This window comes from Nicotiana tabacum, chromosome 3, assembly GCF_000715075.1.
Source record: "Nicotiana tabacum cultivar K326 chromosome 3, ASM71507v2, whole genome shotgun sequence".
Taxonomy (NCBI): Eukaryota; Viridiplantae; Streptophyta; class Magnoliopsida; order Solanales; family Solanaceae; genus Nicotiana; species Nicotiana tabacum.
The window spans coordinates 122,051,866-122,123,954 of NC_134082.1; the positions used below are offsets into that span (position 1 = coordinate 122,051,866).

Consider the following 72,089-nt stretch of genomic DNA (forward strand, 5'->3'; position numbering starts at 1 on the left):
GTTAACATTTGCAAATCTCAATTCACTCAATCAAGAAACATCATTCATGCGAACAGATCCAATACGAAAGAAACTTTATCAAAAGAACCAAATCAATTTGCTTCTGCTTCAATAAAGATGCTCCGACATTTTTTAACTCAAGAGATTGAATTACATACCTACAAGAGAGTGAATTCAAATGAATAAAATCTGAAAGTTGTAGAGTCAATACAACAGCAACAACAAAATCTCTATCAACTCTTCTTCAAACCCAAGATGCAAGGCCCGAAATGTTGAAAGAAAAATTTAATGAAAATTTTCAACTTAAATTTCTCTCCTCCCCCTCTCTTCTTTTTTTTTCTCAATCTTTCTCTTCTATTTATAGCAAAATTTTCGAGATTTTTCAGTTTTTTTTTAAAAAATATTTTATTATTTTATTATTTTTTAATTAAAAGAAATCGCACTTACAAATTACTTTTATTTTTTTATAAAAAGAAATCCCACCTTTCTTTACTTTTATTTTTTAAATTCCAACTTTAATTACTTTTATCTTATTTAAAATCCCATTTTTTTACTTTTTAAAAGTGAATTCCACTTATTTAACTTTTCTTAAAAAAACAATCCACTTTCTTTTGCTTTTCTTTTAAAAATGCTACTTTATTTTACTTTAATTTTTTTATATTTTCAGATACCTTTATATTTATTTTTTAATTCCAACTTTCTTTTACTTTTTATTTTTTTAAAATTTCCACAAAACTTTACTTTTATTTTTTTAATTTTCTACTTTCTTTTACTTTTTAAAAGAGAATTCCACCTACTTTTACTTTTATTTTTTTATTCAATACTTCCCTTTTTCTTATTTTTTAAATCACTCCTGAAAATTAAAAAAAAATTAATATTTTTCGGAAATTTTTAATTATTTTAAAAATAAAAATAAAATAATAGTAATAGTAATAATTCACCTTTTAAAATTTTGTATTTTTACCCTATAATAAAAAGTGTAACAAAGCTAAAAATTGTAGGTTAAAACCCCTAAAAGATTTACATAGAAGAAGTGATAAAAAAATTAAATATTGTCAAAAATTAGGTGCTCACAAACACCACATGCTACGTCCTCACGTAGAAGAAATTGACCCAAAAATAACGATTTATTTTATCATCCGTCTTCACCACCAATCCCTTGGTCCCACGATGGCGAAGGTGTATCATTGTTCCCCTGTTAAAACTTGGGGCGAAGAGATGAAGCAGATGACGGAGAGAAATCCCACGGTTGGCTAGCTCCGCATACTTGATAAGAATAAGGAAAAGCTTATAGATTTACGGGGAGATCTGTGCCGGGCAAACGCCATAATAGCGGCAGAGTCCTCCGCCAAGGAACGAATAGGAAACATATAGCCGACGACAAATGGATACGCGTAGAATGTGTAGTATTTTGGGCAATGTATCTGCACCACGTCGTTTCTAGCCGGGATATGTTTGACATGGTCTGGAATTCGCCATTTAGCCCTAAATGCAACAAGTGTCGCCGCATCCATCTCAGAAACGACAGGCTCAGGATTATTTTTAGGTCACTTCAAGATGTCCGACCTGGTCCTCCCAGAACGTGGAACTATCTCATCCATAGTGGGAAAACTCTCATCTTCTATAATGGCCACTCCTTCTTCATGAGAAGGCATGCCCACGTTCGACGGGACAGGATCAGAAGCTCCCTCAAGGTTATAAGATGCACTAGCCATTTTTCTGTCACGTATATAGGGAGAAATTGCAAATGTGAAAGGGGTAACAATAGCATGCAAGAATTCTGAAAAGAAGAAGGGGAAGCTTGAAGTTTCAAATGCTTAAGAAATGTAGCAGTTCATGTGAGGAATTCTCATCCCTATTTATAAGAATACTGGCACCCTAATCGAGAAAGCCAAATGCCGCCACTTTGATTTAAAGTGGAAGAGGAGTGGGAAATGACATAACGTATCGGGAACATGCGTTATAATGACGCATGATGAAATGATATCATTTCAAACTAACGTAATAGTTAGATGTGGCTCTTAAAGCGCCACATCGTCAACTTGCCATAAAAAGGTTACTCCTCGGCCAGCATGCCCAGATTTCTCAAGTGGCAACTGGCGAAGTCCGCCCATCGAGCTCATCCAAAAAATAACCTCGACGGACGAAGGAACTAACTGTATGGGTCAAAATTTGACCAAGGAAATCTTGTCCAATAGAAGATTGCTAAGAACCGATTAGGCCGAGGTCATGCTCAAGATGGAAGGAACCTATTGGCGAGCTGAGTAGCCGGGGTCGAGGTCTAGTACTCAGATCGACCCTAACGGCTAGTTTAGTAGTAAGATATTTTAGGGGAATATTCCACAGAATATTCTCTGCACTTGTACTTTCAGTTAGGTAGGAGATTTGTCTCATATAAAGGGGAATAGAAAGAGAAGAAGAGGGTATGTAATATTCTATATGATAAGCTCTCTCATGAAAAGTTGACTCTCAAGTAAATTACAAATATTGCCTTTCCACAAATATTCGATTTGTTGTTCATCTCATACTTTCTCGCATCAGATCCGAGAAAGCCTCATTTATTCTCACGTTTGTTTGTCTTACATCATTGTTAGAGAGAAGAATCATCCACCTCACTAAATATTTGGGTGAATCATTCTCTCTATTTACATTCATTGTCATTTATTATATTTATTGTTCATCATTGCCCCACCACATACTTGTAACTTTGCCATCTAATACCCATTGCATTAAATTAGTTTAAATGCAATTCTACATTATTTGTGTAACCGGTTTCAGATCTAGGATTTGTTATGTTTAACAAGGATTTATCCACTACTTTCTTATTTAATTAGCTTAACAAAAAGGCTTAAAATTTTTTGGTCAAACAATTGTCACGCACTTCAATGGACTACTTCGATCCGTTCTCATTAGTAATTTTATCAAATAATATATTTAACTAATTATCACCAACAAGAAATAAAAAACATTATGGATTACTGAATTACATAGCCGATATGAAAGGACGACTTTGAAAGGATAAACATTATTAATGCATTTTTAATCAAAAGGAGTTAGGAATGCATAAATATCTGCCACTGCGAAAATGAAAAGGAAAGGAAGAGAAGGGATAAAGAAGCCGCGCAGAGAAGAGTCAGCTAAGCTACCTAATTAATATGGACGAAGGCAGTTAGTTAAGCTGATACCACTGGAAAATTTCTCAGTTAGCTACTATCAGAAACCACTTTGCTTAAAATAATACAAGTTATAAAATAATACTATCTAGTTTAAGAATTTCTTCCTCATAAAAACAAAATGAGAAGGTTCGTGCTTTTGATTGGAATGTGAGCCTGTGCGAAAGGATGGAGCCAATTTTTTTTTTTTTTTTGCGCACACAGCATTTACGCCAAATTATATAACTTGTAGTTTACTAAGATTAGTGATTAAAATGAACTATAATTAACTGGTAACAATTTATGTAAAGCTACATGGCATATGTTATGTATAAATTGAGTTAGTTCGGACGAGTAGTTTTTTTCCCACCAAAGTTTGGATGAGTTTATTCCCCTCTTCAGTGGCGTGGAGCATGATTATTTTTGGTATGATAGGAGTATTCCTCTCCTAGCTCAATATTATTCCTTCACGTATAACTCGATTTTATTCATAAATAGTTTTATGAGAATTAACAAGTGTAAAAAAAATAGACGAATCAAAAGTTAGCAATAATACTATGATAAAGAATCTGAGAAAATTTTAATCTTAAGATAATCTTAGATGTCCTTGTATTATCTTTTAACTTCCTTCACTAATCTACATTGCACTCTCTCCTTTGTCCAATAATTACTTCTTCTTTGTATAACACAAGAATGATGGAGTCCAATTACTTTTGTGCTCCTCCTCCTCCTCCTCCTCCTCCTCCTCCTCCTCCTCCTCCTCCTCCTCCTTCTTCTTCTTCTTCTTCAAGGAATTGGAAAATATTTAGAAATATAGACTATAATTGTAAATACAGATTTTGTCATAGCTCAGATACAAAAAAGAGGTTTTTTTTTTATAGTAATGGAATATTTATAATAAAAAACTAGAAGTAGCTTTGCTTGTTACAAGTCATAGAAAAGCTGCGACTCGTCGGTGGAATATCACAAGCGATATTTTGGTTTCCTACTGTCCTAAGCATATTATAAGCAGTAGTTGGCAGGGATTTAACAAAAAAGCAATCTCCATTTTGTTCCAATGTCAGTTGTTGTATCACAAAAGAGGTGGACTTGCATGGAGCTTTGGGGCTTCAGGATTTAGCTGCTTGAAGTGATCCTTGGTACGTCTCTAGCTAGTAGATGAGCCACTTAATTACCTTCACGAATGTTATGTCGAAGGAGAAGGAGCTTCTGCTGGGGCATTAATGATCTGCATGCATAAACAATATTAGAGAAAATAATATGATCATGATATATTGCGATGATGGCTGTTGAATCTGTTTCCGCCTCAATGGGGAAAAGTTTGAATTTTGGGACAATGTTGTAGGCCCTCGTGTATTGCCTGTAGTTCAACATGTAACGGTGATGTAGCAGTACAATTTTTTTTTGGAAGCCAAGGATCCAATTACCAGCGTGATCCCTGAAGACTCCTCCTAATCCTGTACCTTTTGCATTTTTTTTGTAGGCGCCATCAATGTTGAGTTTGTGCAAGTTTCTTTTGGGGAGCATGCCATCGTATGTGAATTGACATTTTCGTTTGAAGTGGTGCACCTTTAGAATTTAGAAGAAGAAATTCCAAAGCCTGGCTCGAGATAGCGTTTAATGTGGGAGAGTAGTTTGTGTTGAAGTTTGGCAAAATGCCAAAGTCCCACATTGGTTGGGAGTTAAGTTTGGAGGGGATTTTTCCCCTATAAAAGAAGGCCTAATGTTTAGGATTGAAACACACCTCTCATTTGCCTTCTCATCTGTTTAAGGCATTTGTATCTTCTCTCTTTAGTATTATTTCACTTGTATTTTTGGAGTGGAATAAAATATTTGGTTGTGTCCGAGGAGTAGGCAAAATTAGCCGAACCTCGTAAATTCTGGTGTTCCCTTTATTGTTGTTTTATTGTCTTATTTATTATTTGGTGGCTGTCATAATTTTTGGTATAGTAGTTGTGACTTATTCACACTATATACATTTGGCTTCCGCAACAATTGGTATCAGAGCCAAGGTACTGTCTAAGTATGCTCTGTGGTTGCAGCATAGTCTGATCTTCCACATCAGAAAAGATTTATCTTGGTAACTGAGTCAAGGTTCTGTCTGAGTATGCTCTGTGGTTGCAGCTTAGTCTGATCTTCCACACCAGAAAGGAAATAATCTTGATTTGTGTCGTCAGCTATTAAATAATATTTGTGTCAAAGATGGGAGACAATAAACAAGAAGAATCTACATCAAGTGTCAACAATACGTCATCATTGGCATCTTCGTTTATGACAAGAATTCTGTCAAATGCGAAATTTGCGGTCGAAATATTTGACGGGTCCGGACATTTTGGGATGTGGCAAGGCGAGGTTCTAGATGTCCTTTTTCAACAAGGGCTAGATCTGGCCATTGAAGAAAAGAAACCAGATGTTATTGGAGAAGAAGATTGGAGAATTATCAACCGTGTTGCTTGCGGTACCATTCGATCCTACCTTGCTAGAGAGCAGAAATATCCATACACAAAGGAAACTTCTGCAAGTAAATTATGGAAAGCACTGGAGGATAAATTTTTGAAGAAAAACAGTCAAAATAAATTGTACATGAAGAAGAGACTGTTTCACTTCACCTATGTTCCTGGTACCACGATGAATGAACATATCACCAGTTTCAATAAGTTGGTTACAGATTTGCAAAATATGGATACAACTTATGATGATGGTGACTTGGCCTTGATGTTGTTGGCGTCACTTCCTGATGAGTACGAGCACCTTGAAACTACTCTACTCCATGGAAATGACGAAGTTTCTCTCAGAGAAGTTTGTTCGGCTTTGTACAGCTATGAACAAAGAAAGCGAGAAAAACAGAAGGGCGGAGAAGGAGAAGCACTATTTGTGAGGGGTCGTCCTCAAAATCAAACGAGGACAAAGAAGGGAAGATCCAAGTCAAGATCCAGACCCAGCAAAGATGAATGTGCCTTTTGTCTAGAAAAAGGGCACTGGAAGAAAGACTGTCCGAAGTTGAAGAATAAGGCCAAACATAACAATGGAAAGGCCATTATGGATTCAAATGTAGCTGATTGTGATGATTCAGACTTCTCATTAGTTACAACAGAGTCATCAACATCATCAGACATATGGTTGATGGACTCGGCTTGTAGCTATCATATGTGTCCCAACAGGGACTGGTTCATGGAATTTCAAGAAGGAGAATATGGAGTCATCCACACAGCGGATAACAGCCCTCTTACCTCATATGGCATTGGTTCAATACGATTAAGGAACCATGATGGAATGATCAGAACATTGATAGATGTTCGATATGTACCGGATTTGAAGAAGAATCTCATCTCTGTGGGAGCCCTAGAATCAAAAGGGTTCAAAATCATTGCAGAAAATGGAGTGATGAGAGTATGCTCCGGTGCACTAGTGGTAATGAAGGCTAATCGGAAGAATAATAATATGTACCGCTATCGTGGCAGTACAGTTATTGGGACAGCGACAGTAACATCCAGTGACGACAAAGAGGCAGAAGCAACCAAGCTATGGCACATGCGTTTGGGACATGCTGGAGGAAAATCCTTGAAAACTCTATCAGATCAAGGATTGTTAAAAGGAGTAAAGGCTTGCAACTTGGAGTTTTGTGAGCATTGTGTTAAAGGGAAACAGACAAGGGTTAAATTTGGTACAGCGATCCATAATACTAAAGGCATTTTGGATTATGTACACTCTGATGTTTGGGGTCCTTCCAAAACACCTTCATTGGGTGGGAAGCACTATTTTGTAACCTTTGTTGATGATTTTTCCCGAAGAGTATGGGTGTATACAATGAAGAGCAAAGATGAAGTGTTGGGAATTTTTCTCAAATGGAAGACGATGGTGGAAAATCAGACAGGCAGGAGAATCAAGTGTATTCGCACAGACAATGGAGGTGAATACAAAAATGATCATTTCAATAAGGTCTGTGAAAATGATGGCATCATCCGACACTTCACTGTTAGACATACACCACAACAGAATGGAGTGGCAGAACGTATGAACCGGACCTTGCTGGAGAAGGTACGGTGTATGTTGTCCAATGCTGGCTTGGGCAAAGAATTTTGGGCTGAGGCAATTACATATGCATGCCACCTCATTAATCGTCTACCATCTGCTGCTATTGATGGCAAAACACCATTTGAAAAATGGTACGGAAAACCTACTGTAGATTATAACTCTTTGCACGTGTTTGGCTCAACTGCATATTATCATGTGACGGAGTCAAAATTGGATCCAAGGGCAAAGAAGGCTATTTTTATGGGAATTACTTCTGGAGTCAAAGGATATCGCTTATGGTGTCCTATGACAAAGAAAGTAATATTCAGCAGAGATGTTACCTTTGATGAATTTGCTATGGTAAATAAGGTAACAGAAGATACCAAACAAAATGAAGGTGCTTCTAAGCAGGTGGAGTTTGAGGGAAAATTTATTTTTCCTACACAAGAAGCAGAGGAGGAAACAAATGAAGATTACCCTCTGGAAGGAGAGCCAGTAGAGGAGATTCCAACTCAGGAATCTCAACAACAACTTGAATCAATAGCAACCAGCAGGCCAAAAAGAACAATAACGAAACATGTTCGTCTCATAGAGACGGTTGCTTGTGCAACCTCAATTGTAGCTGATGATGTTCCTACTACTTATAAAGACGCTGTCCAAAGTTCAGAAGAAGATAAGTGGAGGATTTCCATGAATGATGAAATACAGTCCCTTCATCAGAATCATACATGGAGATTGGCCAATCTCCCGAAGGGAAAGAAAGCAATTGGGTGCAAATGGGTATTTGCAAAGAAAGAAGGATTTCCTAACCAATTAGATGTTCGCTACAAAGCAAGATTGGTGGCCAAAGGATATGCTCAAAAGGAGGGAATTGATTACAATGAAGTGTTTTCTCCAGTTGTAAAACATTCCTCCATTAGAATTATGTTGGCTTTGGTAGCACAATTGGATTTGGAACTAGTTCAGATGGATGTAAAAACTGCATTTTTACATGGAAACTTGGAGGAGGAAATCTACATGACTCAGCCAGAAGGATTCAAAGTTGCTGGAAAAGAAAATATGGTGTGCAAACTTGAAAAATCGTTGTACGGATTGAAACAATCTTCTAGACAATGGTACAAGCGATTTGACGAGTTTATGTTGCGGCAAGGGTACAAGAGAAGCAAATACGATCATTGTGTGTATTTGCACAAGCTTAAAGATGGTTCCTTTGTATATCTTCTCCTATATGTTGATGATATGTTGATAGCTTCCAAGAATTTGGAAGAAATTGATAAGTTGAAGATTCAACTGAAGAAGGAGTTCGAGATGAAGGATTTGGGTGAGGCAAAGAAAATTCTTGGCATGGAGATAATTAGAGATAGACGTTCAAAGAAACTCTGTTTATCTCAAAAGGAATATTTGAAGAGAGTACTTCAACGTTTTGGCATAGATGACAAGACTAAGCCAGTTAGTACTCCACTTGCTTCCCATTTTAAGCTAAGTACTACTATGTCGCCAATGGATGAAGCTGAACGAGAGTATATGTCAAAGGTACCATACGCAAATGTTGTTGGTAGCTTGATGTATGCAATGGTTTGCACAAGGCCTGACATTTCACAAGCTGTTGGAGTTATTAGCAGATATATGCACAATCCAGGGAAGGAGCATTGGCAAGCTGTGAAGTGGATTCTACGGTATATTCATAATACTGTAGATGTCGGGTTAGTTTTTGAGCAGGAAGACAATCAGTCTGTAGTTGGATATTGTGACTCAGATTTTGCGGGTGATATGGACAAACGAAGATCAACTACTGGTTATGTGTTTACTTTTGCAAAGGCACCAGTTAGTTGGAAGTCTACTTTGCAGTCAACAGTTGCTTTGTCTACAACAGAGGCAGAGTACATGGCTATTACAGATGCTGTGAAAGAGGCAATTTGGCTTCAAGGATTGCTAAAGGAGCTTGGTGTTGAACAAAAAGGTATCACAATTTTTTGTGATAGTCAAAGTGCTATTCAATTAGCGAAGAACCAAGTTTATCATGCAAGGACGAAGCACATTGATGTTCGGTATCATTTCGTACGAGAAATCATAGAAGAAGGTGGAGTCACGGTGAAGAAAATTCATACTACAGAGAATCCTGCTGATATGCTGACAAAGGTGGTGACTGCGGTCAAGTTTCAACATTGTTTGGATTTGATCAACATTGTTGAACACTGAAGATTGAAGATGAAGACACAACCAAAATTTGTTATTGAGAGAGAATTGAAAATGTGGAATTTTGCCAAGGTGGAGATTTGTTGAAGTTTGGCAAAATGCCAAAGTCCCACATTGGTTGGGAGTTAAGTTTGGAGGGGATTTTTCCCCTATAAAAGAAGGCCTAATGTTTAGGATTGAAACATACCTCTCATTTGCCTTCTCATCTGTTTAAGGCATTTGTATCTTCTCTCTTTAGTATTATTTCACTTGTATTTTTGGAGTGGAATAAAATATTTGGTTGTGTCCGAGGAGTAGGCAAAATTAGCCGAACCTCGTAAATTCTGGTGTTCCCTTTATTGTTGTTTTATTGTCTTATTTATTATTTGGTGGTTGTCATAATTTTTGGTATAGTAGTTGTGACTTATTCACACTATATACATTTGGCTTCCGCAACAGTTTGTGTTATTGGAACTATTTTTGTTTCTAATAATCCAAATACCCCATATGAGGAAAGGGAATAGATTAGCCCATTCTATTTTTGGAGATTGTAACATCAGATTTCATTCCCTTAAATTGAGTAGCCAATGATTGTTAGCAATGATGATATGGGTTTTGATGCCTAGTTTTCTCCATATTGGACACACCTTTCGACATTTTAGGAAGATGTGGGTAATGATTTCTTCTTCTGTACAGCATATAGTGCAATGAGGATCAATGTTGATGCCTATGCGGTTGAGCAAAAAGAGTTAGGAACTGTCAGAGCATGATACACAGGTTTAGAAACTGCTAGAATATGATACACACGTTATGTAACTAGTTTTTGTTTGTTGGGAGATTAAGAGATTGTAGCACCCTTCCTAGAAGGTGGTTATAATTTTGATCACTCCAGCTAGGTTGTAATAATCATTTAGTTTGTTAATGGTAATCTTTCATATTTATTGCCAAAAAAAAAAAGAAGTAGAAACTTCAAATGAGTTTATACAACGCTCGCGTGTATGTCAATTCCGTAGGATGATCATCCGACGGGAATAAAGGCGATTGAATTCACCCGAACTCTGATATTGTACTAGTTACTGTTATGGCTAGTGTTGTATTGGTATATTGCTAATGAACTAATTACAAAGCGACCTGTAAAGATAACAAAACATATTAATCAAGAGATAGTGGTTCAATTGTTTCCTAAGTAAGGATGGACGGGTGACGATTGACTGAGGGGCCCTTCGGCCTAAGGTGACTGTAGATGGGGACAAATAGGCCGAGACGAGTAAGCTGCGTATGACGAAGCCTACGAGGTGATACATGGTTGTACTTGTCAGCTTTGGGCTGGAGATTGACGATTGACTGAGCGTGCTTTGGCAACTCGTGGTGGAGTGCTCTCTGGTGGGTTAGCTCTATTATTGCCTCATAACTTGAGGGAGTGATCAAATAATCAAGTTTCAGAAGATAAAATTAGAATTACGAATAATTTAGGTGTGCACCAAATAAGTTTAAAGGTGTAATTGAATATCATATGTCTTCCATTAAATATGGAGTACATAAAACTAACGTTTAGAAAATTTTACAGCGAGCTATGCTATCAAATATGGTCAGCCTAATAAATTATAGATTTACAACCATACTAGTGGGTGAGATTCGTAAGAGTTGCCAAATCCAAGTACTAACTTTTTCTTAAAATAAGATAAGATTAGAGAAGATAATAATAACATTCTTTTATGGGTTTTAGCTTATGACAGTTATTAAAGTCTTGTCAGTCTTTAATATGTTTCATGAAATGCTTGCTCACCTAATAGCATTACAGCTGTGCTAACATCCACTCTTCTTCAATGAATCCCCCATTGTCCTTCATCTCGAAATTTCTATTGAGTTGACATATTTTTCTTGTTTTATTCGACATGTTGTACTTACGTACAATTAGTTCAGTTTTGTTAATTTATTTATAAAGAAAAAAGATAGGGGTCAAAATTGACCAATATTAAGAAAAAATTAATATGATTCCGATTTGAATGAGATACTATTAAAGTCTCTTAACCCAGCTTGAACACGATATCAATTGAGTGAAAGCATGCTAGATACCGTTTTGGCCGAATAATTTCTGAAGGAGTAGAGATTCCGAGCATAATCAATCTTCTTTTTCCTATGGGTAACCATCCGTTGTGTGGTATGGAATTGTAATGTGGATCCAGTAAAGACCTCTATTAAAATTTTTTTTATTTTAGATACTTAAACCTGAGATATTTGATTAAGGATGAACGAACAAATATATATATATATATATATATATATATATATATATATATATATATATATATTCGTTCTATTAATCACTACTAGAAATCCGCTAATTTGCGATCAGGAAAAGCGACCAAAGTTGGTCGCTTATTGGCCAAACAGGCCTGGTCGATATTAAGCTGGTCCCTTTACCTTAGGGACCAAATATTCCGGTAAAGAAAAAAGCAACCAACTTTGGTCGCCTTATTATTTTAATAATATAAATTTGGCGACCAAAGTTGGTCTCCACAGGTAAATTACGTTTTTATTTATTTATTATTAATAAAAAAAAACGACCAACTTTGGTCTAAAAAGAAAATATTATTTTTTAAAATCTGGATATTAGAGACCAAAGTTGGTCGCTTTAGTATTAATTTTTTTTTAAAAATAAGCGACCAAAGTTGGTCGCAAAATGCAAGAATTAATTATTTTTTAATTGTAGGCGATCAACATTGGTCGCTATATTTCCAGAAATTATTTTTTTAAAAATGGAATAGCGACCAACTTTGATCGCTTTTTGAGAAATCTGGGTTCAATGGCGACCAAGGTTGGTCGCCATTTACCAGAAATTTGTTTTTTTTCCAGGGAAAAGTGACCAACTAGCGACCAAAGTTGGTCGCTTTTCTTGGTATATTTTTGGCAGAAAATGTCTGTATTGGCAGCTACACCACCTGCCAGCTTACCCAAAATCCTAAATAGGCATTTTATGCCAACAACAACAACAACAACAATAACAACATTAAAACTAACAAACTATAAAGTTCAATAGAAATAACACATTAAGATAACCAAATTAAGTTAATTGTTATTACAAGTCCATTCGAATACCGATTGTATTTGTCTAGTTGAAAGTGTATAAAAGTCAATGATTGTTTTGTACATCATTATCATCACCGTCTGATGAACTTTCACCAAGACGGTATCCAGAAGGGTGTACTTGTCTAGGATGGGAAGAACAATCTCGGGGAGGACGGGAGGAATGAGCACGGGGAAGGCGAGCCTCTGGCGATGAGTCACGAGACCGGGGAATTGGAAACTGCCAGAAGCTAAGAGAGATTTGATCTGCTCTTGCATGCCAATGTACTAAGCATCTCTAATCTTTTCTCTCTCCTTGGCGGCTTCTAGCTCGGATGTGAGCTTTGTCACAGTCTCCCGCATAGAGGAGAGGCTCTCTCCATCAAGTTGCTCGGCTTGCGAGGAAGTCCTTATTCCTTGAATTCCACACTTATAGCGATGGAATTTCTTAGTAGGAAACCCGTATACCTTCCCCCATTTTGGACCCCCAGCAGCCTGCATCCAGATTCTTTCAGCATCCTCGTCCGAAGGTTGGATTGGGTCGCCCGACTCACTAGGTGGCTGACTGCGTATGAATTCCTCCACTTCAGCTGTGAAGCGACCCTATAAGAAAAATTACATTGAATTAGTATTTCAAAATTCATATAAAAGTAAATCAAAATACTTAATGAAAAGTGAAAACTTACATGTATAGTTGAGGCTGGGCCCTCGACCCACCTTTCTTGATCTATCTCTTTCTTCTTCTTTACAATATGAGTATCCTTGAATAGCTCATCTTGGTTCATCGGACGCCCCAACTTCTTCTCCTGAAAACTCATAAATTTTAGTTAATAAACAGAATAGATATACTTTGAAAATTAAAATAAATTAAGCAATTACGAACCATTCTTCTCTTTATTGTCCCTAGGCTGATCGCACCTCCAGTGTGCAAGGATCCTCCCTTCTCAGATGCACGAGCTTTCTTTCCTTTTTCGCTATTCTCTAAGAACTCTGCGGTAAGCCATTGCCTTTGCAAATCCTCCCATAAATTCTGAAGCAACCAGCCAGGCTTCTGGTTCAACTTTCTAGCTTTGGAGAAACAATGCGACAACCGCTTGCGAGCTTTGAGATGAAAATTTGCAGCCACATCCGCGCTATACCGGTGTTCCCATACACACTTGCTCTGTATTTCAAAAGTTAAGTATTATATGGAAATATCATAAATTCTATATTCGATATATTATACTTAGCTTTTGTTAGCTAATAATTATTCAAAAATTAAGTGCATTAACTGCTTATAATATAGTATATAGTATATTAGTGCATTAGCTAATATTATATCGAATATAGCTTTTATATATATTTGATAAAAGATATATATATATATATATATATATATATATATATATATATATATATATATCTTAAGATGTTTTGGAACCCCAGCAGCCTGCATCCAGATTCTTTCAGCATCCTTGTCCGAAGGTTGGATTGGGTCGCCCGACTCACTAGGTGGCTGACTGTGTATGAATTCCTCCACTTCAGCTGTGAAGCGACCCTATAAGAAAAATTACATTGAATTAGTATTTCAAAATTCATATAAAAGTAAATCAAAATACTTAATGAAAAGTGAAAACTTACATGCACAGTCGAGGCTCGGCCCTCGACCCACCTTTCTTGATCCGTTTCTTTCTTCTTCTTTACAATATGAGTCTCCTTGAATAGCTCATCTTCGTTCATCGGACGCCCCAATTTCTTCTCCTGAAAACTCATAAATTTTAGTTAATAAACAGAATAGATATACTTTAAAAATTAAAATAAATTAAGCAATTACGAACCATTCTTCTCTTTATTGTCCCTAGGCTGATCGCACCTCCAGTGTGCAAGGATCCTCCCTTCTCAGATACACGAGCTTTCTTTCCTTTTTCGCTCTTCTCTAAGAACTCTGCGGTAAGTCATTGCCTTTGCAAATCCTCCCATAAATTATGAAGCAACCATCCAGGCTTCTGGTTCAACTTTCTAGCTTTGGAGAAACAATGCGACAACCGCTTGCGAGCTTTGAGATGAAAATTTGCAGCCACATCCGTGCTATACCGGTGTTCCCATACACACTTGCTCTGTATTTCAAAAGTTAAGTATTATATGGAAATATCATAAATTCTATATTCGATATATTATACTTAGCTTTTGTTAGCTAATAATTATTCAAAAATTAAGTGCATTAACTGCTTATAATATAGTATATTAGCGCATTAGCTAATATTATATCGAATATAGCTTTTATATATATTTGATAAAAGATATATATATATATATATATATATATAAAAGTTATATTCTATAATACATATTTAGATGGAAATATCATAAATATAAATAATTGTACTGTTTAAAAGAACATTTATACCTTAAAGTCATTGAAAATTTGCTCCTTCAGCGCGAATGGGAAATCACTCCAAGACGCATAAGGGCCATCATAAAGCTTTCTGGTGGCTTTGATGATAATCCTTGTAGTAATATTACTAGGGATGAACCTGCAATTTAATAATAAAAAAAATACATTAATATCTTAGTAAAACTGTACAAAATAATAAATGTAAAAATAACAAATATCTCTTACCCATCACCCTCAGGGACTATGATGATCCTGCCATACTGATCATAATGCACCTCCTCGTCATCATCAGCATCACCGTCCGAAGCATGTATATCAGAGGCATGTGTGGAAGGTGTAGGGGGGTCAGAGCTAGTATCTCGCAGGCGAAGGCCTAAAATAGGTGGAGTTTCAAATGAAGATGGCTGCGAGCCCTGTGACTGTGACATAGTTGTATGGCCCGTAAGTGAACGTGACACTGATAGCTGTGACCCGAGTGGCTGTGACCTGAGTGGCTGTGACACTGATGCCTGTGATCCATATGGATGTGACATGGATCGATGCGATCCATGTGATGCAGATGGCTGCGATCCACGTGGTCGTGCAGCAGCCGGACTGTATGTCGGACGTACAGTCCTATGGCCCTGTGACGAAAGACCTGGTGTCTGCATGAAGGTGTCGGGCTGGTGATACTGTGGCAGCTCAGAATATCCCTGGGGTGGAGGCAAAGTCATAGTCATAGGCATAGGCATCTCTGAAGAGGCAGGAAAAGATGGAGGATTATCTTCTACCCTCCTCTTTAGTTTCTTAGCCTTTTCTGACCCTTGCCTGTCATCTGCATAATATAATACATATTTAGATTGAAACATATAAAGAAACTAGCTATAAACGAGAGTTATTAAAGAAACCAACTTTTTAAAGCTCATCGACGTATAGTTCCTCGTCCGAGAATTCTTCTTCCTCACTAGTTTGAGCTTCATCAGTTGATTCTTCTTCCTCGTTTTCTATAATTCTTACTTCATTTATATCAACTTCTTCCAATATGTGTTCAGGATGTTCCAAATCATTTTCTAAAACTTCATCCACTATTTGGTCAACACTGGAGATATTGTTTTGATATGCAACATCTAACACATTCTCGACTTCCACCCTACCCACAGGCTTAGTTTTTATTAAACCCACCAATCGGACTTATTCCGCCGCAATGGATAAGGAGCATAATACATTTGCCTAACATTATGTGCAATTATGAAAGGATTATAACGATCATACTCCCTCGTATGATTAACCTCAATTATGTTGTATTGATTGTGTACTCTTGTACCTCTTGTTGGATGTGGGTCAAACCACTTGCATCTAAAAAGTATCAATTTCTTATATGGCCAACCTGTATATTCTAGTTCTATTATTTCTTTGAGCACACCATAATAATCAATATCTTCATCTTGGTTGTCATCACCACCTTGAACCCACACCTTACTGTTGTTGCTATTTTTATTTTTAGAGCAATCCTCTATATGAAACTTATAATCATTCACAACGTACTTAGACATTGTTGTGACCTCAACCCCAGGTCCCCAAGATATATCTTTCAAAAATTGATTTACACCATTATTTGGATCATTTACCTACATATTGTTAAAAAAATTCATAAGTTAGCATAACTTCCAAACATTGTTTACCTACATCGTGTAAGAATATTTTAAGGAGAAACTTACAGATTGTTTGAACCACGTATCAAATCTCGTATATACAGCATCATGGCCAAATTGACCCACGAAGTGACTGTGACACATCAAATATTTTTAGTAGTTCATTGAGATGTAATCATAGTAATTTTTATATTTTGATAACCACTAAATCAATACTCACTTGAGAAATGGTACAACTTCGGGACAATTTAGCAACACGTGAAGTGTAGCTGACTTGAACTCTATATCACTCAAACTTCTCTTTCTAACATCCTTAGAACATCTGCCTGGTTGATTCAATATGGACATAGACGGATATAATGGATCATTCCTAAGGTCGACTGTGTGCCTGTTGGGCCTATTCCAAGCACATGGAACATTACTCCTAAAATAATAAGAACAAAAATGAGCAGTTTCCTTTGCAAGATTAGCTTCGCATATAGATCCTTCAATCATATTCCTCTGCTTAACAAATTATTTGCATTTGCCAATTGTCCTACATAATTTCAGGTTAGCCAAGAACATTCAAATAAAACAGAAAATTACATCAAATATATAATATTACCTCTCAAAGGGATACATCCATCTGCATTGAACAGGCCCTCTAAGTCGTGCCTCGTGTACAAGGTGGATTGGAAGGTGTTCCATCACATCAAAAAACCCACATGGAAATATCTTTTCCATCTTAGAAGAAGTTACACGAATGTTCTGATCCATCCGATGTAGGTTTTCTTCCCTTAATGTGGAAGAACACAAGTCTTTGAAAAACAAACTAATCTCTGTGATGGGTTTCCAGATTCTTTCAGGCAAACCACAAAATGAAATAGGCACTAAAGTCTCCATGAAAACATGACAGTCATGACTTTTCAAATGGCTCAACTTCCCTACCTCCATATCAACTTTTTTCCCAAAATTCGACGCATAACCCTCAGGCATCTTCAATTTTGTTAACCAATCACAAATCTGCCATCTTTCCTCCAAAGTGAATGTGTAACTTGCTTTGGGCTTGAATATCTTACCATTGTTTGCTGTCTGCAAGTGTAATTCAGGCCGCCTGCAATATTCTTGTAAGTCCATTCTAGCCTTAGGGTTATCCTTTGTCTTACCTTTAACATCCATCACTGTGTTGAACAAATTATCAAAATAATTCTTCTAAATATGCATGACATCAAGGTTGTGACAGAGAAGATTATCCTTCCAATAAGGCAACTCTCAAAATATACTCTGTTTTGTCCAATTATGAGTAACACCGTATCCGGGGAATCTATAAGGTGGAGCTTCAGTAACTTTCCTGAAGTTCTAGACCCTCTCCCAAATTTCCTCACCTGAAAGTATCGGAGGTGGATAATCATATTCCATTTTATTCTTTTTGAATGCATTTTTCATCCTTCTAAACTCATGACCCTCAGGCAAGAATTGACTATGACAATCAAACCATGATTGCTTTCGGCCATGTTTCAAAGTGAACACTTTACTATTTTCCATGCAGTAAGGACAAGCTACCTTTCCAGCAGTCATCCACCCAGGCAATATTCCATACGCAGGAAAATCGTTAATTGTCCATATTAAATTAGCACGCAAATTGAAATTCTGCTTGGTTGATATGTCATATGTTTCAACATCATCGTACCACAATTGTTTTAGCTCATCAATCAAAGGTTGAAAATATACATCTATCAAACTTTTTGGATTACGTGGACCGGGGATAATACAATTTAAGAATATATATGGACTAGTCATGCACAACTCGGGTGGTAGATTATAAAGTGTAAGAAAGACCTGCCAACATGAATACAGTATCGCAGATACAGAAAAAGGCGTGAAGCCATCCGCACACAAACCTAACCGAATGTTCCTTGGTTCACTAGCAAAATCTGGATATGTCCTATCAAAGTGCTTCCAAGCTTCTCCATCTGAAGGATGACACATAACACCAGGTGGTCTTCTATTTTCAAAGTGTCGTCTCATATGAGGAGCAGAACTCATCGACGCATATAACCTCTTTAGCCTAGGTATAAGAGGTAAATAATGCATCGCCTTGATAGCGACCATCTTCCCGCTGGAAAGCCTCTTGAAACGAGGCTTTTCGCAAAATTTACAACTGCTTAAATTTGCATCATCTTTATAATATAACATGCAACCATCTTCACAACAATCAATTCTCATTGACGAAAGTCCTAACTTAGAAACTAATCTCTTTGCCTTATAGAAATCACCAGGTAATTCGACATCGGAGTCAACTAGTTCACGCATAAGGTCAATGACAGAGTCCATGGCTCCTTGAGAAATATTCTAATCAGATTTGATACTTAGTAATCTAACTGCAACAGACAACTCAGAGTGCGGACTTCCTTTACGTAGTGGACGACTAGCTTCCTCTAAATGTTCATAAAAATGTTTTGCTTCATCATTAGGAGTTTGTTCAACATTTTCATTGGGCTCACCACCTAAGTGCATTCCAAAAGCATCCGCAACCATATCATGAATTTTGGAATCACGATTTGTATTCTCCACTGATCTACTACTTTCACCAACAACCATGTTATGAAATATCCCATGGCTACCATCGATCTCTCCATGATTAGTCCACACAAAGTAATTCGCTATAAACCCCTTACTATAAAGATGAACCTTAACTTCCACCGGTTTTTCAAACTTCATACAGTCGCACCTAACGCAAGGGCACCTAATTACTCATTCATTTATGTATGGCGGAAGTGACATTGCATGTCTAATAAAGTCATCAACCCCTTCTACAAAATCCTCTCGCAATCCCCGCCAATTAGGATAATTCCTATTGTACATCCAAGTACGATGTTCCATCTATATAAATAAAGCAAGAACAAATTAAATTAGTTAATTCATATCCTAATCTTTTTTTAGTTAACCAAAAGTCCAATTCATATCCTAAAAGTCCAATATGACCTTAAGTTCATAATTAATACATTAATAAACTCCTCCTTTTAATTCTTTTTTCTTATCTTATAAATGTATAATGCATAGTTTAAAGCATGAATTTAGGTACTCTTATTTAGGTATTGCTCCTCTTCTAAGACAATGAATTGTTTCTTTTCACAATTGAACTCAATATAAAATAATACAAGAACTAAAAGATTATAATTTCTACCTTAAGTTCATAAATCTAATGTAGCTCAAACCAAAAACCCTAATACTAAATAGACAAAAACTCTAAAAAATTACATAAAATTATATAGCAAAAATTAGAAATTAAAAAGCTAATAAGGTAGATTACTAACCTTGGTAGATTAAAAGGAGGATTAAAAAGCAGTGGTGGCAAGGGATGGCGGACAGCAGCTCCGGCGACAGTGGTGGCGGCGAACAACGGCTCCGGCGACAGGTTTAGCAGCGGCTCCGGCGTGGTGGCGCGCGGTCACAGTAGTAGCAAGGGGTGGGGGATTGATTTATGTAAGGGAATAGAGAAGGGGGAGAATATGTTGAGAGAGAGTTTGGGAAAATTTTGGGGAGAAAATAAGAGATTGGGAGGGGAAACCCGATTTTTACTCCTGGATTGAAAAATAGCGACCAACTTTGGTCGCTATTTTGGTAGCTATATAAGTATTGACTGTTTGACCAAAATAGCGACCAAAGTTGGTCGCTATATTTGACCGTTTAACCAAAATAGCAACCAACGTTGGTCGTTATTTTACAAAAAAAATGAATTTACTTTTTTTTCTATTTTGATATTAAATATATATATAGCATAAATTGAATTAAAATCCTAAATTTCTACTATATACATATCGAATATAGTTTATATATATATATATATATATATATATATATATATATATATATATATATATATATATAATATATACTTACACTATACTTTTGTAATACAAGGGATGAATAGTACTACGATTAAAAAGCAGTGGTGGCAAGGGATGGCGGACAGCAGCTCCGGCGACAGTGGTGGCGGCGAACAACGGCTCCGACGACAGGTTTAGCAGCGGCTCCGGCGTGGTGGCGCGCGGTCACAGTAGTAGCAAGGGGTGGGGGATTGATTTATGTAAGGGAATAGAGAAGGGGGAGAATATGTTGAGAGAGAGTTTGGGAAAATTTTGGGGAGAAAATAAGAGATTGGGAGGGGAAACCCGATTTTTACTCCTGGATTGAAAAATAGCGACCAACTTTGGTCGCTATTTTGGTAGCTATATAAGTATTGACTGTTTGACCAAAATAGCGACCAAAGTTGGTCGCTATATTTGACCGTTTAACCAAAATAGCAACCAACGTTGGTCGTTATTTTACAAAAAAAATGAATTTACTTTTTTTTCTATTTTGATATTAAATATATATATAGCATAAATTGAATTAAAATCCTAAATTTCTACTATATACATATCGAATATAGTTTATATATATATATATATATATATATATATATATATATATATATATATATATATATATATATATATATATATATATATATATATATATATATATATATAATATACTTACACTATACTTTTGTAATACAAGGGATGAATAGTATTCGATCTCGCTCGAATCAACTCACATTCGACCTTGTTCGATTCAACTAAGAGTCAACATTTGACCTCGCTCGAATCAACTCACATTTGACCTCGCTCGAATTAACTAACATTCGACCTCGTTCAAATCAACTAAGAGTCAACATTCGACCTCACTCGAATTGACTCACATTCGAGCTCGTTCGAATTAATTAAGATTCGATCTCGTTCGGATTAACTAACATACTACCTCGTTCGAATTAACTAATGTTCGACCTCGTTCGAATTAACTAACGTTCGACCTCGTTCGAATTAACTAATGTTCGACCTCGTTCGAATTAACTAACATTCGACCTCGTTTGAATTAACTCACATTCGACCTCGTTCGAATTAACTAACATTCGACCTCGTTTGAATTACCTAATATTCGACCTCGTTCGAATTAACTCACATTCGACCTCGTTCGAATCAACTAAGAGTCAACATTCGACCTCGCTCGAATCGACTCACATTCGACCTCACTCGAATCGACTCACATTCAACCTCGTTCGAATTAACTAACGTTCGACCTCGTTCGAATTAACTAACGTTTGATCTCGTTCGAATTAACTAACGTTCGACCTCATTCAAATTAACTAACGTTCGACCTCGTTTGAATTAACTAACATTCGACCTTATATGAATTAACTCTCATTCGACCTCGTTCAAGTTAACTCACATTCGACCTCGTTCGAATCAACCAAGAGTCAACATTCGACCCCGCTTGAATCGACTCACACTCGACCTTGCTTGAATTAATTAAACACTCGACCTCGTTCGAATTCATATTCGATCATACTTGAATTCAACTCATGCTCAACCTGACTTAATTTCGATTTACAACTTCATTTGAATTAAGTACAACATGACTTCACCCAAATTCAACCAAAGATATACTCGGCCATGTTCGAAGTAGCATGTACAAACTCAACTCTTCTAAAGAAAAACATTCGAAGAAAAATAAAAAGGCACAAGAACATACAACAAAAGATTGTGATCATTCCATTCCAAAAAATAAAATATCTTACAAAGGGCCAAAACGATGCCCCCCTCCCCCCCCCCAAAAAAAATAAATAAATAGAAGAAAACAAAAACTAAGTACAAAACATCACACCACATCGTCCCCGCCTTCGCCACTGCCACCTTCACTTCCCGGTCCAGCAGCTCCATCTCCATCATCGCCCCCGCCATCGGGATACTCATCGTCATACCAAGCATCAGATGCAAGCCCGTCTAAATCATCTTCACCACCATCGGTCCCCGGCGTAGCGGGGTCATAACTACAGTCAATCCTAGCGTCACGTGCCTTAACACATGCATCTTCAAAATCGGCATCAGGAACCTTCCCTGCCTTCATCAAATTCCTATATATGTCTAGCTGAGCCTCGGCGTGGATCCACATCTCATATAAATGCAGTGGAATGTCGAGGAAAGCAGAAGTATAAGAGGAGGACGGTCGAGCCAACAGTCGCGCCTTCTCGGACTCAAGAGTGGTAACTTGATCACTAAGGCTCGAGACATCTCTCTCGAGCCCACCAATTCGCTCGTCAAGCCGTGTCTCCCTTAGCGCGGCCGTTTCCGCATCATTTGCTCGTTTAGACTTGAGGATGGGGATGGAGTCCTCAAATGCCGCCACCTTTTCCAAAGTAGCTACCCTAGCCTTCTCGGTCCCCTCTAACTCTGCCACTTTCTCGATCAACTCACCACTCAGACTGGCAACTCTGATCGAGCTTTGCTCAAGTTCGACCCGCAGGGATGCCATTTGCGCTTGAAGGTCGACACACTTGGCTACGACCCTCTTGCTCACCTCAAATTCGTCCTCCTTGGCTCTAAACGCCCCATCGAGCTTACTACATCTGTCGATGATCCGCACAAGCTCCTCGTCCTTCTGGTCCAACTCATCTCTAAGGGGCTGGAGGTTACCGCCTGCTCTGAACCGTGCATGCATCTCATGATCTTGTCATGATATCGAAGGTACTTCGAAAGATTCCCCCACAAAAAAAAGAGAGAAGAAAACAAAAACTAAGTACAAAACATCACACCACATCGTCCCCGCCTTTGCCACCGCCACATTCACCGCCTGATCTAGACCATCTCCACCATCGCCCCTGCCATCGGGATACTCATTATCATACTGTGATGACCCAAAATGTCATCTTTAAATTAAATAATCATCTCGGTATTTTAAGACCTTGAAAAAAAGTGCTATCAATAATTTCTCGACTTACGTGCGCAGTCTGTAGAATTTTTCGGAAGGTTTTTGTATGAAAAATAGATTAAATTATGAATAAACCTGTGCAATATAGCGTACAAAAATAATAGGAAGCAGATAACCATGATGGCAACAATGATCAACCAGTGATATAAATAGCAGACAACCAGAACACCATAAATGTTTCTCAACAAATAATAAATACAAGTGCAATCAATTAATCAAGTCCTTCAAATATAAATCTTTCGCTTATAAATCCTTCAAGTAATAATCTCTAAGATAATATGTTTTTCAATAAATATATTATATTAGAGATTATTACTTGAAGGATTTATAGGCGAAATATTTATATTTGAAGGACTTGATTAATTGATTGCACTTGTATTTATTATTTGTTGAGAAACATTTATGGTGTTCTGGTTGTCTGCTATTTATATCACTGGTTGATCATTGTTGCCATCATTGTTATCTGCTTCCTATTATTTTTGTACGCTATATTGCACAAGTTTATTTGGTAGTCTGGTCCTAGCCTTGTCACTACTTCGCCGAGGTTAGGCTAGGCACTTACCAACACATGGGGTCGGTTGTGCTGATACTACACTCTGCACTCTTTTGTGCAGATCCCAGTGTTGTACATTTCAGACCGCAGTGAGATTGATGTTTCTTGTTCATCAGGCGACCCGAGGTAGTCCTGCAAGTGTTCGCAGGCCTTGGCGTATCCTTCTATCTACTATTCCTGTTTCTTTCATGTATTTCCGGAGACAATGTTGTATTTATTTCTTTCAACCTTTATTTGTAGTACTCCTAGACAGTCTGTGAAGTTGTGACACCAGTCTTGGGTAGATTTGTTATGGATTGGTATTAGCAGTATTATTAAAACTTTACAATGCAACCTTCCGCTTATTCAATTCTGTTGTTATCTAATTGTTGGCTCTTAACTGTTATCGGATTAAAAATGGAAACAAGGTAAATAGTTCAGTTGGTTGGCTTGCCTAGCTTTCACTAGTAGGCTCCATCACGACTCCCGAAGGCGGGAAATCCGGGTCGTGACACATACCAAGCATCAGATGCAGGCCCATCTAAATCCTCTTCACCAGCATCGGTCCCCGGTGTAGCGGGGTCATAACCGCAGGCAATCCCAGCGTCACTCGCCTTACATGGGCATCTTTAAAATCGGCCTCAGGAACCTTCCCTGCAGTCATCAAATTCCTATATATGTCCAGCTAAGCCTCAGCGTGGATCCACATCTCATATAAATATCGTGGAATGTCAGGGAAAGCAGAAGTATGAGAGGAGGACGGTAAAGCCAATAGCCGCGCCTTCTCGGCCTCAAGAGCGGCAACTTGATCACTAAGGCTCGAGACATCTCTCTCGAGCCCACCAATTTGCTCGTCAAGATATACCTCCCTTAACGCAACCGTTTCCGCATCATTTGCACGTTCAGACTTGAGCACGCGGATAGAGTCCTCTAATGCCGCCACCTTTGCCAAAGCCACTACCCTGGCCTCCTCGATCTCCTCCAACTCTGCCACTTTCTCGATAAACTCACTAGTCAGGCCGGCAACTCTGATCGAGCTTTGCTCAAGCTCGGTCCGTAGGGACGCCACTTATGCTTGAAGGTCGACACACTCAGCTACGACCCCCTTGCTCAACTCGAGTTCGTCTTCCTTGGCCCTAAGCGCCCCCTCGAGCTCACTGCATTTGCCGATGGTCCACACAAGCTCCTCGTCCTTCTAGTCCAACTCATCTCTAAGGGACTAGAGGTTACCACCTGCTCTAAAGCGTGCACGTATCTCACGGTACTTGTCGCGATGCAAGTGGTACTTCAAAACCATTTTCTGGAAAACAACTTTTCGCTTCTCCTCTCGGCGGGCACTCTCGATCTCCAAAATGAGAGTCTAAAAAAAAGAGAAAAGAAAAGAAAAAGGAAGAGCCAAAAATAGTTAGTAAAGATAGAAAGAGGAGAAGGGCGCAAAGTGAAAAAATAATGAGGAAGAAAATTCACCCTCAAAGCCATCCCAGATGTGCCTAATGACAAATCGGCATCCCTAAGCAATTGTAGAATCCTGTTCTCGGCAGCAAAGCAGAGAGGGGCCAAAGAAGGGACCAAGCTCGCCGTATCAGCTAACAAATTGTAGTCCAAAAAGATAACAATCGAACGAGAACACCCATCCATTCTCACCTCAACCCGGGTAAAGCCTTCGTCGAATAACCTCTTATCATCGAGGTCGACATCGAAGCCGGATTTGTAATCGTCTACGATCACTTTTTTTGCCCTCTCCTCGGCCGAGGAGGGAACGTCGACCCACTCTGACGTTAACAGATCACTCCTCGGAATGACCGCAGTTGCCTCTGGTTGCTTCCCTTCTTCCGCGGAAGCAATCTCCACATTTGACGGGGGCATAGTCTCTATGTCCAAAGCCATATCGCCCCCGGTTCGGCCGTGGTCAACACGGGATCACCCCCGTGGGCCCCTTATCCTCGATCGTTTCACCGTCAACCTCTATTCTCCGTCTTTTTAGTGGAGCCTCTTCCTCCTCGCCCTGCGCTGACTCATCCACCAAATTAAACACTGAAGAATCCGGAATCTCCGCTAGTGGGGAAGCAGACTAGCGGCTAGGTCTATGTGAGATCGGGGTCTGAGAAGGAACAACAATCTAAACGGACTCTCCTGCAACCACGACGAGTAGAGGCCCATTCGAAGCACCCGACTGACAAAAAGCGTGAGTAAGAGCCCTCGCCCTCCTCGAGGCCCTTCAACCTACCAACAAAGAAAGACTTAAGTAAAAAATAAAGGAGAGAAAAGATGGTACGAAGGTCAAAACAACTAAGATCGAAATAAAATGACTCACCGGCCGAAGGATTGCGCCCAAACCTCTCATTGAACTGCGACCACTCATGGATCCCCACCATGTGAGGCAAAATTTAGCTCACCCAGTCATGAATGTCGACGACTTCCGAACGAGGATCCTTCTCGACTACACAAAAAAGAAGAGAAGGGGGGAACAATTAGGTCACCAAAGAGAAACAACAAACAGCCAGTTGGGAGAAATACTTACGAGCAAAGTTCCACTCCTCGGGAAATCACATGTTCCGTCCTCACGTAGAAGAAATTGACCCAAAAATGACGATTTGTCTTATCGCCCATCTTCACCACCAATCCTTTGGTCCCATGATGGCGAAGGTGTATCATCGTACCCCTGTGGAAACTTGGGGCGAAGAGGTGAAGCAGATGACGGATAGAAATTCTACGATTGGATAGCTCTGCATACTTGATACGCATAAGGAAAAGCTTATAGATGTACGGGAAGAGCTAAGCCGGAAAAAAGCCATAATAGCGACAGAAGTCCTCCGCCAAGGAAGGAAGAGAAAACGTATAGCCAACGTCAAATGGGTACGCGTAGAATGCGTAGTATCTTCGGCGATGTATCTGCACCACGTCGTTACCAGCGGGGATAAGTTCGACATGATCTAGAACTCGCCATTTAGACCTAAATGCAACAAGTGTCGCCGCATCCATCTCAAAAACAACGGGCTCAGGATCATCTTCAGGTCGTTTTAAGAAGTCCGACCTGATCCTCCCCGAACGTGAAATTATCTCATCCATGGTGGGGAAACTCTCATCTTTTACAATGGCCACTCCTTCTTCATGAGAAGGCATGTCCACAGTCAATGGGACAAGATTAGAAGCTCCCTCAAGGTTTGAAGATGCACCAGTCATTTTTCTGTTATGTATATAAGAAGAAAGTGCAAATGTGAAAGGGTAACAATAGCAGAAAACGCTAAGAGAAGTAAGAGACAAAGATGCAAGAATTCTGAAAAGAAGAAGGGGAAGCTTGAAGTTTCGAATGCTTAAGAAATGCAGCAGCTCAAATGAGGAATTCTCATCCCTAGTTATAAGAATATTGGAACCCAAATCGAGAAAGCCAAACGCCTCCGCATTGATTTCGAAACTGAAGAGGCACAGGAAACGACGTAACGTATTGGGAACATGCGCCATAATGACGCATGAGGAAGTGATGACATTTCAAACTGATGTAACGGTCAGATGTGGCTCTTAAAGCGCCATGTCGTCACCTCGCCATAAAAATGTTATTCCTCAGGCAGCATGCCCAAATTTCACAAATTGCAAATGGCGAAGTCCGTCCATCGAGCTCATCCAAAAAACAACCTCGACGGGCGGAGGGACTAACTGTATGGGTCAAAATCTGACCAAAAAAATCTTGCCTAAGAGAGGATTACTAAGAGGCGATTAGGCCGAGGTCGTGCTCAAGATGGAAGGAACCTATTGGCGAGCTGAGTAGCTAGGGTCGAGCTTGAGTACTCAGATCAGCCCGAACGACTAGTTTAGTAGTAAGATATTATAGGGGAATATTCCACAGAGTATTCTCTGCACTTGTACTTTCAGTTAGTAAGGGATATGTCCCATATAAGGGGGATTAGAGAGAGAATGAGAGGGTATGTAATATTCTATATGATAAGTTCTCTCATGAAAAGTTGACTCTGAAGTAAATTACAAATACTGTCTTTACAAAAAGATTCGATTTGTTATTGATCTCACACTTTCTCACATCAGATCCGAGAAAGCTTTCTATATTCTCACGTTTGTTTGTCTTACATCATTGTTAGAGGGAGAATCATCCACCTCATTGAATATTAAGGTGAATCATTATCTTTATTTACATTTATTGCCATTTAATATATTTATTGCTTGCCATTATTCTCTCATACACTCATAACAAGACCATTAAATTCCCCTTTGCATTAAATTGGTTTAAATGCAATTATACATTTTTCATATCAACCGATTTGAGATCTAGGATTTATTATGTTCAAATAGGACTTACCAACTATTTCTTTATTTAATTAGTTTAACAAAAAGACTTAATACTTTTTGGTCAAACATTACCGGCAATTACAGAATTACATCATTGAAAACTTCCACATTTGGGGAAAATTTGAAAATGCTTTCTTATGCAATGGACTTTGTAGTCCTCAACTTTATTCTCATTTCACATGTGAGAGAGAGTTAACTCTGTTGGAAAAATATTGGATTATGGAGAATAAGATATAGCTTGAGGCGTGTCAAAGACACTGTCTTTAAGGATATTTTGCTCACACCGTGATAAATAAAATTAGGCATATCCCTCAGGATTCAACAAGCTCTTCTAGTATAATTAGGAGCAAAAACAACAAAGATTATTGAATAAAAGAAAACCCAACACAAAAGAAAAGGGAAGAAAAGTTTTAGCTTTGTTCACACTTATTTTTTTCTTCATCCTCCAAATAAACAAACATATACTTATATATGAAATCCAAAAAGGACATCTGATTGTTGGCAAGAAAACGTTAGAAACCAAGGCCATTAAGACTCTTAAATTGCCAATTGAATTTTCAACAGTAACCTTCAAATTAGCATTCAATATTGAGAATTATTTTGTCCCAATTGATTTCAAAATGAAACTAAGTTTCTATTACAAATATATTTAAATAATTACTATAATAATGACTTATTAATATCATAGTAAGAAAATAAATCTAGACATAATTTTAGAATATTTCTTTTTGAGTTATCAAAATTATTTTTCTAACAATCCCTCACATAACTCAAAAAGAATATTAAGTAATAGAGTAAAATAAAAAGTTTTGCTGGGTTTTCACAAATGAGCATAATGCGTTGAATCTGGTGTCTCTTGGACTATGAACCAAACCTAGATAAAATAAGATTAAATTTACAGAATAATTGGTGAAGTTTAGAACTTCTATGAACCAAGAATTCTTTTGTAAGTTTAGTGTCTTATCTATCACATTCTACTCGCACACACTTTGTTGTTTGTCATGGTTTTGCGCTAATAGGCCATGCACGCGCCTGGTTTTCATGAGTGCTCTAGAAATTTTGCCACAAATTTCATAGGAGCGGCCCCATTCCACACTCGTATAGATCCATCCATCAAGTGTATTCTGCAGCACAATACACCACCTATAAAAAGGTTATGGATTATTGGATTAAGAGTTTAATAATTCAACCCCACATTCCTTGCAGTCTTGCACTATGTACACATACACCATAGGAAGAGACATACTTTAATAGTGCACATTTGATCAACTAATGACTTGTTATTACCCATATGAACCTACTTCATGGGATCTCCAATCATATAGGTTGGGTTACCATCATTATTGATACATCTCAAATTGACAAAAGTCTCAATCCCTCGATGTTTTACTTATAAGTGAAATGATCGGCCAAATCCTCTTTTGACTACACATAATATGTATAAAAAATTCTCATCTTTAAGCAATTGCTTTATGACATTATATCTTAAAATAATATGTCAACTTTTCCCATTGAAAGATTTATTTTCTTACAATAGCTATTGCACCTTGGCAATCCCAATTCATCGACACAAATATTGTCGGTTTAATTCCTAGTGGAATACACTCCAAGAGGTTACTTAATCAGCTTCACTGGCAGGCAATTTTAATATCATACACCCACCCAAGGTGATCACACACTAACTAGCTAGTTTTTTCTCATCTGAATCAGAGATTCAATATCTTCACCGTATCTTTCTAATACGGTGGAAAATCCACATACAAAATACTAACTTATAGTATTTTTCAAATAAAGTATAAAATCATCTCAAATGAAGTAAAAGTTTACTTCTGTACAAGTGCCTTTTGAAACATCTTTCAACACATAAGAATTTAGTTTTCTTTTTGGTATCTTCCATATTATAATACCAAAGTAAAAGTTTGTAAATATAGAAGCAACTTTAACTTCTACAGAAATATCTCAAATCAGTAGGAGACGGGTCATAATTCAACAATTTCTTCACCCAAATGGCTAAAAGACCAGAAGAAACATAACTTTTCAAAACCAAAAATATAAAATATTTTTTATCTTCCAATACAAATTTTTGCTACAAAAAAATCTCAATTTTGTAAGCCTTTATTATGACATTAATAAACAATTTTTATCACATTTTTCTTTCTTAGGATAAGGCTATATAACCCTGGACATCACGGTCCCCCACATTTTCGAAAATTTCAGGTTAAAAAGATAACTTTTCCATAGCTCATAAAGAGTTCTACTTTACAAATAACAAGCTACTAATATAGCTTCACCCAAAGATTATCATATGGATCAATAAGCATGCAATTTATTAATTAATTAAAAAGTCTCAATATCTTAAGTAATAAATATTTAAATCCGGTACATCATCTTTTACAATTCTCATTCACTCAAATCTCCAATTACAGGAATAGAATTAACCCGTCCAAAAAATAAAAATTTATCTAGAAAAATTTTCATGCATATGTCTTCTTATAGGTTTAGATAAATCATGTTCATGTGATTTCAAAGAAAATGAAAATACTTCAATTGAAAAATTTGTCAAGCTTGGCATAGCAAATTTCGTCAATTTTGCTATTGAAGAGATTCATTCAGTAACCCAATTTTTCTATTAGATGTTTACCACTTATAAGTGTAATTCTTAATTAACAATAAGAATCAATCTAAAAAAAAAATAATTCACCACAGATCGAAAAGTCCTACTATCAAATTCACATAGTTTGTGCCGAAGTTGAACACATTAATTCTTGAAGAAATTACAATGAGGTATGAATGCCAATCGAAAGCATGAAAGAATATTTTTTAAGAGCTTTTAGAATAAAGTGGTTTCTTAAATAAATATAATTTTGTACTCGTGATTGAATTATATAACTATACAAATCTATAATTATGTAGGCTTAGGCGCATTCAAACACTAGAAAAAATATACCTTAATTTTGTGGTGCAATTTATCCTCCATAATGCGATAATGCACAAAATTGAAACAACAACTTGATTAACATATTGCAACCCACAAAAATAATTTGAATACAGGATGATATTCTCCATGATACCATTATGAAAATGTGAAGTGCAGATCCCATTTTTAGAATTAGAACAACAACTTGTACATCGTCAAATTTGATTCTCTATAATAAAAGAATGTGGAAATATCCTTAACATTATTGGAAAAATACTGGATTATGGAGAATAAGATTTAGCTTGAGGCGTGTCAAAGACACTGTCCTTAAAGATATTTCGCTCACACCGTGATAAATAAAATTAGGCGTATCCCCCAGGATTCAACAAGCTCTTCTAGTATAACTAGGAGCAGAAACAACAAAGATTATTGAATAAAAGAAAACCCAGCACAAAAGAAAAAGGAAGAAAAGTTTTAACTTTGTTCACACTTATTTTTTTTTCATCCTCCAAATAAACAAACATATACTTATATATGAAATCCAAAAAGGACATCTGATTGTTGGCAAGAAAACGTTAGAAACCAAGGCCATTAAGGCTCTTAAATTGCCAATTGAATTTTCAACAGTAGCCTTCAAATTAGCATTCAATATTGAGAATTATTTTGTCCCAATTGATTTCAAAATTAAACTAAGTTTCTGTTACAAATATATTTAAATAATTACTATAATAATAACTTATTAATATCATAGTAAGAAAAAGAATCTAGACATAATTTTAGAATATTTCTTTTTGAGTTATCAAAATTATTTTTCTAACAAACTCGACCACTTGCTGAATGAGTAACTGACACTCATGAATAGCAGAAATCAGAGTACTTTCTCCCTATATAAAAACAAAAAAATAGGTTGTAAATAACTAACGGAAAAGGGCCAAAAATGTCCTTGAACTATTCGAAATAGCTCAAAAATATCCTCTGTTTGTTTTTTGTGCCAAAAATATCCCTGCTGCCTATGTTTTGGACCACAAATGCCCCTAAACTGTTAGTCTTGCCATTGAAGCTGACATGGAAGTCCAACTAGGTTAGATTTGCTTACATGGCCATCCACCTAAGCAATCTAGCATGGCAAGACTATTTTTTCGGAAAAACTATTTTTCCGAAATTTTTTATTAAAATACAAAATCAACATTTATTTCGAAAAAAGTAAATAATATTTAGAAAATTATTTATTTCGGAATTTTTTTTATCAAAATACAAAATCAACACTTATTCCAAAAATAGTAAAAAAAATTCCGAAAAATTATTCTTGATTGAGCTTTATGATTTGATTAAAAAACTCCATTATTCTCTTTTGTGAATTTATGATTAGTTTGATTTAAATTTTTAGATACTTATCAGTTATAGCTTCACAAAAGGCACACCTCTACTGTAAGTATCAATTGGTTCATCCGAAGTTCTTATAATTTTTGGAGTTTTCAAATTTTCAAAAATTCCGAAATTTAACTTTAAGTGAAATTTAAAAATTTCACGGTCGAATACTTATTCCGAAAAAAGTAAAAAAAATCCGGAACAATATATTAAAGCACGCTCAAAAATAATTTATTTTGTATATTATATATAATATTTTAATAAATAAATTATTTTTCTGAATTTTTTTTACTATTTTCGGAATAAGTATTTATTTTGTATTTTAATAAAAAAAAATCCAAAATAAATAGTTTTTCCGAATATTTTTTACTTTTTGGGAATAAATGTTGATTTTGTATTTTAATAAAAAAATTCTGGAAAAATAGTTTTTTCGAAAAAACAATTTTGTCATGCTGGATTGCTTAGGTGGATGGCCATATAAGCAAATCTAACCTAGTTGGACTGTCATGTCAGCTTCAATGTCAAGACTAATAGTTTAGGGCCATTTGTGGTCCAAAACATAGACGACAGAGATATTTTTGGCTCCAAAAACAAACGAAGAATATTTTTGAGCTATTTCGAATAGTTCAAGAATATTTTTGGACTAATTATTCCAATTGCTCCCAAGGCAAGAGGTTACAATAAACAAGGTGGACCATGTGCCTCCTACGGGCTACGAGAGATGAGTAACGTTGTGTTGACTTTAGGAACCCTTTGCACGTAATATATCCTGTTAAAAACTTCGGTAAACGTCCTGTGAAATTGTTCCATTACACAGGGGCTAGGAATTAGCTTAATTAATGTCCATTATAGGTTTCTAAGCTAGCTCCCACCTAGCTACTGTTGATTTGAAAAGAAAAGAAAAAAGAAAAAAAGACATTTCGCGCACCAACAGCAATTGTATTATACCTTAGTCTAATATATGACGAATAGTACTTGCTATGCTTACAAATATATGCCACTTAGACTAGCTATAAACTAAGATCGATCAAATGGCTCTTTCCTCTAACAAGACACTTATCAAAGAGGATTTTCTTTTTTTTTTTCCCTTTCACCGTGTAATCCTTATTTTTCATTCTTTTAGGTGCAAAAGAATATATGAGGGGAAGCTTCTTTGCTATAAAATTAGTCATCGACGAATGCCTTAAAATCTGGACCACCCAAAAAGAGATAAGGATCAAAATAAAATCTACTCCTTTAACAAATGAAAAGATAAAGGAGAAAAAAAAAACAAGATAAGAGTAGCTAGATATGGAATATTTAAAGGGGTGATCATACAATAAGGTCCCTTTTCTGTTCAGTAGTGTATTTCAATCTGCAGCAACATTTTCCTCCTTGATATATAGTACACATCACATATATGTAACTGATACATTCTAGTTATCCATTCTAGTTTCTAATATAACCAATCTACAAAACATCATAACCAACCATACTAATTTTGTAGATCATATGGACCACGTAAGAATCCAGCCCAAAGAAGGGTTGGCATAGCATTTCATATCCTTTCTGGATAGCCATATTTATATCAGGGAACATAACCCGATTTCTCTAACTCTCCGCGCTGAACCTTCATTAGTGTTCATGAAACATTCATGGGCTTGGCATTAAAGACAGACTTTTTGAAGGGAAAACAGCAAGTTCAAATGTATCTTAGTGAGCGTGCCGGAGTGGTTATCGGGCATGACTAGAAATCATGTGGGCTCTGCCCGCGCAGGTTCGAATCCTGCCGCTCACGCTTTTCTTCTTTATTTTGCCCAGTCAAAAAATTGGGTGCAAAAAGGTTTAACGCTAGAAGGAGGGCTTGAACCTCCGACATTGTGGTTAACAGCCACACGCTCTAACCAACTGAGCTATTCCAGCTGTTTACTTAACTCTGTGACATAGCAAATATATAATATAGAAAATTTGCATTTTTACAGTAAAATAGAAGAGGTGACAGCAATATGCCTACTACTGTACTGTTTGTGTCTCGATAACCTGTAAACACGATAGTCAGAAAGTACGAGTACCAATTTTGCCTGCTCTACTTTTTATGAGTTGATTGATGACTAGTATTCACCCTTATAAAAGCTCGATGTTATTATGTGGGCCTAACAATGTTCAAATTAAGAGTGAGGTACGGTTACTATTTATAACATTAAGAAGAATGAAAAACAGAATGTTTCCTCTTTAGACATCTTCTCATACTTATAGAAGCTTCTAGATACTTTGATTAAGTTAGAATGACAAAATGAATTTGTGGACAATAAAATTGCATCGAGAAAATAATCAAGGCCGCAAAATATCGCAAAAATTGTAGTATTTTATTTCAAATATTTGAGTGTATAATCTCTATAATTTCTCTGATTCTACTTTTCTAGTATAAATTCGAGGGCCTTTGAACTTGATCTTGAATTTGAATTTGATTTATCCGTTGCGAACACTTTGATTGTTGCCATGAATTGTAGCACGAACAAGTAGCCTTGATCTTGAACGCCTTGTATTTAATTTGACTTCGTTCTTGATCTTGAACTTGATTTCTTGAACTTGAACTTGATTGCTTGAAGCTTGTAGAGAAATTTGCGGCGTTTGATCCACGAGCTCTCTCTTGCTTCTTGTTATAACTTCTGGTGTCTTTTCTGAGTTATGAAGACCCCTATTTATAGTTGTGGAAGGGAGGAGTTGTGATAAGAACAAACTCTTTCCGACCAATCAAATTGAAGCGTGACATGGCTGCATTTGATTGGTCAGAACATGTCACTTGCACACGTGGCGTGATTTTATTGGTCTTTTAATTTGATTTGGCATGCCTTGTCATTTTGACACGTGACATGATTTCATTGGCTCTTCGGTTTGACTTGGCATGCCACGTCATTTGACATGTGGCACCAAACTAGGCCTCTAGGAAAATGACATCTTGGGCTTAATGAAATGGGCTCATCACTTTAGCCCAATTAAATGGGCTAGCTCAATGACTTAAGACTTATTTATTTAATCTATATATATTGGACTTATATAATTAATTCAATTATATTAGCCCATAATATTTAGTTGGACTAATATATTTAATATATAGTCCATATTATTTTATCAATTTATATTCGATAAAATTTAAATACTTACAAGTGCCCTTTACTTCAAGACTTGTCAAGGTGTAGACTTGTGGAGCTTCTAAGACAAGACTTGAAGTTTGTCAAAGACAATTACTATTCCATTTGATTGACTTCTTACAACTGCTCAATTATTCTCCTCTCATGTACTTGTTTTATAATGTAACTTGAGAAGAATGGAAAACAAATGTGAGCCTTTCAGTGAAATTTCATTTATTTGTGTGAAATATTTTTATAGCTTTGTTTTTTTAGTAGTCAAATTCCGCACTCGTATTTATATTCGAATTCGCTCCCCCGAATCTTAAAATTTAGATTTTGCTGAATTCGATACTCAAATTCTTAGATTTTGCTGAATCCGATGTTCGAATCCTTCTCCGTATCGGATACCCGCACCCGAGTCTGAGCAACTTAGATTAAAATTACATGCTTTCAACGGATTTACAATATTGGATATATGTCGATTTCCTTAATTTGGTCGTTGAAATTGTCCGTCGAAATATCAGTGCTATCCTGTCCAAACGGCTATTTATTTCTAGCACTGAAACTAAAAAAAAGGCCCGGAAATCCCAGAAGGTGACCTTGTGTAAAATGGACTACAATGACGATTTGTATTCCATCCATAATGACGATTTGTAAAATAGACTTGTGTAAAGATAAGCCTACAATCCATAATGAAGATTCCTTTGTATTTCACTTGGACTCTTCACAAATCCTACTAAGGGAGAAATTCAAAAATAGCCAGATTTACAACTGGTCGTTCAAAAATAGCTCAATTTCAAAAGTAATCGAAATTTAGCCATTTTTCATGTAAAGATAAATTTGAGCGAAAATACTGTTCAAAACCCGAAAAATATGCCAGTATATTATACTGGAGTTCCAGCATAAGTATGCTTGAACTCCAGCATATTATACTGGAGTTCCAGGATAAGTATGCTGGAACTCCAGCATAATATGATGGAGTTCTGGCATAAGTACGCTAGAACTCCAGCATAATATATTGGAGTTCCAACAAGTATAATTGTCCAGTATAATATACTGGAGTTTGGAGCTCTGGTGCTCCAGTCTCCAGTATATTATACTGGAGTCAGCAAAGTATACCGGTCCAGCATAATATGCTGGAGTTCATACACAGGTGCACCGAACTCCAGTGTATTATGTTGGACCGGTCTCTGTTGCAGAAAAATAGTGGTTATTTTTCATTGACTTCGTAAACGCTGACTATTTTTGAATGACCAGTCCGAAAACTGGCTATACCGTGCTATTTTTACAGAATTAAATTGGGGCATTTGCATCTATACCCGTTTTTTGGGTCACGTTTTAATTTGTGCCCGCTTTGCAAAAAAAATTGCAAGCGTACCCACTTTTTCGCGTAACTTCTGCATACGGGGCTGAAATAGCAAAGGCAATCACGCAAAACTTCAGCATTCTAGTAGACAAGCCTGAAGTAGCAAGTGTGCTGAAGTTTTTGTTTGTAATTGCTGAACTTAAGCATAGTAGCTGAAGTTTTGTTCTCTATTTGCTGAAGTTTTTATTTGTAATTGCTAAACTTAAGAATAGTAGCTGAAGTTTTGTTCTCTATTTGCTGAAATTTTTGTTTGTAATTGCACTAAATAAGCTGAAGTTTTTTTATCCTGGATTCATTAGTTTTGTCATTAAGTTTTTTCAAAAACTTTAGCAGAAGATGCTGAAGTTATTTAGTTCATTTATAAAAACTTCAGCACTAAATAAGCTGAAGGTTTTTTTATCCTGGATAAGCTTTTTCAAAAACTTCAGCAGAAGATGCTGAAGTTATTTAGTTCATTTGTAAAAACTTCAGCACTATATAAGCTGAAGTATTTTTTGTCCTGGATTCATTAGTTTTGTCATAATGTTTTTTCAAAAATTTCAGCAGAAGATGCTGAAGTTATTTAGTTAATTTGTAAAAACTTCAGCACTATATAAGCTGAAGTTTTTGAAAAAACTTTCTAACATACTAGATAAATAATCAGATTGCCAACAGTATCTAAATCATAAATTTTGAAAACAATAAACGTGAAAAGAACAGAATTATCACTGTCTACTAACTTACGTACGTGGAAATATTCACAAATTATTGTCTAATAACTTACGTATTATTTATAATTTATTTTTAAATAATCTGATAAACATATTTATAGCAATCATCCCATGAACTGAAATTTCATAGCAGCACCAACATCAGCAGCAGCAGCAGAAGAAGAAGAAGAAGAAGAAGAAGAAGAAGAAGAAGAAGAAGAACACGAAGGAGGAGAAGGAGGAGGAGAAAATGAGGCTGAAGTTGTTTAAAAAATGGGTACAAGTTAAAAAATTTAGAACAAATGGGTATAGGTTAAATGAGGGCAATCAAATAGGGCGCCCCGTGCAATTTTTTCAATTAAATTGCTTCGATGGATTGGCTAATAGCTTGTCCAACTCCAAATGGGATTGGGAAACTATGCATCGCCTTTGCCAAACTGAATCTCTCAAGGAGTTCAGCCATTGCAGTTGTCCCACATCGAGACAAACCTTTCATGCCATATTTTATAAACCTATATAAATTCATGTGCTCGTAATTATTGAGCATCAATTTGCAGTCTTCGCAAGCCACTTGAGTCTAGTTTTGTGGACTCGAAAGTATTGACGCGAAGGTAATTTCTTTTTCTTTTCTTGTGCTTTTCTTCCTTTGTTGTCTTTTTCTTTTCTTTTTGTATGTGAAGAAAGTGAGTTGATTCCTCCATGCATGAAGAATGCAATTTTAGGTGTGAAGGGATGAGTACTCATCCTTGCCCGAATATCAGATAGACTACTCTCATAGCCCGACTATCGGAGAGATTACTCTCAATGTGGCCCAACTACCGGAGAGATTACTCTCAATGTGGCCCGACTACCGAAGAGACTACTCTCAATGTGGCCCGACTATCGGAGAGATTACTCTCAATGTGGCCCGACTACCGGAGAGATTACTCTCAAAATGACCCGACTATCGAAGAGATTATTCTCAATATGGCCCGACTACCGAAGAGATTACTCTCAATGTGGCCCGACTACCGGAGAGATTACTCTCAAAATGACCCAACTATCGAAGAGACTACTCTCAATGTGGCCCGACTATCGGAGAGATTACTCTCAATATGGCCCGACTACTGGAGAGATTACTCTCAATGTGGCTCGACTACTGGAGCGATTACTCTCAAAATGACCCGACTATCGGAAAGGCCAACTTAAGGTGCAAAGGGACTCATATGTCCACCTTAAGATTGGAAAGTTGTAGTTCCTTTTAAGGACAAACCCACGAAGAGGCCAACTCAAGGTGCGAAGGGACTTATATGTCCACCTTAAGATTGGAAAGTTATAGTTTCCTTTTAAAAACAAACCCATGAAGAGGCCAACTTAAGGTGCAAAGGGACTTATATGTCCACCTTAAGATTAACAAGTTCCAGAGAAATTTTCAAAGCATAAGAACACCCGTTTCGCCCAAAATCCAGAAGATCTCTAAGGATTTCCAAAGTTTGGTTCCTTCTAGAATGAGGCGAAAAACTTGTGGTTTCATGTAAAGAAGTACTGAAGGTAAAGCCATATACTGTGGTCTACATTAAGGAACGTGACGAAGATGAGGAAAGTGTGGGTTTTTCATATCATGTTGCTGTACAAGGCGAGAATGGTGTTCCATCTTTAATGAAGGATAATGCATAATTGGAGGATGTTTCACCGTGTTATAACATATCCTTCAACGATGGGGACCCTCAAGAAGATGAAGATGCAAAAGATGCTCCACCTGAACTTGAAGAAGGAGTGGATATGACAGTTGATGCCTTAAAAGAAGTTAACCTTGGCACCGACGAAAAACCAAGACCCACCTACCTAAGTGCTTTACTAGAAGTTGATGAATAGAGCACTTATATACTAGAAGTTAATCAAGGAGTTCAAGGATGTCTTTGATCACCTAAACTTGAAGAAGGAGTGGAGACGACAGTTGATGCCTTAAAAGAAGTTAACATTGGCACCTACGAAGAACCGAGACCCACCTACCTAAGTATTTTACTAGAAGTTGATGAAGAGAGCACTTATATTGAGTTACTCGAGGAGTTCAGGGATGTCTTTGCTTGGAGTTACAAAGAGATGCCTGGCTTGGGCCCGAATGTAGCAGTCCATCACCTTGCAGTCAAAAATGGCGCTCGCCCTGTTAAACAAGCTCAAAGGTGCTTTAGGCCGGACTTGATTCTCTTGATTGAAACCGAAGTTAACAAACTCATCGAAGCTGGCTTTATTCGTGAAGTTAAATACCCAACATGGGTTTCAAGTATTATCCCTGTAAGGAAGAAAAATGACTAGATTCGAGTGTGCGTTGACTTTAGGGATCTTAACAATGCATGTCCGAAAGATGAATTTTCGCTTCCTATTCCAGAACTGATGATCGATGCTACTATTGGGTACGAGGCAATGTCATTTATGGATGGTTCATTAGGCTATAACCAAATTCGCATGGCGCCAAAAGATGAAGAGCTTACTGTATTCTGTACCACCAAGGGTATTTATTGCTACAGGGTAATGCCTTTTGGCTTGGATATTACTGCTATGGATGGTCCGATACTGAATAAACGAGTATCTCCTGCTACTAATTCTTCTTCTACTTCTGGTAAATCAAAAGGTAATCTTTCACACTCGGCTAGAGAAGAAATTAGAAAAACGATAAACCCGATGGGTTGACGCCACAAATTCCCCCCCCAAAAGCCATATTTTGACTGCGCTTTCCACTATATCAACTGTACTTAAACTGTTAGATAATCATAGTCGATGATAACATCACTGTGCCCATCGCTATTACAGAACCGTACGTGAGATTTTCATCTCATACGACTCCTCAGAGGTCACAAATAAATCTAAGGACCCTTTCCTATTCTTTATCTTGATATGTTTGTCAGATAGAGTAAAAATCTATCCTAAGGTCCCAAATTAGACCAATGGAATTCTGTCTGCTATATTTAAAACTAATAAATACGGGCTTCTGAATTGATCTCATCTTTTAAGAATTTTCATTTTTCTTTGTTGATTAATAACCTTATCATTAAATAAAATGCGCTTTATAGCAATATCACATATACATTTTAACCTCGAATTCTCAATTACGAAAAAAATTAGAGAGTCCATTAGTTCATGAATCATGACAAAAAATTTCTCTCTCGAAATAGAAATCAAAATGGAATTATAGGAAAGAAAGAATAAAAAGAAAAAAAGAAAAAAGTAAGAAAAGAAAAAGACATCCCCCCTTTTTGCTTTTGCAATTAGATTCTTTTCTTTCTATTTCTATTTTATTTCATTCCTATTCTCCTTTCTTAGAAAAAGGGCCTTTAATCAAAGTAAAAGATTACTTCGTTCTTGATAGTTATTTACTTACTCAGTGGATAGGAACATACTCTGGATCAGAATCATGGGGAGTACTTCTTGATCATTTCTACGAACGTAAAGCCCCAATTCAAATTCCTTTTATGTACAGAAATATCCTCTTGGATAACTTACATAATCTCAATTACTAATCCTTTGTGTATCTTGGTCTTCCTAACCATCTACTCATTTTTGCTTTCAACCCCCGTTGTGGAAATCCATCTATGGTAATAGACAGTAAAAACTCCATACAGTTGATCTTTTGAACCCGCTTCAAGCTATCATGACAATTCACCAATCTTGGGGTAAACAATCTCTATTGCTTATGTTTACTTTTTCACCATTTGATTCTTGTACATAGGAAATGAGACTCAACCTTTTTACTGCAAATTTAGAAGCCGTTTTCTTTCACTCATATAACTATCTGGTTTAGTTCATCAACCCAAATGCTGAATAAAAATGAAAATATATATATTCAATCAAATCTTTTTACCTTTGTTTCTAGAAAGAAAAGAATTTGGAGAAATTTTAGGTCTCACCGAATCACACGTAGAGATATTGATAACACACATAGAGCTAATGGTATTTCATAACTAATTGATTGAGCAGCTGCCCGTAGACCACCTAAAAAGGAATATTTATTATTTGATCCATATCCCGACATAAGAAGTCCAACGGGAGCAATACTTGAAATGGCAATCCAGAAAAAAAACACCAATACTAAGATCGGCTAGAACAAGGTGATCACCAAAAGGAATTACTGAATAACTTAGAAAGATGGATATTACTGCTATGGATGGTCCGATGCAGAATATATTTGATGACCTTCTCCACAAGAATGTCAAATGCTATGTTGATGACTTGGTGGTAAAATCAAGAAAGAAAAGCGACCACTTGAAAGACTTGGGAATAGTATTTGAGTTGCTCCGGAGATACCAACTTAGGATGAATCCATTAAAATGTGCCTTTGAAGTTACCTCCGGAAAGTTCCTGGGTTTTATTGTCCGACATCGAGGGATTGAAATAGATCAAGCTAAAGTAGATGCAATCTTGAAGATGTCTGAGCCCCGCAATATTCATGAATTGAAAAGTCTGCCAGGAAAGCTAACATATCTTAGGAGATTCATCTCAAACCTAGCTGGGAGGTGTCAACCATTCAGTCGCCTTATGAAGAAAAGTGTCCCTTTCAAATGGGACCAAACGTGTAGCAATGCCTTTGAGAGCATTAAATCTTACTTGATGAAGCCTCCAGTTTTGGCAGACCCTATACTTGGAAAGTCGCGATACTATACATTTCAGCACAGAAAAGGTTTGTTGGAGTGCTGTTGGCCCAAGAAAATAGTGAAGGGAAAGAAAACTCCCTTTACTACTTAAGCAGGATGATGACACCAAATGAGCTAAATTATTCGCCAATTGAAAAGTTATGTTTGGTGCTAGTCTTCTCAATCCAAAAGTTAAAGCACTACTTTCAAGCTCATGTCGTTCGTTTGGTTTATAGAGCAAATCCCATCAAGTTCTTGATGTTAAAACCTGTCCTTAGTGATCGACTAGCAAGGTGGTACCTCCAGTTCAATAATTGGAAATCATGTACATACCACAAAAGACTATAAAAGGACAAGCGTTAGCGGACTTCTTGACAGATCACCCTATACCTGATGATTGGGAGCTAACTGACGAACTACCTGATGAGGACACCATGGTCATTGAAGTTCAACATTCATGGAAAATGTACTTTGATAGTGTTGTACATCGCGGAGGAGCCGGTGCTGGTGTAGTATTTGTCACTTCTTAAGGTGAAGTTCTGGCCTACTCTTTTACGTTGACGTAACTCTGCTTTAGCAATGTTACTGAGTATCAAGCACTAATACTTGGGCTTGAAATGGCTGTCAAAATGAAGCGGTTGCAATTGCAAGTCTTTGGTGACTCTCAATTAGTGGTCAATCGGCTTTTAGGTAGTTACGAGGTCAAGAAGCCTAAACTACGCCCACATCATGATTATGATAAAAAATTAATTGGGTGGCTCGGTGATGTGACTATTTAGCATGTGCCAAGGAAAGAAAATAAGAAGGCTGATGCTTTAGCTGCCCTAGCTTCATCATTAATCCTGTCTGATCAAGCGCAAGTTACTGTCTACCAAAAATGGGTAGTACCACCGCCAAATGAGGCTGAAGGTGAAGAAAATGAACTCAAGCATCTTGTCGCTCTTTCTGAAGTTGAGAAAGAAGAATGGCGACAACCTATTATCGACTACTTATGCTATGGGATACTTCTAGAAAATCCGCGGAGAAGGACTGAAATCCGCAATCATGCACCTCGCTTCCTTTACTACAAAGATACTCTATATAGAAGGTCATTCGAAGGAGTACTCTTTTGATGCTTAGGGGAAGAAAAAGCACTTCAAGCTTTGCAAGAGGCACATTCTGGGGTATATGGGTCACACCAGTCTGGACCAAAGCTCCATTTTCATATAAAAAGGATGAGATATTATTGGCCAACGATGGTAAAAGATTGCTTGGACTACGCTCGAAGATGAATAGCTTGTCAATTCCATGCGAATTTTATTTATCAACCTCCTGAAGTGTTGCACTTGACTGTTGCATCCTGGCCATTTGACGCTTGGGTATTGGATGTTGTTGGACCACTGCCAAAGTCCTCTGGTGGGCACCTATACATCTTGGCTGCAACTGACTACTTCTCAAAATAGGCTGAAGTTGTTGCTCTTAAGGAAGTAAAAAAGGAAAATGTTGCAAGTTTCATCCGAGTAAACATTATTTATCACTTTGGCATTCCTTATTACATAATAACGGATAATGGAAAGTCATTCGATAATAGATTGATGAAAGAGATTTGTGATCTCTTTGGCTTCAAGCAACGTAACTCTTCAATGTACAATGTTGTCGTCAATGGTCTAGCTGAGGCATTCAACAAAACTATATGCAACTTGTTAAAGAAAGTCATCTCCAAATCCAAACGAGATTGGAATGACCGTATGAAAGAATCTCTATGGGCATATAGGATAACTCATCACATGCCAACACAAGCGACCCCTTATGTACTCGTTTATGGAGTTGAAGTTGTCTTGCCATTCGAGCATCAAATACCTTCATTACGATTAGCTATTCAAGAAGGCATCACCGATGAAGAAAACGCTCGACTTCGATTGGCAGAGTTGGAGGCTCTTGATGAGAAAAGGTTGGAAGCTCAATAGAGTCTTGAATGTTATCAAGCTAGATTGTCTCGCACCTTCAATAAAAGAGTTTTCCCAAGATCCTTTCAAGTAGGAGATCAAGTCCTTTCCATAAGAAGAACCATTATTACTTCCCATAAACCTGTAGGGAAGTTCACTTCAAAATGGGATGAGCCATATGCGTGCAAGAATCTTATTTAAGTGGGGCTTATAAGCTAGTTGATGCAGATGGCATGAGAATTGGCCCTATCAATGGTAAGTTTTTGAATAAGTATTATCCTTGAAGTTGCAATGCTCTTTGACGCATGAGCCTAAACTGCATGTTGCTGTACTCCTGGCCCGCAAGAGGATAAACTGTGTACAGCCCAAAAAAATAAAAAAAGTTTGCTGGGTTGAAAACCTCGAAAGGGGTGTCCTAGGCAAAAGTTAGGACATAAAAAGAAAATAAAAAAAAATACCCATTCTGAACTACGGTATGACTTGATCCTCTTCACCGAAGTACGTAAGCAACTTAGAGTTTTATTCTGAGTTCAATCGCATAAGTTCAAAAGATACATAATCCCTCATCGTTGTTCGAATGAAGTACGATGGAATGTAATCCATTCAATCAGCACTTGAAAATCAAGCTGAGATACAATTCTTCTATTCAACTTTGTATCCCATTTGATTTAAAAGGGGCAAACCGCTATGGTAAATTGGTGTCTTCAATAAAATGATTAATATCTTTTAGGAGGCTGCCAAACATTTGCATTGAAGTCCGGGATTCGCTATGCCTTCATGTTCTTCAAACCTTCAAGTTTTTGGTGTACCTTCACGACGTTTCAGATTCAGTGAGACTTGAACCCAAGATATTTGGCGAGAATGAAGCTCTTGAATTTCAATTTCTGACAATTAAAAAGGTCTTACAATCTCGAGACTTCCACACCAAGATACAAAAATTTTGGTAAAGTCGCGCTAATTTGGAACTGTCGGCATATCAGAAACCGAAGTCTACTTCGAACTATCATCTGAAACTATTCTTAAGGCATTAAATTTTACATGTTGGATATATTTTAGATTTTGAATTTTAATATCCAAGAAATCAAGTGGTTCATGATTTCGATGTCCCTACTTCAAGATACAAAACTTTTGGCGAAGTCGCGCAAATCTGAAATCGTCAGTGTGTCAGAATTTAATATTGATTTTGAAATATTATCTGAAACTATACCTAAGGAATTAAATTTTGCATTTTGGATATGCTATATATTTGAAGTTATGTTTTCAATAGATCAAATGGTTTGTGATTTTGACGTTCCTACTTCAAGATACAAAACTTTTGACGAAGTCGCGCAAATCTGAAATTGTCAGTGTGTCAGAATTTAGTATTGAGTTCGAAATATTATCTGAATGTATCCTTAAGGTATTAAATCTTGAATTTTGGATATGTTATAGATTTGGAATTTAAGTTTCTAGTAGATCAAATGGTTCGTGATTTCGACGTTCCTACAGCAAGATACAAAATTTTTGGTGAAGTCGTGCAAATCTGAAACCGTCGCCGTATCAAAATTTATTATGGATTTCGGACTATTATCTGAAACCATCCTTAAGGCATTAAATTTTGCATTTTGGATATGTTCAATATTTGCAAGTTAAGTTTTCAAAAAATTAAATGGTTCATGATTTTGACTTTTCTACACTAAGATATTTTTTTTTGGTGAGACTACGCAAATATGAAATTTTTAACGTGGTGAAATCTAAAGTTGGATGCAAAAATACTATCTGGGGAAATTATGAAGGTGTTTGATTCTAAATTTTGGATATATTTTAGATATCGAAGTCTAATTTTCAAGAAATCAAACGGTTCATTATTTGGACTCTCCCACCATAAAATATGGAAGTCTTTTGTTACAAGCGCGTAAAGCTGAAAATTATGCGACTAAGATAAAAGTCGGACAATGTAAAGCAAAAGAGAAGCTGAAATATTTAAGTCCTCGAAGTCTCTAAGTTGAAATCTTCAAGTCCGTTGGTCTTCAAGTTGAAGTCTTCACGTTCGCCACTCTTCAAGTTGAAATATTTAAGCCATCCAAGTCCGTCGGTCTTCAAGTTTCAGTCTTCAAATTCGTCGGTCTTAAAGTCAAAATATTTAAACCTCCAAGCCTTCAAGTTGAGGTCCTCAAACTCGTCAGTCTTCAAGTGGAAGTATTTGAGCCCTCAAAATTTTCAGGTTGAAACGTCAAAGTCCGCCGAATCTTCAAGTTTGTCGGTCTTCAGGTTGAAGTTTGCAAAGTAGGGCATCACTCTTTTCCTCCCCTTCGTCAGCATGGCAACAAAAGGCATCGATACCCCCATGGGAAATCTTCGTGCGAAAACAACTTGGTAAAAACTCCTCCAAGGTCAGTGGATTTCATGGCTTTTGAGAGTGGTGCACCTCCACTTTTGTTTTCTTTAAGTGCTTAACCGGATTCCATCTCCTTGGCCTTTTTACCATCATTTTCCTTGTTGGTTGTTCTACTGATTCTTTTCGTGGGCTCCTTCTATGGTTCCTACGATGAGTCACTAACGTCCAATCTTCATCATCATCAAGTTGATTGACTTTAGCTTTGTCGTTCTCCAGTAAATCTTCAATTTACTTTATTTAAAACCACATAATTCATCGGGACTGAATGAGCCAAAGGTGATAGAAACTTGGTTTGTGCTTGCTTTCTCATCTTCAAGCATGATCTTCTTTTCACGAGCCAAGTCCATAACTTTGTCTTTGAAGACAAAGCACTTCTCCAAAAGGTGGCTCACAAGTCGATGGTATTTGTAGTAATTTGGGTCATTTGTTTTCCTAGCTTCATTTGGTCGCTTCATCTCCAGAAGCTCATTGAGATTTAACTCGAAGAGTTCTTCAAAAATAGCTGGCACATCAGAATCCAGAAATGGGTACTCTTTCTCTTGCATTTCTTTTAGAGTCAACTTTCCACTTGGCTTATCTTGAAAAGAAGTGGATTCCATACTCTGCTTCTTGCTCACATTCGTTGTGAATGTCACAGGTGATGTGTTGACATTCATAGCTTCTTTGTCTCCATATTTGGGTATAAACTTATTCCATTTCCTGACTTCTTGCTTGTCGTTCCCTTTTCGAGGCTCATAATAGGCAACCTTTCATTTCCAGTGGAGGCCATGCTCAACTCCATGTCATGGGCACGAGTCGCAAGTTCTTCAAATGTGTCAGGATTGATACCTTGCAAGATGTAGCGTATCCCCCAATGCATGTCTTGGATGCACATCTCTATGCCTGAAGCTTCACTAAGCCTATCTTATTAGTTGAGGCTTGCATTCCTCCAACGATTGATAAAGTCGATAACAGGTTCACCCTTTCATTGACGAGTATTTGTAAGTTCTATCATACTTACAATACGTCTCGTGCTATAAAAGCGATTAAGGAATTCTTACTCTAGTTGATCCCAACTATCAACAAATCTAGCCTCGAGGTTTGTGTACCAATCAAAAGCATTTCCTTTTAATGAGCGAACAAACTGCTTGATGAGGTAATCTCCATAAGTCCCAGCATTGTTGCATGTCTCAATGAAGTGCACCACATGTTGTTTTAGATTGCCTTTGCCTTTAAACTGTTGATTTTTTGGAGGTTGATAACCATCAGGCATCTTCAACATATCGATCCTTGAAGTGTACGCCTTTACGTAGGTAAAGGAGGACTTGGAAGCGACTTCATATTTGTTTTTTACAGTCCCTTCGATGAACTCCTTTAGTTGATTGATTGGAATCATCCCTTCCGAAAAGATTAGAATTTCCTTAGTGGATGCAACTTGTTGTGGGGCAGGATCAATCTCTTGAACTTCTGGGAGTTTGCCGGGTGCATGGGTGGATTCTTCTTCCATCAAGATTCCTACCCTGTCTGTTAGCTTGTCGATTCTAGCCTCTTGATTTTGTATACATTTGGTCAAGCCAACGATTGCTTCTATCAAGTTTGCCAACTGCTCCTCTACAGATGAGTGTTTGTCACCATGGCTTACATGATTGTTGTGGACGATAGAGAGTAGCATGGATTGTCACATAGATTGATCCTTGATTGGTTCATGCAATGTGGTGTAAGTGGGGAGGATCCATCACTTGAAGCATCATTATCTTCCTTCACAACAGAGTGCTTGGATCTGGAGAGGTCAAGTAGAGCAGGAGTTTTCTTGATCTTTTCAGCAACATCGCTTCCTCCTTCAGGTGCGTTTGTGGAAGATCTTGCCCCTTTTGAGGATGAAGATCCGAAAACAAGGGTTGATGCGGACGACACTTGGGGTGCTTGTTGTCCTAAAGAGCTTGCTTTGCTCCTCGTAACTAGTCCAAAGCTTCCAAAGGTGACATTGAGGATGATTTCCACATTAGCATAGAACCTGGAGTTAGCAGCCTTGGTGGATGTTGATCTGGAGTTAATTTTCTTTGAAGCCATTTCAATGTTCTTGAACCTTGGTGATTGAAAAGTTGAGATAAGAGGGAGAGATTGTCCCACCGGGTGTGCCAAAATTTGTAGACAATGAAATTGCGTCGAGAAAATAAATCAAGACCGAAAAATATCGCAACAATCGTAGTATTATATTTCAAATATTTGAGTGTACAATCTCTATAATTCCTTTGATTCTACTTTTCTAGTATAAATTCGAGGGCCTTTGAGCTTTATCTTAAATTTGAATTTGATTTATCAATTGTGAACACTTTGATAGTTGCCACGAATTTTATCACGAACAAGTATCCTTGATCTTGAACGTCTTGTATTTAATTTGACTTCGTTCTTGATCTTGAAATTAATTTCTTGAACTTGAACTTGATTGCTTGAAGCTTGAAGCTTGTAGAGAATTTTGCGGCGTTTGATCTACGAGCTCTCTCTTGCTTCTAGTTATAACTTCTGGTGCCTTTTCCGAGTTATGAAGACCCCTATTTATAGTTGTGGAAGGGAGAAGTTGTGATAAGAACAAACTCTTTCCGACCAATCAAATTGAAGTGTGATATTGCCGCATTTGATTGGCCAGAACATGTCACTTGCACACGTGGCATGATTTCATTGGTCTTTTAATTTGATTTGGCATGCCTTGTCATTTTGACATGTGGCATGATTTCATTGGCTCTTCGGTTTGACTTGGCATGCCACATCATTTGACATGTGGCACCAAACTAGGCCTCTAGGAAGATGACATCTTGGGCTTAATGAAGTGGGCTCATCACTTTAGCCCAATTAAATGGGCTATCCCAACGGATTAAGACTTATTTATTTAATCCATATATATTGGACTTATATAATTAATTCAATTATATTAGCCCATAATATTTAGTTGGACTAATATATTTAAAATATAGTCCATATTATTTTATCGATTTATATTCGATAAAATTTAAATGCTTACAGAATTAATAGTCTCCAGTGTCCAAGAAGATTAAAGACAATACCATAGTTACACTTGAATTACTAATTCAATGGTATCTCAATTTGCGTGGTAGCCGGTAATAGTAGTATTTATTTGCAAACCAATCAAAAGAAAAATAAGTGCAAAGGTAAATTAATGAGCTAAAAAATATACCTTCTTTGAAACTCAGCCATACTTCAAAATTTATCTTTGCACTCAGTTAAAATTAATGAGCTAAAATTCCTGAAAGAACACGTTAAACTAAACACATTAGATTAGCGCGTAAATTGTAAATAAGAACTTACTTGTTCTTCGTGAAGCGGAAGCGATAGACGGACGAACCGCGACTGTAATTATTGTTCGGCGGTGGTTGTCACAGTGTATTGGAGCAATCCCCTATATCACAATCTAAACCCCTCGTTTAATAAGGGAGTAGAGAGCGTGTAAAATTACTGCTTAGATTAGTATTTTAGTGTACACACTAAGTGTACTTATACAGGGAATATTATGTTTAACTAATAACTCTATTGGGCTTTAAAACACCTCGGTGGACCTAATTTTCCTACATCTCCTACTCACACATAATGGGAGTGCTCATCTAATCAGAGGAACATATTCTCATCTCCTCAGTCATTCATACAAGGAAGAAAATCGTGCGACCAACATACTGTAAGAGTTAACTTCTATACATCTGTTAGAAGTATATAGCCTCTCGTCGAGTCAAACCTGCAAGTAGATCATAAAGTATGTAGTACCCTTGATCATATAAATCACATTTGATATAGTCTCAAAATCTCATATATTATTATTTTTTGTATTCACAATCATAACTCATAAGTTATAATTGGTGCACGAGTGAATACAAATAAATGAGATTCCAACAATTATCTTCCTCTTCTCACGATCCCCTTAATATTAGTATGACTACTTTTCTAGATATGCTCTGCTAGACCAAATCTGTGTTCATATTTTTTTGAAAACACACTAAGATAACTAACATCACACTAAGTCTCAAGTATCTGATTGGAGTCTTTGAGGGTACAAAATCTTGAGCCATCATAAAAGCTTTGGGTCTCACACAATAATATGTTGAGAACGGAGTTATGTTAACCCAATTTGTCGACATTAGCACACATGTGAGACATGTGCTACAACATTTTCTCCTTTTTCCCAAGGAGCGTATGTCTTTATCTCATAAAAAATATTGTACAGATGATATTTAGACACCATAAGTATCTAAATTTGAGTTCTTTGATCTACAAAATCTTATTTAACTCACATCTGTCTCACAAAGCAGAGTAGTGAACATTTCCTAATGACCTTATGTCATTGTTTAAGCGACATTCTGGTTTTAAGCGAATAGCTCTCAAATTATCCTTATGATAATTTTGCTTAAAATCATGTCTCATCTCCTCACATCACTAAGATAAGGAGGCGATTGCCTGTTTGAGAAGGCCAACATCTTGTCTACCCCACATACTTATTTAAAAAAATGAACAAAGAATGCCCATAACATTCAGCAATATAAATATGAATATGTATCTATTTAAATCAACTTTATTGATAATAAAAAAATATCAGTTTTGTGAGGGAAAATGAACAACAAAATGAAGAATATCAAAGTCTACGCAAGCCTTGAAACCTAGTGTGTCTCACAAATGCATCTCTTGGCAAAGCCTTGGTGAAAGGATCTGCTAACATATCTTTTGTAGACACATACTTCACATTCACTACCTTGCGTATAACCATATCTCTCGCATAGTTATACTTGATATCTATATGTTTGGTTTTACAATGAAACTTAGGGTCCTTGGTGGAGGATATTCAGCCTCACTGGCATAATAGACTAACACTAGTTCAGTATTTTCAGCGATATCCAACAAGTGCTCCAAGAACTTTTTCAACCAAATAGCTTCTTGTGATGCTGAAGCGAAAGCCACCTATTCGGCTTCCATCATAGGTAGTGATACACATGATTATACTCCATGATATAGCGCCATCATTGAGTAAGAACACATATCCTGAGATAGACTTTCTTTCGTCTAGATCTCCTCCATGATCAGCATCACTATATCCAATTAATCGCAGATCCTTGCCACCTTGATAACAAAAGGCATAATCAGCAGTTCCCTTCAGATATCTCATGATCCTTTTTACTACTTGCCAATGTTCTAAACCTGGGTTGGTTTGATATCTACTTACCTAGCAAACTACTTGATAGATATCAGGTCTAGTGCATACCATAACATACATTAGACTTTCGACTGCGCTCCTATAAAGAACTTGGCTCATTCTTTTTGTCTCTTCGGGAGTCTTAGGACATATCTGACTTCCCAAAGCATGGCCTTTACTGATAGGAGTATCAACTAGGCTACTGTTTTGCATATTGAATCATTCAAGAACTTTTCTAATGTAATTCTCTTGTGAGGGATACAATATTTTCTTTGAATGATCTCTTGAAATCTTAACTCTAAGAATTTATGTAGCTTTACCCATATATTTCATCTCAAATTGGGATGATAACTATGACTTTATCTCAGTTATAAACTCCTTATCATTTCTAGCTATAAGTATGTCATCTACATACAATGTTAAAATCACAAGCTTGTTCCTTGATCTTTTGGTATAAACGCAATGGCCTTCTTCCATCATGGCAAAACCATTGTATACAAAAACATTCTACAAGCATATATATCACTGCCTTGAAGATTGTTTGAGGCCATAAATAGACTTCAAAAGTCTACAAACCTTTTGTTTGTGGCCCTTTTCAACGAAACACTAGATTTCTTCATCTAGTTCTCCATTGAGAAAGACAGTCTTTACATACATCTGACGTAATTCAAGATCCAAGCTTGCAACAGTAGCTAGAACCATGCGAACAAAGGTAAATCATACAGCAAGCGAGAAAGTCTCTTTGTAGTCTATTCCTTTATGTTGTGTATACCCTTTCGCCACCAGTCGAGCCTTATATCTCTCAATTGTGTCATTATCCTTGAGCTTAATTTTGAGAATCCATTTTCTCCCAATTGTTTTACGTCCTTCAGGGAGGTCAACTAGTTCCCAAACTTTGTTGACTCTCATAGACTCCAGTTCATCTTACATTGCTTTTGTCCATTTATCCTTAGAAGGGCATGAGAGAGCCTTTTTTACATTTTTAGGATCGTTTTCTTCTTATAGGAGCATCATAAATTGTTCACCGCCTTCAACATCAAATCATCAGTAGGAAATCTTTTTACGATAACCACGTCTTATTTGTGATTCATCATTGTTCTCATTTGGATCAATGTTGCTCCCACCCGGATCAAGAACATCCATCCTACTCCCACTTGGAATAAGATCTATGACCATCTCGCTCCCACTTGGAACAAGATCCATTTGGTCACTTCCACTAAATGTAGAATGATTACTTTCGTTCGCATCTGATGATGAAGGAGGTCTTTGATGAGAAACTAATTCATCATCTGCTAAAATTCTCCCAATCGAAAGAAGTGATCCTTGTACTTCTTGATCCATTATCTCAAATAAAGTTAAGTCTTGACCTACCTCTCCCTTCTTAGGGAACTCATCCTCTAAGAATGTGACATCTCGTGAAACTCAGTTACACTCCCACTGTCTTGATTACCTATAAACACATAACCCTTTGAGGTTTTGGAATATCTTATAAAGATAGTTTTCTTTCCCCTCTGACCTAATTTGCCATATTTGTGAGAGGAAACATGTGTATAGGTAGCACAACCCTAAGGTCTTAATATACTCAGGTCAGGTTGTCTTTCAGTCCATAACTCATATGGAGTAGTAGTAACTGACTTTGTAGGCACTCGATTAAGTACAAAGGTGGCAGTAAGCAACACATCACCCCAGTAACGAATTGGGAGGTTAGCTTGTGCCATCATTGACCTAACAATTTCTAGGAGCGTTCTGTTTCTTCTCTCAGCAACACCATTTTATTGTGGAGTATTTGGGATAGTCAACTGATGAATTATTCCCTTTTCATCATATAAATTATTAAACTGGGTTGATAAGCATTCACGACAACGGTCAGTTCAAAGAGCTTTTATCTTCTTGTCTAATTGATTTTCCACTAAGCTCATATAGCGTTTGAAGCAAATTATTGCTTCTGATTTGTGGGAAATTAAATAGACATAACTGAAACGGGTATAGTCATCAATAAATATGATGAAATAACTTGTTCCATGCCTTGCCATAACATTCATAGGCCCACAGATGTCTGAATAGACTAATTGCAAAGGATATTCGGCTCTAGTCACCTGACCAAAAGGTTTTCTTGCAGGTTTTCCAGCTAGACAATTTTCATAAGTGGACAATTTCACATGTTCAATATTGGAAAGCAAACCTTGTTTTTCTAACCTTTGCATTCTTTTTTGGCCAACATGACCAAGTCTAGCATGCCATATGTTTAGATCACTATCATATTTATGTGAAGAAACAAGCATAGAAAAACTAGCATTATTATTAAATGAATCATAATCCAAATCCATAATAATTAAACCTTAGGTCACATGACCAAAACAAAATAAATTTGGACCAAAAGTCAACTTAGCAGAATTTCTATGACAAAACAAGTCAAATCCTAGCTTAAGCAAAACTGAAACTGAAATAACATTCCGGCGAATTATTGGTGCAAAGAGAACATCATGTAATATTAGGTTTCGACCGCAGGACTAACTTGCATGTACCGATCCCTTCAACAACAACTTTGCTGTTGTTTCCTATATATATCCACTTTGCTTCATGTGGAACTCGCCGAAATTCAATAAAGGCACTGCGTTCTCAGGTTATATGATCTGTTGCTCCTGAGTCTAATATCCACAAAAGATTAGATTCAATTAGAAAAATAGAATTAGAAACATAAAGTTCACTAATTCGAGTATCGTGAAATACCTTTCTTGGAGGCTTAGAGCAATCTCTGGCATAATGACCCTTTTTATCGTAATCATAACATTTCATTTTAGAAACTTTGACACGTTTGTGACATTTGTTCTTGCCTTTTTCAGTCTTTGCCCTTTTTGCATGCTGAGATGGCTGAGCTTGAGGTGTACCTCTCTTTTTACCCCAATTCCTTTTATTTGAATCACTCTTGGTTTTGAAGGTTGTTGACATGTGCAACTCAGCTATTGGCTTTGCAGTTTCAAGTCATTCCTCCTTTAACTCAAGATGCCTCCAGACATCTTCTAGAGTTGTGATTCACTCATTATGGGTCAAATGCTTTTTCATATGATCCTAAGAACTAGGTAAAGAGCGTATAATAGCTTGGATTTGTTGTTTATCAATCAATACATGACCAGCATCTTTCAACTCCCTAGTCATATTTGTCATTTGCCTCAGATGTATTTTCATTGAATGTTTTAGGCGTTTCATACATGAATCAAATTTGATCATTAAGAACTGCAGCCTTGCAGTGGAACATTTACCAAACCTTTTCTTGAAAGCATTCCAAAGACATAGCTCTTTGGTGATCCTTAAACTCCCGTAGAATGTCATCATCTAAGGTGCTCAATGATAAGTAGGGATTTTAGCGAGTTTCATGCTCCTTCTTGCCTATGCTTTGATTATAAATTGTTACAAATTAGTCCCAAAAGGCTCATAAGTTGTGCTTGATTGCAGGTTTGATCGACAAAGTGACGAAATGTCAAAGATTGGCTCAAAAGGAGTAAAACCTGCTCAAGTATCAAAGACAAAGTAAACTGAGGGCAAACGGGCAAACAAGCCTAGTGCAGTCCGCACAAAGTCGAATGCGGCCGCACTAGGTGATTCAGAGAAAAGGCAAAACCAGGCTTCAAGCAACGCAGCCGCAATACACATTTTGTGGTCCGCGGTGAAAGCTCCGCGGCCGCGCTATTATTTTGTGCGGTCCGCGGAAGAGAGATTCAGAAAGTTGGCAAAAATGGGCTTCAAGTAACGCGGCCGTGGTACACATTTCGCGGTCCGTGGTGAAGGCTCCGCGGCCGCACTACCTTTTTGTGCGGTCCGCGGAAGAGAGATTCAGAGAGATGGAAAATGCCAAAGTTCAAGCCATGCGGTCCGCGGTCACGATTGTGCGGAATGCGCCAGCTACCTCCGCGGCCACGGTCCATTCTACGCGGTCCGCAGAGCCCAAGTTAGAGAGCCCAGAATTGAAGTCCAAGAGCCTAGCGCGGTCGTGGTCCATTTTATGCGGCCCGCGCTGACCTCGCAAGGGTATTTTTGTCCAATTTTTTTAGTCTAGTATAAATAGAACATTTTACCATTTTTAGGTCATCAGATATATCCAGATCTTAGCTGTGCTCGTGGGAACCCCAACGGTAGCCACTTTTTGGCATCTTAGCTTCAAATTAACGATAGATTCTTGTATTTTCATTTAGCATTTAATTAATATGCCTTGTTCTTCATCTATTTCTCTATTTTCTTCTTCAAGCATGAGTAGCTAAACCCATTAGCTAGGGTTGTGGCTCAACCCTAGTGTGGGTAATTGATGGGTGTTGCCAGCTATTGTTAGATTGACTATGGGTGTTTGTTATTTGGGTCAATTTTATGGTTTAATCTATGAATTGGTGGTTGCAAACACTGATTTATGCTAAGTTGACTTGGCTCTTCTTGAGAAAGAGAGCCTAGGTCTCCAAAATTGACCCAACAAGGAATTGGGATGGACTCAAGAGAATTGACAGTCCCAATTAAAGGGTTAAACCTCGAGAGAGTAATTACCCAACTTGAACCCTAGTTGCTTGAGCTAATTTGCCTACCCATTTGGTCTCGAGAGAGTCAATTAGGCAAAATCACTCTCTCTACCGAGAGGTGTGAGAGTGGGTAAAATTGTGCAACGATTATAGCATAAGCCCCAATTATGTCAATCGAACTTTAGTAACATCTACCCGTCAATTAGCCACCTAGGTAATGTCACGACCCTAGTGCCTTTCTTCCCATTAGATACAACTTAGCAGTTATCTCGTAGCATAATCTAGTTTTAATTAATAGTTTGATAATAGTAGTTTATAATCAAAAACCTAAAAATGTATGGAAGTGACATTTGGAATAATTACACAACTCTAGTCTAGATAGATACTCGACTCCATTCCTAGCTCCCTATGGAAATCGATCCCGACCCTCATATCGGGTAAAAGCTATTGCGACCCTCTCTTCCTTCTTTTTAGTAGTGTGGAGTTGGTATTGATCACTTTTTGGTGCTGTTGCTGGGGAGCTAACGGTTTTGGCTATCTATTTAGTTAGTTTTGTGTATTGTTCTTCTTTCTTTCTTTGTTACTTACTTGTTTGTGTCATTACTCAGGTACCAACATGGATTTAAACAACGATAATGATCCTCTTGGAAATGTGATAGCGGGGGAGGAGGTAGATGATCTTAAGCAAGATGAGGTACCTCTTGCACCTCAAGGTCAACGGAGAGGCCGGAATGCCAATGCTAATCCAAATGACAATATTCCAGACCCTCCCCCGGTTCCTCCAAGAGTGGCTCCCAGAGTATTACCGAACCAGGGCTACGCAAGTGCTATTGTCCCACCCCGAATCTGGGCGGGCAACTTTCAGATACTTGAGCAGCGTGGGTACTTCACAGGCACTGCAAATCAAAATGAATACAAACATCTCAAGGGGTTCGTAGATACATGCTGGGGGAGCAAACAGACGAATGTGTCCAAGGATGCGTTGAGATTGAGACTTTTACCGTTCTCACTTCAGGGAAAGGCATTGGATTGGCTCGAGAGACTCCCCAACCATTCCATCACAACTTGGGATGAGTTGGCGGATAAGTTTATTGCCAAATTCTTCTCTCATAGTCATATGGAGGCACTTCGAGATGACATATTAGCCTTCAAGCAAGAGCCAATGGAACCTTTGCATGAGATTTGGGAGCGATATAGAACAATGGTGAAGGAGTGCCCAAATAATGATATGACCGAGGCCATGATCCAACATACCTTCTACCGAGGCATAAATACTACAAATCAATGCATTGTTAACCAATTGGCCGGGGGAAATTTTATGAAACGTTCTTATGAAGAGGTATGTGATGTACTTGATGAAATGGCGGACACTTCTTCAGCATGGCAGAGTAGAGCAAATGTACCTCAAGGTGACCCGACGGTTATCCATTTGCACAAGGAATTACATGATCATGGGAAAGCGATAGCTGAACTTACCACTACGATGAATCAATTGGCTAAGGCACAATTGCAACAAATTCAGAATCCTCGCCAAGTGAATGCTATGGAGGGTGTTAGTATGCTTGTTAACAAGAGAAGGCAAAGGAGGCAACAAAATCAAGGAAATTCCGATCAGTTTGTTGATGAATATGATGGGTGTCAAAATGATGGTTATGATGACCAAAGTGAGGAGGTACAATATGTCAACAACTATCAAGGCAATAGAGGCAACTCTTCAAACCAATAATGGCGACCCCAAGGAAATTGGGGCAATCAACAGCAAGGTGGTGGTAATTGGAACAACAACAACCAAAACAACAATTGGGGTAATCAACACAACAACCAAGGCAATTGGAATGGAAATAACAACAACTGGGGCAATAACAACAATCAAGGCGGGTGGAACAACAATGGAAACCAAGGCAACCGGGGGCAAGGCTTTCAAAGGCCCCCTATGTACCAACAACCGAACAATCCACCCCTTTTCCCTTCTCAAGGTCCTAGTTCTTCTGGTAATGATATGAGCAGAATTGAAATAATGTTCGAGCAGATGATGAAGAGGAATGCAGATTCCGATGCACAGTTAGTTTCTCACAACACCTCTATCCGAAATTTGGAGGTGCAATTAGGCTAAATCTATCAGTCATTGAATACTCGCCTGAAGGGTGCCCTACCAAGTGATACGTTAGTGAACCCAAAGGGTAAGAACAATCATGTTATGGCGGTCACAACAAGAAGTGGGAGAGGCGGTGATATGAATGCCTATAAGAAAAAACAAGTCGTGAATGATGATGTTGAGTTGCAAGAGGACGAAGTCTCTTTGGTAGTTGAAGATGTGGTTGATGTAAATGTGAATAATGAAGTGAGGATTGATATGGAAGAAGTCGAGGTGGAAACCCAAAATGATGTGAACCCGTCTAGGGAACACATCATTGACATGTCGGAGCCGGTTGTGCCAAAAGCCATGGCTCATTTGCCAAGACCACCCCCACCTTATCCTCAAAGGCTCGCAAAGCAGAAGAATGATAATCAGTTTAAAAAGTTCATTGACATAATAAAGAGCTTATCTATTAATGTGCCTCTGGTGGAGGTACTTGAACAAATGCCGGGCTACGCAAAATTCATGAAAGACTTGGTTACAAAAAAATATTCTATGGACTGTGAAACTATAAAAATGACTCACCAAGTTAGTGCTATAGTGCATTCAATGGCCCTGAAGCTTGAAGATCCCGGTGCTTTCACCATTCCTTGCACCATTGGGAGTGCGGATTTTGCTAAAGCTCTTTGTGACTTGGGAGCTAGTATCAATTTGATGCCCTACTCAGTTTTCAAAACTTTGGGTATCAGGCAACCTAGGCCAACTTCAATGAGACTTCAAATGGCGGATCGATTGATGAAGCGACCTTTGGGTATTATTGATGATGTGCTTGTCCGGGTGGAAACATTCATATTGCTGGTCGACTTTGTGATTTTGGATTGTGAGGTGGACTATGAGGTTCCTATTATCTTGGGTAGACCTTTCCTTGCAACGAGGAAGGCATTGGTTGATGTCGAAGCAGGTGAGCTCACTTTTCGAGTGGGAGATGAAAGGTCATTTAACACGTTTGCAAATCTATGAAGCAGCCCAATAGCACCAAGGTGTGCTCATTTGTAGAACTTGTCAGAGCAGTGATTGTGGATGATACCAGTGCTATGATCAACGTGGAAGATCCTCTTGAAGCAGTGCTCTTGAACATGGATGTCAATGATGATGCTAGTAGAGTGGAATATGTCAATGCCCTACATGGGATGAGCTCTTATTCTTATGAGCCGAGGAAGCTATCTTTGGATCTTGAAAATCGGAAAACTCCACCAACAAAGCCATTAATTGAGGAGTCACCGGTGTTGGAGTTGAAGCCACTTCCTCCTCACCTCAGGTATGAATTCTTGGGTTCAAATTCTACTTTACCAGTTATTCTTTCTTCTTGCCTTACTAACATGCAGGTTGAGGCCACTTTGGCGGTGCTTCAAAAGCGAAAAAGGGCAATTGGATGGACTCTAGCTGACATTCGGGGAATAAGCCCCGCATTTTGCATACACAAAATCATCTTGGAGGAGGATGCAAAGCCTTCCTTGGAGTATCAAAGAAGATTAAATGAGGCGATGCAAGAAGTGGTGAAGAAAGAGGTTATCAAGTGGTTAGACGCCGGTGTGGTTTATCCTATTTCTGACAGTTCTTGGACTTCTCCGGTGCAATGTATGTAGAAGAAGGGTGGTATGACTGTGGTGACCAATGACAATAATGAACTCATTCCTACTCGCACAGTCACCGGGTGGAGAGTATGTATGGACTACCGGAAGCTAAACAAGGTGACCCGAAAAGATCATTTCCCATTGCCATTCCTTGACCAAATGCTAGATCGTCTTGCGGGTGTGCTTTCTATTGCTTCTTGGATGGTTACTCGGGGTACAATAAAATTTTAATTGCCCCGAAGGACCAAGAGAAGACAACTTTTACATGTCCCTATAGCACATTCGCTTTCTCTCGAATGCCATTCGGATTGTGTAATGCTCTGGCGACCTTCCAATGTTGCATGATGGCTATTTTCACCGACATGGTGGAAGATATCTTAGAGGTTTTCATGGATGATTTCAGTGTGGTTGGGGATTCTTTTGATGAGTGTCTGAAAAATTTGGATAGAGTATTGGCCCGATGTGAAGACATAAACCTCGTACTCAATTGGGAAAAATGTCATTTCATGGTTGAAGAGGGTATAGTGTTGGGTCACAAAATCTCGAAGCGAGGAATTGAGGTTGACAAAACCAAGATAGAGGTGATTTCAAGGCTTCCTCCCCCTATTTCTGTCAAAGGGGTGAGGAGTATTCTTGGGCACGCGGGTTTTTACCGGAGGTTCATAAAGGATTTTTCTAAAGTGGTACACCCTTTGTGCAAGTTGCTAGAGAAAGATGCAAAGTTCTTGTTCGACGAGAGTTGTATGCAAGCATTCGAGTTTCTCAAGCTCAAGTTGACTTCTACCCCCATCATTACCGCACCAAATTGGAGCTTGCCTTTCGAGCTCATGTGCGATGCTAGTGACGTTGCGGTTGGGGCTATTTTGGGCCAAAGGATCAGCAAGATGTTTCATCCGGTGTACTACGCAAGCAAGACCATGAATGAGGCTCAAAGGAACTACACAGTCACTGAGAAAGAATTGTTGGCTATTGTGTTTGCGATGGAAAAATTCCGACCTTACCTTGTGGGGGCCAAAGTTATAGTGCACACCGATCATGCCGCCCTTAGGTATTTGATGACCGAGAAAGACTCCAAGGCGAGGTTGATGAGATGGGTGTTACTTCTTCAAGAGTTTGATCTAGAAATTATTGACCGAAAAGGTAGTGAGAATCAAGTGGCGGATCACTTGTCCCGTTTGGAGAAGGAGGGAAGGCCTTGTGACGGACTTGAGATAAATGATTCATTTCCCGAAGAGCAACTCCTTGCGGTGTCAATGAATGGAATGCCATGGTTTGCCGATGTTGCCAATTATCTGGTTATCGAAATAATCCCGTGTGAGATCTCTTCTAACCAAAGGAAGAAGCTCAAGCGGGATAGTTTGGATTTCTATTGGGATGAGTCATACTTGTTCAAGATTTGCACGGATGGTATGATTCGTAGATGTGTCCTGGAGGAAGAACAATTGAGTATCTTAGAGGCTTGCCATTCTTCACCCTATGGTGGCCATTATGGTGGGGTGAGGACCGCCTCGAAAGTTCTTAGTTGTGGATTCTATTGGCCCACCTTGTTCAAAGATGCGGGCGATTTGGTGAAGAGGTGTGATGAGTGCCAAAGAGCGGGCGGAATTTCAAAAAGGGATGAGATACCTCTCAATACGATTCTAGAAGTGGATATCTTTGATGTTTGGGGCATCGATTTCATGGGTCCATTTGTTAGCTCTTGTAGGAATACTTACATTCTCGTGGCGGTTGACTATGTCTCAAAATGGGTTGAAGCCGTGTCTTTGCCTAATAATGAAGCCCAGAGTGTTGTTTCATTTCTTAAAAAGAGCATCTTCACAAGGTTTGGCACTCCTCATGCGATTATTAGTGATGGAGGGTCTCACTTTTGCAACAAGGCATTCGACACGTTGCTTTCCAAGTACGGTATCAATCATAAGGTTTCTACCTCCGATCATACTCAAGCTAGTGGTCAAGTGGAAGTCTCCAACAGAGAAATTAAGAGCATCTTGTCAAAAACTGTCAATGCTAATAGGACCGATTGGTCGAAAAAGTTGGATGATGCTCTATGGGCTTATCGGACGGCTTACAAAACTCCGATTGGTATGTCTCCATATCGGTTGGTGTTTGGAAAAGCTTGTCATCTTCCGGTTGAGTTAGAGCACAAGGCCATGTTGGCTTTGAGGAAGTTGAATTTGGAATGGGATGTTGCGGCAAATCTTCATGTTGAACAACTCAATGAGCTCGATGAGTTTAGATTCCATGCCTACTCAAGTTCATCCCTGTATAAGGACAAAATGAAGTACCTTCACAACAAATATGCTCGGGGTAAATGATTGTTGCCGACTCGACACTACACTATGGTAGGAAGAGCGGATCGCAATAGCTTTTACCCGAATAGAGGTCCGGGATCGAATTTCCACAGGGAGCTAGTAGTGGAGTTGTATTTTTTGTCTAGCCTAGAGATGCGGTTGTGCTTCTAATGTCACTTCAAGCATCTTTTGAGTTTTTGTATGTATAACTACTATTATAAAAATACGGATTAAAGCTAGATTATGCTAGGAGAATATTGCTAAGTTGTAATTATTGGGAAGGAAGAGCACTTGGGTCGTGGCATTACCTTGGTGGCTAATTGACGGGTAGATGTTACTTAGGTTCGATTGACTTATTTGGGGCTTATGCTATAACCGTTGCACAATTTTACCCACTCTCACACCTCTCGGTAGAGAGAGTGATTTTTCCCAATTGACTCTCGAGACCAATTAGGTTAGCAAATTAGACCAAGCAACTAGGGTTCAAGTAGGGTGATTACTCTCTCGAGATTTAACCCATCAATTGGGACTATCATTTCTCATGAGTCCATCCCAATTTCTTGTTTTGTCAATTTTGAGGTCATAGACTCTCTTTCTCAAGAAGAGTTAAACCCACAAAGCTTGAATCAGTATTTGCAACCACCAATTCTAAATTAAATCATAAAATCAACCCAAATAACAAACACCCATAGTCAATCTAACCCTAGATGGCAACACCCATCAATTACCCATACTAGTGTTAATCCTAGCTAATGGGTTTAGCTACACATAATTAAAGAAGAAACTGAAGAAATAGACGAAGAACTACAAATATTAATTAATTACTAAGAAGAAACTACAATAATCTATTGTTAATGAGAAGCAAATATGCCAAAAATGGCTACAACACCAAGCACAACTGTTCTTCTGTTCTCAGATCTGACTGCTCCCTTAAAAAAAATAGTAAAATGTTCTATTTATACTAGGCTGGAAAAACTGGACAAAAATACCCCTGTGGGGTCATGCGGGCCGCACAAAACGGACCGCGCCCGCAGTGGCTCTTGGGCTTCAGTTGTTTGATGACTTGAACTGGGGGATGCGGACCGCATGGAAGTGTATCGCGGCCGCAAAGGCAACTGGCGCGGTCCGCGCAGACGTGACCGCGGACCGCGTGAGGACAAATGCCCTTTGCTGAACCCTATGAACGCGGACCGCACAGAGCAGGAGTGCGGCCGCGAAGCTTCTCCGCGGGCTGCATGAATCCTACCGCGGCCGCGTGACCTTACGCTTAAAAATGTCAAGTCTCTGAACCTCCTAGTGCGGCCGCGGTCATTGTTACGTGGTCTGCACTAGGCCCCTTTTTCTTCACTTCTCTTGGTCTTTGATACTTGAGCAGGTTTCACTCCTTTTTGAGCCGATCTTTGACATTTCGTCACTTTGTCAATCAACCCTACAATCAAGCACAACTTGTGAGCATTTTGGGACTGTTTTTGTATCAATTTATACTCAAAGCATAGGCAAGTAGGGACATAAACACTTTAAAATCCTAACTTATTAGTAAATAGTTCAAGGTTGGAGATATGGTTCTATTGTTCAATTCCCGGTTACGTCTATTTTCGGGTAAGCTCAAGTCAAAGTGGAGTGGGCCATTTGAAGTTATGTTTTTGACCCCATTTGGTGCTCTTGATCTAAGGAACAAAAATGGTGAAGTTTTCAGAGTTAATGGGCACCGGGTCAAGCATTATCTTGGAAAACTTGATGACAGCCACGTGGTGGCACTTCTTCATCTAAAGTGATGTGATGGTAACATGCGTCGTGCCGTTAAATCAGGCGCTTCTTGGGAGGCAACCCATGTCTTTTTCTTCTTGTTTTATTTCATTTTCTTTGTAGTGTAGGATTGATTTTTGAGCTAATTGGTTGTGAGATGTTGCAGGGATAGTGTTGATACAGTGCAAAACATTTTGGAAAAATTGACAGTCTCTGAAGTTGCCAGTGCGGCCGCATTGCACTTTGTGCGGTCCGCACCGGTGAAGGCCAAGTGAGGTACTCTCAGAAGTTTGCCACCACGACCACATTCCATTTAGTGCGGACCACGGCGGACCTCCGCGGTCGCGGTCTATTTTGTGCGGTCCGCGGAAGTAGCCTCAGCCTTATTCTGAACAAACCGAGCGCGGTCCCGGTCCGTTTTGTGCGGCCGCGCTGGTAGGTGAGGCTGGGTCCTATGTGCTTTTCTATAAATAGACCTCAGAGGTCACCGGTTACCCTTTTCGAAAAATTGATTCTCAGAGACCTAAAAATCACTGTTCATCTTCCCTCTTCTTTGTACTAGCTTGTTTGCATTGTGTTTCTTCACTTATTCTCAATATCTGGTAACAATTCAACCACTTCTTGTTATTTTAATTATTTAATTTCATTTTATGTTATTTTCTATTAACTGTGTAGGCTTCTTCGCTTCTTTCCCCCGTAATTCTTCAATTTTGATGTTAGTTTAGTTTAACTGTTAAGTTTTGCGTGCCTGAGGAGTATTATTAACTGGGTAAATTGAGTAGGGACAAAGTTAGGTGAAAATTTAAACAAAAATATAAAACCAAGAACCCTAACTCAGTGCCTTGACCAAGCACCTACTGCGGACCGCTGTCGTTTTTATACGGTCTGCAGTGCTTCAACGCGGTCCGCGGTACCACTTTGTGCAGACCACAGTGAGGATTTTTCAGGAATTGACCTCTTGCCCAGCGCGGCCGCATTGCATTCTGTGCGGTCTACGCTGGCCCACCGCGGCCGCGGTGCTACTTTGTGCGGGCCGCAGTGGTTGGATTCAAAGAGGTGGTGTTATAGACCTGGCCTCAGTACGGACCGCGGTCGCCTTTATGCGGTCCGCGGTGCCCCCAGTGCGGCCGCACTCCTTTTTGTGCGGGCCGCGATGCACTGTTTCTGCAACATGTTCTGCAGCTTGTGGCATCTGTTCTGCAATTCATTTTTCACATCTCTTTCACTGTCTGTGTTGATACTAACAAAGCTAGATGTTTGTGCTTGCAGACAATGGTCAAACAAATAGGCAAAGGCTCGAAACAACCCGGCCGAGGTGATTCCTCCCGGGGAGGGAAGCAAAGGATGGTAAAACTCACTCCCCAGGCTAGAAAAAAAATAAAGGACATGAGGAAAGCAATCAAAGCGCCTGACAAAGCCATTGACAACTCAGAGAGTGAGTATGATCCCTCCCGGGAGATCTCTTCAGATTCAGTCCCACTATACATCCCGTATCCGGAGAGGGCCATACATAGAGACACTCATCCCTCTTCCCCCGATGCTCAAGCTTCAATCAACATTTCTTCTGGGTCGTCTGAGGGCTCAGCGATAGTAGTGGGGATGAATACTCTACCTCTCCCACAGCGTCAATATCTGGAGAGGGTGTTAGAGGTGATGAGGGAGATGGGGAGTTACCTGGGGGCGGTGTGCCTCAGGTTGGGGGTGGTGACCGGACTAGAAATCCCGCTGTTTGGGAAGATAGATTCGTCAGCCAGGTGGCGTTCCACAAGTTTAGGGAATGGTGGCTGGCACGAAAGTTGATTCTTGAGAGGAGCTTCATTTATAGAGACCTTCTACCCCTACACCCCGATGTACATAGACAGTTTCGAGCTCGAGTGGGTTGGGAGAACTTTAAAGATAATTGTGTGAAGGCGAATAAGCACATGGTCAAGGAGTTTTATAGCAATGTGGCCCACATCTTGAAGGGCACTAAAGTGACCAAAGTGCGAAACAAAAATGTGGTATTTACCGAGAAGGCGCTAAATGAATACCTGGGGTTTAATGAAGAAGATGAGTCCCTTTACAATGAAAAGTTGGCAATGGGCGAGGAGGTTCGTCCATGGTTAGCTTCATACCGGCAATTCCGGGTACGGTTCTAGAGTGGTTGCAAGCAGGGGTCAAAATACATCAGAGGACCCTTAACTTTGAGGCTAGGGGGTGGTTGACTTTTGTGTGCAGTTGGCTCGACCCCACTACCCATGATCAGACTATTCCGCTTGCCCGAGCTGTTCTTGTTGTATCTATTATGGCGGGATACCCTATCAACGTGGGCAATGTGATGTCCCGCATCATTTCTACAGTGGGGGTTGAGCATGACCAAAACTACCCTTTTCCCAGCACCCTCACTATGTATTTCCGGGACCTGGAGGTGGAAAATAGACCTTTTGACATCAAGGTCAAACCTGTGGCTTCGTTTTCATGGTACAGTTTGAAGGGGTCAGACAACCCCAAGGACAAAAATTACAAGCCGCCTGCTTCTGCCCCAACCGGCCAGTCTGAAGAGCCGGTTGCGGTAAAGCCCTCCACTGAGCCTTCTTCCATAGTTGCTGACATGCCTCCCGAACCTTCCACTACTGTTGGTCCCTCTAGTTCAGCTGGCTCAGGGATTCCATCTTCCCGGGCCCATCCTATTACTGCCCACCAGCTGAGCCAGACACTTCATAGCTTAAACAACTGGATGTCAGTTGCGTCATCCAAGTTGTCCACCTTGACTTCTACCATTGCGGCTCAGTCGGCACCGTAGCCAGCACAGATTCCACAGGCCATTGAGGATACATTGAAGAAGATCCTGGAGAACCAGGAAAAGATCATCAGTACTCAGGGTGCCTTGGCTAAGGTAGTAGATTCACATGGCAAGGCCCTGAAGGAGCTTGCCAGGGAGCACAAGAAGTTGCGCAAAACACGGGCTTCCAAGGAGTCTGTGAAGGAGTTTAGAGCGGATGTGGACAAACTGAAGGCAGAACAGCTACCTTTAAACTTGCTATTTGAGGATCCAGCTCTAGCAGCAGTACCAGTAGCAGAGCCACAGCAGAAGCAGACACAGAGGCTTCCAAAGAAGAAGAGGCTCCCTAGTGCAGATGAGGCGATCATCCAGTTGGCGGACCCACCGGAGGCTCCCTCCAGTCAGCCACAGGATGTTCCTGATATTTAGCCCGTCCAGGTCCAGGCCCCAGTCCCAGCAGCTGAGCAACAGGAGACCGGGAACCAGTCTGAGGTTCCCGCGCATACAGAGGACCCAGGGACCATTGATGATCCCATGCAGACGGACACGGCTTAGGGAGTTCCCATATCCTTTTCGTATACTTTTTTTTGGTGCTTAATTGTTTAGTTGGCATTGGGGACAATGCCAGCTTTTATTTGAGGGGATGTGCCCTGCATTTTTGGATGACTGTATATATTGTTACATTTTATGTCTTTTTGATTTTCATCTTTGGTCTGTATATAATTTTACGTTTAGTTACTTTTATCGCACTTTTTATCTTTCATTTGGTCTATATATAAAGTTACATTATTGTATATATTCATCCCCCGTTGTATATTCAAATCCCCTATTGTACATATTCATTCTATTTTCTATTTTCGTAAAAAAAATTCGTTTTTAGCTTCTTAGATAGGCTCGTAGCTTTTTTTTTTCATTTTTGGCACTTTCAATAAGCCTTTGGTTTTCTTAATGCCACGGTTCTTTTCAAAGGTGGAGTATTGTGTGAACCGGGTGGCTCTTCCCGATGATGGATGGCGTGACAACCTTCTTAAGGGTTTGAGTCCGTTTTTGTTTTTATTTTTTTGGTAGCTTGTAGTTAAGTTTACCTCAAGCAAAGCTTCACTTGGGCCTAACACAGTTGCCTTTGATCCCATGGTCAAAGACAAGTTGTTGTGTTTAGGATGGTGAAAGTCGCGACCTTAAGACTCTTGTGTTGACCAAACAATCATCATATGGTCTTTCAGGACCATTGTTTGCTCAATCGTGTCTAAGATTGTTGTGGGCCCCCGACTCTATGTCTTTAGCAATCCTTGAGCTTGTGTGGTGAGAAATCGAACTGTGAGTCCAAGTCCCGAGCCAATGGTCTAGAACTTACCCTGAATGTCTGTTGAGGCGAAATCTTAAGTGAAATTTGGCTTGAGAAGTGATTATAGGCTCTCCTTGATCCAAATGATAGTTGAATAATTTCATATCCCACCAATGATATACTCCCTAGTTAACCCTTTTGAGCCTTAAACCTTTTTCTTTCAAGAACCAATACTATAAGCCTATATCCGTTCTAAAGTATACCCTCTTTTGGCACCCGATCTTCCCTTGAGCAATAGCAAAAGTCTAAGTTTGGGGGGAGAGACGAGAGAGGGAACAAAGTGGCAAGAGGTACTAAAGCGAAGAAAAGGAAGGCAATGAAAAAGAAAAGAAAAGAAAAAGACAAAAAGAAAGCCCAATGTGAAAAAGAATAAAAAGGGATTCAATAAAAATAAAAGAGAAAAAGGTGTGGAAAAAGTTAAAAAAGGAGAAACGTTTTGAAGTGCAATAAAAAGAGTGACATTATGTCTCTCTAACCCCTTAAAAAGAAGTGAAATACTCAAAGAGTCAAGAGAATTGTGCCAAATGAACCAAAAGAAGTGCTTAAGGGAATATGGAACCCATTTAGACCAAAAACTTTTCCTACCCTGAACCAAAAGCCTTCACATTGACTCCTCAAAGCCCTATATGATCTTGAGTTGAAGGACGCTTACATTAGTGGATACTTACATGAGGGGCAAGCATATGATACTTAGAGCCGGACTTGTGACCTTTCCTTGAGAGAGATGAGTGAATTCCCATTAACCTCGGTTTATGTGCTAATACTCTAAAAGGCGAGGTTTGCTTAGGGAGAGTTGAGGACGTGTGAGTTTGGATTCCACAATGACCAAAGTAATTGAGAGAGTTCTTTGATGTAATGAGTCAACTCTTGAAGCTCTTGTGTCACACTTGATCCATACAACAACAACCCAGTATAATCCTACAAGTGAGGTCTGGGGAGGGTAATATGTACGCAGACCTTACCCCTACCCCGAGGGGCAGAGAGGCTGTTTCCAGGAGACCCTCTGGATCACACTTGATCCATAGTTTTTCAAAATTTAAATGTTGTTAATGATTCATTCGTAATGAGGGCAATTGTTAGTCTCAATTGATGCTTGTTGAGGTTACTTTAGGATAGTTGGAAATACTTGGATTTTCCATTAAAGAGAGGGTCTTATTTTGTTTGCTTGAGGACAAGCAAAGGCTTAAGTTTGGGGGAGTTGATAAGTAGGGATTTTAGCGAGTTTTATGATCCTTCTTGCCTATGCTTTGATTATAAATTGTTACAAATTAGTCCCAAAAAGCTTATAAGTTGTGCTTGATTGCAGGTTTGATCGACAAAGTGACGAAATGTCAAAGATGGGCTCAAAAGGAGTAAAACCTGCTCAAGTATCAAAGACAAAGTAAACTGAGGGCAAACGGGAAAACAAGCCTAGTGCGGTCCGCACAAAGTTGAATGTGGCTGCACTAGGTGATTCAGAGAGAAGGCAAAACCAGGCTTCAGGCAACGCGGCCGCAATACACATTTCGCGGTCCGTGGTGAAAGCTCCGTGGCCGCACTATCATTTTGTGCGGTCCGCAGAAGAGAGATTCAGAGAGTTGGCAAAAATGGGCTTCAGGTAACGCAGCCGCGGTCCACGATGAAGGCTTCGCGGCCGCTCTACCTTTTTGTGCGGTCCGCGGAAGGGAGATTCAGAGAGATGGAAAATGCCAAAGTTCAAGCCATGCGGACCACGCCAGCTGCCTCCGCGGCTGCGGTCCATTCTACGCGGTCTGCGGAGCCCAAGTCAGAGAGCCCAGAATTGAAGTCCAAGAGCCTAGCACGGCCGCGGTCCATTTTATGCGGCCCGCGCTGACCTCGCAGGGGTATTTTTGTCCAGTTTTTCTAGTCTAGTATAAATAGAACATTTTACCATTTTTAGGTCATCAGATATATCCAGAACTTAGTTGCGCTCGTGGGAACCCCATCTATAGCCACTTTTTGGCATCTTAGCTTCAAATTAACGATAGATTCTTGTATTTTCATTTAGCATTTAATTAATATGCCTTGTTCTTTATCTATTTCTCTATTTTCTTCTTCAAGCATGAGTAGCTAAACCCATTAGCTAGGGTTGTGGCTCAACCCTAGTATGGGTAATTGATGGGTGTTGCCAGCTATTGTTAGATTGACTATGAGTGTTTGTTATTTGGGTCAATTTTATAGTTTAATCTATGAATTGGTGGTTGCAAATACTGGTTTGTGCTAAGTTGACTTGGCTCTTCTTGAGAAAGAGAGCCTAGGTCTCGAAAATTGACCCAACAAGGAATTGGGATGGACTCAAGAGAATTGATAGTCCCAATGACAGGGTTAAACCTCGAGAGAGTAATTACCCAACTTGAACCCTAGTTGCTTGAGCTAATTTGCCTACCCGTTTGGTCTCGAGAGAGTCAATTAGGCAAAATCACTCTCTCTACCGAGAGGTGTGAGAGTGGGTAAAATTGTGCAACGGTTATAGCATAAGCCCCAATTATGTCAATCGAACTTTAGTAACATCTACCCGTCAATTAGCCACCTAGGTAATGTCACGACCCTAGTACCTTTCTTCCCATTAGATACAACTTAGAAGTTATCTCGTAGCATAATCTAGTTCCAATTAATAGTTTGATAATAGTAGTTTATAATCAAAAACCTAAAAATGTATGAAAGTGACATTTGAAACAATTACACAACTCTAGTCTAGATAGATACTCGACTTCATTCCTAGCTCCCTGTAAAAATCGATCCCGACCCTCATATCGGGTAAAAGCTATTGCGACCCTCTCTTCCTACTTTTTAGTAGTGTGGAGTTGGTATTCATCACTCAACAACGTAATGCGAGCAATGGAGTTCTTATTCTTCCAACTGTCATAAACTTCACGCTCACGCTTATGCTGAGCAGTGTTGCCTTCCTCAGGCTCATTCATGACATTGTTAATGGCCTCCAGAGCCTCTTACTCCTCTAGCACATACTGGACTTTCAAGATCCAGGTTTCATAGTTGTCACCATTGAGTTTCAACCTTTTGTTGAGCTCAACAACAATATTTTTCGAAACAGTAGTCATTCTTTTAACAAAATAAAAAATATTATGAAGATCATATAAAAAAATAACACAAGGCACGATGTTCTACATACATACATATTATGACACTAAGCATCAATTGATTAAGTTAATAAGCACATATATTAATTATGGAGTCGAGAGTTCACTATGTTCCTAATCATCGTCCAAGAATTAAAATATTATGAAAATTAACCTATTAATTTATCTAGCTAAGTGTCTTAATTATGTTTAAGACAACATAATTATCTATCATGATTTTATAATCCCATGTGGATCATATAAAATTAATGTCAAACTAATTAACATTTATTACATGCTATTCAAATTCATATAAAATTTATTTTAATAATAAATTAATTAACATATTAAACATGTTAAACAAATTAATATTTGGGAGACCAATTGGATTTCTAACTTGGGGAGCCTTAGAAATACAATAGAAGGCCCATTATCAAAATATGGCTACTCTTTAAAAATAAGAGATATCTTTGATGGCAAAAACTGGCACTTTGCTAATATATCCCTCAATCTACCCAATGAAATCATGGACTCCATATCAAAGGTTAAAATCCTTGTTAAAAGTCCTAATGGTGACATCCCTATTTGGTCCCTAAATACAAAAGGCTTCTTTACAAGCAAAACTTGCTATACACTAATGGACACAAATGAGGGCAGGGAAATTGACTTTAATTGGATTTGGGACCTGGCATGCCCTAATAAAATCAAATTCTTCCTTTGGTAATGTTTTCATAATAGAATTCCTTGTAGACAATATCTAGCAAAAAAATGTCTTAATGTTGACCCTCACTGTCCTATATGTAGAAACCATATAGAAGAATCCATAACACATATCTTCTCCAAGTTCCAAGCCAGCAAACATCCTTGGGACAACCTTGGGTGGTAGAATTCCTATAAGGAAGATGGCGATCACTGATTAATCCAATTAAATTTTTTTGACTATCCTCTTAACACTAATTTTTTAAATTGGAATCTCTTCTTCCCTTTTGCTATCTGGCATATTTGGATTAATAGGAATAGCAATAACCAGAACAATACAAATCACCCTATCAACATTAATCACATCATGGAAAGAGCTACTGAATTTCGTCT

The 72,089-nt window shown here is 38.5% G+C and overlaps 2 non-coding genes across 2 annotated transcripts; one reads left to right on the top strand and one right to left on the bottom strand.

Annotated features, from left to right (window-relative positions):
• The first annotated feature begins 34,015 nt into the window (after positions 1 to 34,015).
• TRNAS-AGA (transfer RNA serine (anticodon AGA)) lies at positions 34,016 to 34,097 on the top strand. The gene has a single exon. It is a non-coding gene; the product is annotated as a tRNA-Ser (tRNA).
• A 51-nt stretch (positions 34,098 to 34,148) lies between these two features.
• Positions 34,149 to 34,222, bottom strand: TRNAN-GUU (transfer RNA asparagine (anticodon GUU)). Its single transcript has one exon. It is a non-coding gene; the product is annotated as a tRNA-Asn (tRNA).
• Between the last annotated feature and the right edge of the window lie 37,867 nt (positions 34,223 to 72,089).